This window comes from Triticum urartu, chromosome 3A, assembly GCF_056163025.1.
Source record: "Triticum urartu cultivar PI428250 chromosome 3A, HENAU_Tu73, whole genome shotgun sequence".
Classification (NCBI taxonomy): Eukaryota; Viridiplantae; Streptophyta; class Magnoliopsida; order Poales; family Poaceae; genus Triticum; species Triticum urartu.
In genome coordinates, this window is record NC_141875.1 from 47,609,962 (window position 1) to 47,682,050 (window position 72,089).

At 47.9% G+C, this 72,089-nt stretch overlaps 2 protein-coding genes across 2 annotated transcripts; both read right to left on the reverse strand.

The window, feature by feature from the left end:
- Nucleotides 1-2,004: 2,004 nt before the first annotated feature.
- Nucleotides 2,005-48,761, reverse strand: LOC147978399 (uncharacterized). The gene is made up of 3 exons (XM_087514737.1): nt 48,423-48,761; nt 3,751-3,930; nt 2,005-2,574 (listed from the first exon to the last, which is right to left on the reverse strand). Exons 1-3 carry the CDS (start codon nt 48,759-48,761, stop codon nt 2,005-2,007), a joined length of 1,089 nt encoding a protein of 362 aa, XP_087370863.1.
- A 6,840-nt stretch (nt 48,762-55,601) lies between these two features.
- Nucleotides 55,602-56,054, reverse strand: LOC147978400 (uncharacterized). Its single transcript, XM_087514738.1, has one exon. The coding sequence runs from the start codon at nt 56,052-56,054 to the stop codon at nt 55,602-55,604; it is 453 nt and encodes a 150-aa protein (XP_087370864.1).
- Nucleotides 56,055-72,089: the final 16,035 nt, after the last annotated feature.

Genomic DNA, 72,089 nt, shown 5'->3' on the forward strand with positions numbered 1-72,089 from the left:
CCCAGCCCAGCCGCCCTCGTCCAAGTCGTAGTTCTGGCAGTCGAAGAAATAGCAGCACCCTCATGGGCCCAGCCAATCCTCAAATTCCTGGTGAGCAAAGAGCTGCCGACTGATGAGACCTCAGCTCGGCAAGTACAACGCCGAGCGGCAGCCTACACCATAGTCAACAGAGAGCTGGTCAGGCGCAGTGTCACTGGTGTCTACCAGCGCTGCGTAGAGCCAGAGCAATGCCAAGCAATTCTCAAAGACATCCATCAAGGCGAGTGCGGCCACCATGCGGCTTCAAGAGCACTCGTCGCCAAAGCCTTTCGACATGGTTTCTTCTGCCCGACTGCCTTAGAAGAGGCCAAGGAATTGGTCCAAAAATGCAAAGGGTGCCAGAAGTTCAGCTCCAAGCCGCACCAGCCGGCTTCTGCACTCAAGACCATCCCCATTGCCTGGCCTTTCGCATTTTGGGGTCTAGACATGGTGGGACCATTCAAGACGGCACGAGGTGGCTTAACTCACTTACTTGTCGTAGTGGACAAGTTCACCAAGTGGATAGAAACGAAGCCAATCAAGAAACTGAACGGTCCGACTGCCTTGATTTTCATCTCCGATATCACAATTCGGTACGGCATACCACACAGCATCATCACCGACAACGGCACAAATTTTGCCAAAGGCGCCTTCGCCCGTTTCTGCGCAACACAGGGCATCCGACTGGACCTAGCGTCCGTCGCCCATCCACAGTCAAACGCCCAGGTGGAGCGAGCAAACAGCCTCATCCTATCCGGCATCAAGCCCCGACTGGTCGAGCCTCTGGAGCAGTCGGCTAGCTGCTGGCTCGACAAGTTGCCAGCCGTCCTCTAGAGTCTGCGCACGACTCCAAACAAGTCAACCGGCTTCACGCCTTTCTTCCTCGTCTACGGTGCCGAAGCCGTCATCCCAAAGGACATAGAGTTCGACTCCCCGCGAGTCACCATGTACACCGAGGAGGAAGCAGAAGAAGCACGTCAAGACGGCGTCGATCTGGTGGAAGAGGGCCGGCTGTTGGCACTCAGCCGGTCCAGCATCTACCAGCAGAGCCTGCGCCGATACTACAATAGGAAGGTCAAGCCAAGATCTTTCCAAGAAGGCGACCTTGTGCTCCGGCTGATACAGCGAACAGCCGGCCAACACAAGCTATCGGCACCTTGGGAAGGCCCTTTCATCATCAGCAAAGTGCTGGGCAACAACTCCTACTACCTAATTGACGCTCAGAAGCCCCGAGCATGCAAGAGGGACGACTCCGGCAAAGAGACAGAGCGGCCATGGAATGCAAATCTCCTCCGAAGATTTTACAGTTGGTACAGTATGTACCACGCTACCTTTTGTATTAAAAGTACCAAGATTTCGGGCCACCCGAGACGAGCTCGGGGACTGCCCTCTTTTGTTTATATGATAAAAGTTATGCCTACGAGTATGTTACTCTTTGATTGCCGCTTGGCACCGGGCTCGACAGGTCGGCCCGGGGACTTGCCGCCTTGCACTATGAAATGCTTCCTGCAGCCGGACAATTAGTGTGTGATGCCTAAGCTGTCTCCTGTCAGAAGCCGCAGCTCGCAGAGCGACTGTACGGTGGCAGGAGTAAGGTAGAATGGGCATTCACATGAAAAATGGCTAAGGACTCAAAGCATAGAACATAGCTTAAAGCCGGCTTCCATCCTTCCTTTTTTCTTTTCGCAAACCGACTATTAAGCAGTCGGCTCACCGCCTTCTATTCAACTTGCTAAAAAAAACTCTAAAACACCTAAGTACTTGCCTTCCCAAAGTAGCCAAGCATTTGATCCAACGGCAGTCCGTAGAGCAGCTGTCCGACTGGCAAGACAGGCAACTAAGGGAAAGCAGCAAAGGAAAAAAGCGAAAAGTGCAATGAGCAAGAAAAGATAGAATTCAGATAAATATTTACATAGCATAGGCCCTTGGCCGAATCTTCGAGCAGAAGTTCAAAATACACCCCGCGGGTGGAATTGTGGCGGCAGCCTAAGATGCGGCAGACGGATTCGGAGGGTCGGAGGAGACGGCAGCATCTGGCGTTGGGGCGGCCGGTTGGGCAGTCTCGGCTCGATCGCTTCCGGCGGCAGTCGGCTCGGTCGCACGCGGCTCGTTGCTGGAGGCACGGTCGAGCTGAGGCTGGCCGTCCGCCCCGTCTTCTGGTTCTTCCGTCTCGCCTCCGTCCTCCGCCTCGCCTTCCTCCTCGGCGCTGGAACCGATCACCTCCGCCGAGTCCTCGCCGTAGTCTGGGTTCATCCCAAACCACTCCGGCGGTACCTCCTCGCCGTCTTCAGACCGCTCGGGGACGAAGATACTGGTGTCGGTGTACTCGGCGATCGCCGCCACACGCTTGACGAGGGCGTCTTCCGTAGCTGCCAGCTCCGGCTGGGCCTCTGACCGGAGTGTGGCCAGCCGGTCTAAGTCTAGCCCCGGATACCATGCTTTGACGAACTCCAAGGCCTGGCGCGCTCCAGCTCGGGCCGAGGAACCTTTCCAGGCTTCAAGACGACCAACCGCGACCTCCAGCCAGTCGGCAGTCCGACTGGGGGTGCGCGGAGCCTATATGTCCGGCCACAAGGCAGCAATCGCCTGGGCGCCGACACGTTGAAGCTGGCGCAGCAGCCGGTGCGTCGGCCGAAGGCGAGCCTCGTTGCTTAGGATATGCTCATCAAGGGTTCGGGGGGCATCGGCGGCGATCTCTGCACCTTCTGCCCTCCGACCTTCACGGTCAGCCTCGATGGTATGGATGGCGGCCTGCGAGTGCCCAAGGAAGAAGTCTGCCAAGACAGAGGAAACGAAGAAACAAGTCAAAAACCGGGAGTCGGCACGATTTATAATCGGTAGCTCGAAGAAAGAAAGTAAAGAAACTCACCATCAACAATGTCTTCAATCTCATGGAAGCCGGAGGCCAGCATTTCCTCGTTGTCAGTCCAGGAGGAGCGCTCGCTCGCGAACTCGGCCAGGAGGGCGGTTTCCGCCTCTTCCGCCTCCTTTTGTGTCTTCGCAAGCAGCTCCCTCTGCTCTGTCAATTAAGTGGCCAGCAGATCATGCTCTGTGGCGAGCTTGCTACACTCCTCTCCCTTGGCGCGCAACGTAGAGTTGGCTTCGCTCAGCTGCTGTTAAAGAACAGCATTGGCTTCAGAAGAGAAGGAAGAAAGAAGGCGTTAAGTCATCAGTAAAGAAGGTCGCCGGGGAGATCCGGCCCGACTGCTCAGCAGTCGGCCCGAATCTCGGGGACTACAGCCCGCGGGTGCCAGCGCACCCCCGCAAAGAAGAAAAAGGACTCACTCTAGCTCTCCGACAAGTCGGTGGTCCGCTTGCCCAGCTCTTCAACGTTGCGGTTGAAGGCAGTAACACGGAGGTTGTGGTAGTCCTGCGACAAAATATTTCAGACAAAAGTAAGTACCCGGAGCTCACCAATTGGAGTTCCGGGCCACCTGCTCGGCAGCCGAACCGAAACTTGGGGACTACACCCAGTGGGTGCACTGGCGCGCCCCCACTGAGAGGAACAAAAACAAGAAAAAAAAGAGGACCAAAGAGAAAGCATACCCGGACGGCTGCTCGCAACGCCAGGTATGCCTTGGTGCAATTCTGGATCGCGTCGCCCTCGGCTCGCAGCTTCGTCTGGACGTCTAGAAGCGCCTGGTTCAGCGGCCCTGTGCCGCCTCCTCGCCGTCTCCAGGGGCGTGGCGCCGAAGTCGCCTTCTCAAGACGGCGCCGCGCTGGCGAGCCGACTTGAAGGAGTAGCCTCGCCATGGCCTCATCTTCAGTCGGTGGCACCGGCGGGTCCGCCGGCTGTTTGCCTTGCGTGCCCCCATACGGCAGCAGAGGCGGCGGCGGAACAATCACGTCCGGCGTGGAGGAGCCGCCGCCTTCCCTCTCCACGATGGGGTTCTCGCCGCCGGCTTCACCAGTCTGCATCATGAACTCCAGAGGCGGTAGCGCAGAGTTCAGCGGGGTGACGAACACCGCCGATTGGCGGTGCGCGGCCTCCTCAGCCTGCCGCTTCGTCGCGGCGACGGCTTCGGCCTCCGCCAGTTTCTTCTTGGCGGAGGCCTCCTCCTTATCGGCCTCCACCTTCTCCAGGCGGGCGGCCTCGTCCTCGTTGCGCTTCTCCTACGCATTCCGCTCCATCGCCTCCAGGAGGTCAACAGCGGGGTCAATCCGCCGAGTGGTGGCGGACGTCTCCGCTGACCCCATGATGGAGGCGGTGACAACCCTCTCAAGAGTGATGGGAGCCCTGAAGCGAGGGAAGCAAGTAAAAGACTCAGACAAAGCTACAGAGAAAGAATAAAGCGTCAAGACGGAATACTCACGCGGAGACCAGTGGCGGCTTCTTCACTTCCTTGCGGAAGCGGATGGCCTTCGCGGCCGCCTCGTCCCGCTTGGCCGCCGTAGCCGAACTCTTGGGCTTCTTCTGCCGACTGCCGAACAAAGTCGGCACGGCCCTGCGCTTCTTCCTACCGCCCGGAGCACCCGGCGCGGCAGAAGAGCCCGCACCAGGATGGCTGGCTCCTGGCCGGGGGCGGGGGGCGACCTCCTCATCATCGTCAGACCAGTCCTCTAGACTGGCCCCGAGCCGCGGGCCGCCTCCTCCCTCGGCGTTGTCTTCCAAAGCCGCCGCCACCAGATCGGGGTCGTCGACGTCGCTCTCCGCCCGGTTGGCAAGGAACTCACGGGCCGGCCCCGAGGTGCCGGCTGGTGGATGGAGGAGGGGATTCTGACCAAAGCCGACTGGTCAGGTCACACAAAACAGACTCGGCAAGAAAGAAGACAACTCGAAGAAAGAAAGAAAGGGCAACTCACTGTAGGTGGGGGGTTGGCGCGGGAGTACGGCTCCTTGCCGAACCGCCAGTCCTCAAGCAGCTTGCTGTCCGAGAGGTAGTTCACCATGTAGGCCACCTCCTCGTGAGGCATGTCCTTGGTGCACATCCGACTCGGGTCACGGCGCCCGCTCATTTGGCATATCATGTGGGGGCGGCCTTGGAGTGGGAGAACTCGGCGCGCCACGAAGGCGGCCAGCAGGTCTGGACCAGTCAGGCCCTCTGATTGTGTCAGCACTCGGAGTCGTGTGACGGCGCCGGCTCCCGCAAGCGTCAGCGACTTGGCCCGGAACGACCAGTTGGGCAATCTCCCAGCCGGCGGGCCGGCTTCGAAGGCCGGCAGGTTGACCCAATCGCCCCCCGTGAAGACGCTCTTCACGTAGAAGTACGATCGCTGCCACATCTTCACCGACTTTATCAGCCTGATGGTGCGGAAGGGGTTGTCGGCCCCCAACCTCCACACGGCGATGAATGCGCCACACTGAGCCGGCACGCCTGCAGCCTGGGTGCCGAGCTTGCAGAAGAAGAACTCCCCCTAGAGCTCGAGGGTGGGGAGGACTCCGAGGAAGCCTTCACACAAGGCCACAAAGGCGGACATCAGCACCACCGTATTGGGCGTGAGGTGGTGCGGCTAGAGGCCGTAGAACTCCAGAAAGGAGCGGAAGAAGCTGCTCGCCGGCAGCCCCAATCCGCGCAGGCAGTGCGAGCGGAATATAACCCACTCGCCCTCCTCCGGCGCCGGAGAGATCTCCCCCCTCGGCGCAAGGCGTACCAGCACGTAATCTTCGCCGGGAAGCCGATGAGTCTTGCGGAGGAACTCGATCTGGTCGTCGTGAACTTCTGAGCCGTCCCAGGTGCCAGAATGCACCGAGGGAGGCGCGGCGGCAGAAGAAGAACTCATCGTGAGCTGATCGCCGTGGCGTTCGACAAAGCTTGGGCGCGCGGCGGAGCGAAGAAGAAGAAGAAGAAGGAGAAGAGCAAGGAGTAGTGGGAAGGAGGGGCGCGCATGCTCTGCCGCGACCCCCTCCTCCCCCTACTTATAGCCTCATGGGCTGCGAAGCTGAGGGGGCGGTCGTGGGATTTACTACGCCCACGGCCCCACGACCCCCACGTTTCCACGACAAAGTTACTGTGCACAGTAACTCCACGGGAATCCCAACTGTCCGCCTGGGCCACAGTGGATCAGCTCGGGCGCCGAGGCACGGTAGTGGCGGGCCCCGCCTACGGGCCTGTCCCGTCACGCGCGTAGGCTGGCAGACTGGCCCGGCCGCGTCTTATCACGTGACAGGCCCGGAACGGGCGGCGGCCTGGAGGCATAGCCAGCACACTACTTGGATCTCGCCGCGACATTCAAAATATTGTGCGAGTCAGAGTTGGGCGAGTCCGACTCCTTCTAGCCGGCCCGGCAGAAGTCAAGCAAGATCCATGTCTCAGGCACCCAGAAAGAGAAACTGCTGAGGCTCCTCGGTCGATCGTCCACGGCACCTCATCAGCTTCGGGGACTACTGTCGGAGTAATGGGCTACAGGTAGGCTAAACCGAGTCCTAGAAGCTTTCAAGACATCGGGGCAGGCTGCGCCCCTCAAGACCCCAGGACAAAGAGCCGCCTTCTGAGGAGTCGGCAGCAAGGCCACCGACTAGCCACTCACGGTCGAGTCCCAGGGACGACTTCAGGACGAACGGACTCCTGACTGACGACTTCCCAAGAAGCCGGCCTTGGGGAGTCGGCCCGTTACTCCAGCGAAAGCCCATGTCCTCATCAAGAGGGACAAGACAGGGGAGTGGCTACAGTGAAGACTGCTCCCACCCCTTTCCAAAGGCAAGCATGGTCACAGTACGCCGTATCCGCGGAGATCTCCGTGCGGCGTCGCACTGTTGCCATGCTGGCCCTGACATCAGCACCGGTGGACCGAATCCTGCGCCCACGACGGCTTGTCTGTACGACCTTTGGGCAGCGGGTCCCACCGGCCAGCGGGATCCCAGAAGACGGCAAGTGCGCCACAAGTTGGACCCGTCGGGAGTCGGCCCCCGAGAGTCGGCCAGCTCCTCCCCCGAGGCCCACGCGCCATTAACCAGATGTGACGGAGAGTGGCAATAATGAACGCCCGCCAGGCCGCGGGGCTGTTGCCATGACTCCATGACGAAGCCCGCGTCATTAGAAGCACGGCTACAGTAATCAGCAGCCGGCAAGACCCACCCGTGGCGGACGCGGCCTGTCGGCTCCGTACCGGGCTAGTCGGCGGGGCCCACCAGTCGGCGGGCCCCAGCAGTCGGCGGAGAAGACAGAGACCGGAGGCACTGATGGCTGGGCCCGCGTCCAGCCGGATTACCATTGTACCCCTGGGGGGTAGGCCTATATAAACCCCCCAGGGTACCCATGCAAAGGGTGGGAATCCATTATCACTAGACCAGACCATACAGGAAGGAGAGAGCTAGCCTTGCCTTCTCCTACCTTCAGGAAACAGCTCTAGGAGCAATCGTGTAAACACTTTTCCATATTGATCATGCGGAGACCCCGCAGAGCAGCAGTAGGGGTATTATCTCCCCGGAGATCCCTGAAGCTGGGTAAGATTCGCCGGCGTGCATGTCTTCGCCTCATCCCGTTTCCAGGCACCAGCGACGTTCTACTCGCCCCCACCATGATAAGCCATCCTTTGGCATATGTCGCACCCAACCCCCGAGAAACCCAAAGGTTGTTAATGGGTAATGAATAAAACATTATATCTCATGTACGCCCATTAATGTTGAAAGTAATATTATCCAAACTTTGACACCGGAAGAATACCTAAAAGAGTCCTTCTGGAAAGCTCCAGAATCATGAAAATAAAGGAGGTATGTTATACGGTAAGTAAACTGACTCTGAAAAATCCGCAAAAATATTTTTTGTAGGTTTTGGAATACTTAGAAAATTAGGAAAATAAGAAACTTCCAGGAAGTGTACCCTGGTGGGCACAAGAAGCCAGGCGCGCCCAGGTGGGTTGTGCCCACCTGGGGTACCTTATGTACTCCGTTTTTCTACAGTTTGCTTGTTTCCCAAGATAATAAATCTTTATATACCCCCCTGAACCTATTGACCACCGTATCATGGAGAAATCTTTTGTTTTCTTTTCTTGTTGTTTTCTGTCATCCCATCTACCATGGCCTCTTCAAGCTCCTACAAGGATAAGTTCTTCAAGAATGTCATCAACCCATATTTGTGGGAGGGGGTGCTTCACCTCCACGATGTGCCAGGTCCCAAGGGGACGGGAACCGTGGAGGCCGGGCTTGAAGCTATGGAGCAGGACGTCTTCCGGTGCAAGGGGATGGTGGAGCGTGGACTCAATGCCAAACACCTCTGATCATGCACCTCTCCCGTGATCTCAAGGTGGATGGCAAGCCCATGAAGGACATCATCTTCACCCTCCATGAGCAAATTAACTTCCTCCAAAGCCAGATTTACGATCTCCAAAACCAAGTCTTTGAATATGAGGCAATATTTAAAGGTATGAGTTTGGCTGCCGGTTGTAGGACCCGTGAAACTCACTCCTCCTCTTATGATGGTGGACCTCTGCCATGGAAAGCCGAGGACAAGATCTCTTCTTCATCACGACCACCTTCTTCTTCATCAACAAAAGAAAATTGAGTATCGGGTATGGGCACTCCCCTTGGCTTCCACCAAGCTTGGGGGAGGTGCCCCGGTATCATATCATCCCCACTATCTTTTTCCTTTACTTATTTTTGTTCAACCTTTTGCTTTAGATGAATAAAAGCTTAGTTCGATCCCTTCTTTTCAAGAGTTTTCTTAGTGATCTATCCTTGTAATCGTGTGTGAGATATATAATAAAGTTTATTTTGAGTTTTTTCTTTCTTTACTTTCATGTTGCAATAAAAAGAAAGGAAATAAAAAAGGATAAAGGAAAATAAATGAGAAGGATCTTAAGCTAATCTTATGGTAGGTGATGACACCACATAAGGAAAAGTATAAGTAGGAAATTTTATTAGAGATTGACAAACATCGCCTTAGTTAATGATGCAACTCATGAAAGAATTAATAAGGGAAGAGAGGATTCACATATAAATATACTATCCTAGAAATATTTTGTGATTGTGAGCCCCCATCAAAATATTATATGCCAAAATTGCTGACGTTGGACAAGGAAGACAACTTAATGATTCATGTTTTTTCATATATATTAACATAGAAGTCATATTGTCATAGATCCATTAACATGTGGTGCTTGCCCCTATCTTTGCTAGCCAAAAATTCCGCACTAAGTAGAGATACTACTTGTGCATCCAAAAACCGTTAAACCCAAATCTTATTTTTAAGAGTCCACCATACCTACCTAGGGATTGAGCAAGATCCCTCAAGTAAGTTGTCATCGGTGGAATAAGGCAATAAAAATTGCTTCTAAAAATGTGAGATCATTTAGTGTAAGAGAAAATTGAGCGGTGTACGAACTTGTGATGGTGAAGAATAAAAGGGACAGACTGCATAATAAAGGTTGCCATCACAAAGGGTAATACAATGTGACGTTCTTTTGCACTAAGGGGTTGAGCATACAAAAAAATAAGCGTATGGCAACCTCTGCTTCCATCTGCGAAGGGCCTATCTTTTACTTTTATGAAAAGAATCAAAGTTTTCTCTCTATTCCTTTTTATTTTCTCCTTTGGCAAGCATTATGCGGTGAGGAAAGTCTAGGCACATATGTCCAGTTGAATATGGGTAGCATGAGTTATTATTGTTGACACCACCCTCGAGGTGAATACGTAGGGAGGCGAAACTATAAGCCTTATGTCTCTGGTTGAAACGTTTTGCTCATGTGTATGCGGTGAGTGTTAGCAATCATAGAAGACTATACGATGGTTGAGTATGTGGACTTGCCTAAAGGCTCCGATACGTGACCCTTCCTGAAAAGATGATGAATTGCAGTTGCAAAGTTGACTGAGAACATAGTTTGTTGGTTTCTAATAGAGTTTTTGCTTTATACTTTAATAGTGTGATGAATTGCCACTTATTCATGAGAAGTATATGATAAAAGTTCTATGATAAGAGTCTTATGTTTAAGTTTGTTGCTGTTAGAATAGTGAACATGATGCATATATCTCTGTATTTTGTTTTTATCGACACCTCTCTCTCTCTCTCTCTCTAAGCACATGGACATGTTTTTCGATTTTGGTTTTCGCTTGAGGACAAGCGAGGTCTAAGCTTGGGAGAGTTGATATGTCCATTTTGTATCATGTTTTCATACTATTATTTATGATGTTTTTATGCATAATAATGCTTTTTGTAGTAATTCTAATGCCTTTTCTCTCATAATTTGCAAGGTACACACAAAGAGGTAGAATTCCGGCAGCTGGAAATCTGGACCTGGAAAAGCTACATCAGGCTACCTATTTTGCACAACTCGAAACAAGATGAAACTTCACGGAGAATTTTATGGAATATATGAAGAATATTGGAGCAAATAAGTACCAGAGGGGGCCCACCAGGTGGGCACAACCCACCTGGGCGTGCCAAGGAGCCCAGGCACGCCCTGGAGGGTTATGCTCACCTAGGCCCACCTCCGGTGCCCATCTTCTGGTATATAAGTCATTTTGACCTAGAAAAAATAAAGAGAGGACTTTTGGGATGGAGCGCCTCCGTCTCGAGGCGGAACTTGGGCAGGAGCACTTTTGCCCTCTGATAGAGCGATTCCGCCGGGGGAACTTCCCTCCTGGTGGGGCAAATCATCGTCATCATCATCACCAACAACTTTCCCATCTTGGGGAGGGCAATATCCATCAAAATATTCAATAGCACCATCTCATCTCAAACCCTAGTTCATCTCTTGTGTTCAATCTTGTTACCGGAACTATAGATTGGTGCTTGTGGGTGACTAGTAGTGTTGATTACATCTTGTAGTTGATTACTTTATGGTTTATTTGGTGGAAGATTGTACGTTTAGATCCAATATTCTATTTAATACCCCTCTGATCATGAGCATGTTTATCACTTGTGAGTAGTTACTTTTGTTCTTGAGGTCACGGGAGAAATCATGTTACAAGTAATCATGTGAACTTGATATGTGTTCGATATTTTGATAGTATGTATGTTGTGATTCCCTTAGTGGTGTCATGTGAACGTTGATTACATGACACTTCACTATATTTGGGCCTAAGGGAATGCATTGTGGAGTAGCAATTACATGATGGGTTGCGAGAGTGACAGAAGGTTAAACCCCGGTTTATGCGATATTCCGTAAGGGACCGATCGATTGGATCCAAAAGTTTAATGTTATGGTGAGAATTTATTCTTAATACTTTTCTCGTAGTTGCGGATGCTTGTGGGAGGGTTAATTATAAGTTGGAGGTTTGTTCAAGTAAGAACAGCACATAAGCACCAGTCTACCCACATATCAAATTATCAAAGTAGCGAACACAAATCGAACCAACATGGTGAAAGTTACTAGATGAAATTCCCGTGTACCCTCAAGAATGCTTTCCCTATTATAATAGATCGTTTTGGCTTGTCCTTTTCCTCGTTACTATTATCATTACTTGCTCATTGCAAAATATTATCATTACTTGCTCATTGCAAAATATCTTGCTATCAAACTACTCTGTTACTTACAACTTCAGCACTTGCAGACATTATCTTGCTGAAAACCACTTGTCATTTCCGTCTGCTCCTCATTGGGTTCAACACTCTTACTTATAGAAAAGAGCTACAATTGATCCCCTATACTTGTGGGTCATCAAGTCATGAGGCAGGTGCTATGATTGCTGCTATACTCCCCAAAATGATTAGTGACGTCCGCGTTTAAACCAAACCATACGTTCCTTGCGTCACCTGCAAAGTCCCCCACTTTCTCTCGATTTTTCTCCACTGCGACCCGTCAGAGTGTGCTCTGAGCTTCCCGTTTTTCTTACGGTCCTCCTTGTGCCATCGCATCAACTTGGCATGCTCTTTGTTTCTGAACAGAATGTTTCAACCGTGGTATTATAGGAGCATACCACATCACCTTGGCAGGAACCCTCTTCCTGAGGCACTCGCCATCATCATCACCAGGGTCATCTCGTCTGATCTTATACCGCAATGCATGAAGCTACGTCGGTATTTCCCCAAAGAGGAAGGGATGATGCAGCACAACGGCGGTAGGTATTTCCCTCAGATACGAAACCAAGGTTACTAAACCAGCAGGATAACCAAGCAACACAATGTAAACAGCACCTGCACATAGATAACAAATCCCCGCAACGCGACGTGTTAAAGGGGTTGTCAATCCCTTCCAGGGTACGGCGCGTCAAGTAGGCAAACAGACGTGAGATAAATTTGTAGTAGATTGATAGATCAAATGCAAAATAAAATAAATAAGGATAAATCACAGCAACGTATTTTTGGGTTGTTGGATTAATAGATCTAAAAATAAAAAGCAAAGGCAAATAGATGGCACAGGCAAATAATATAAGAAAGAGACCCCGGGGGCGCAGATTTCACTAGTGGCCTATCTCAAGAAAAATAGCAAATGGTGGGTGAACAAGTTACTGTTGGGAAATTGATAGAACTTCAAATGCTCATGATGATATCCAGGTAATGAACATTACATAGGCATCACGTCCAAGATTAGTAGACCGACTCTTGCTTGCATCTACTACTATTACTCAACACATCGACCGCTATCCAGCATGCATATAGTGTATTAAGTTCATGGAGAAATGGAGTAACGCAATAACAACGATGACATGATGTAGACAAGATCTATCTATGTAGATATAGACCCCATCGTTTTATCCTTAGTAGCAACGATACATACGTGTCGGTACCCTTTCTATCACTGGGATCAAGCACCGTAAGATCGAACCCATTACAATGCACCTCTTCCCATTGCAAGATAAATAGATCAAGTTGGCCAGACAAAACCCAAATATTGGAGAAGAAATACGATGCTATAAGAGATCATCCATAAAAGAGATCAAAGAAACTCAAATACTTTCATGGATATAAAAAGATAGATCTGATCATAAACTCAAAGTTCATCGATCCCAACAAACACACCGCCAAAGAGTTACATCATATGGATCTCCAAGAGACCATTGTATTGAGAATCGAGAGAGAGAGGGAGAGAGCGAGAGAGAAAGAGAGAGAGAGAGGAACCCATCTAGCTACTAACAACGGACCCGAAGGTCTATAGAGAACTACTCACGCATCATCGGAGAGGCACTAATGGAGGCGGAGAACCCCATCTGAGATGGTGTATATATTGGATCTGGTGGTTCTGGACTCTACGGCGGCTGGATGAATATTTCGTCGACTCCCCTAGGGTTCTGGAAATATTGGGGTATTTATAGAGCAAAGAGGCGGTCCAGGGGGCACCTGAGGTGGGCACAACCCACCAGGGCGCACCTGGGCCTCCTGGCATGCCCTGGTGGTTTGTGCCTCCCTCGGGGCAGCCCCCAGGTGCAGCCAGGGCCCATTGTGTTCCTTTTGGCCCAAAAAAATTCTCCGTACAGTTTCGTGGCATTTGGACTCCGTCTGATATTTATTTTATGCAATGTAACAAAACATGGAAAAAAACAGCAACTGTCACTTGGCACAATGTCAATAGGTTAGTACCAAAAATGATATAAAATGACTATAAAATAATTATGAAACATCCAAGATTGATAATATAACAGCATTGAACAAGCAAAAATTATAGATACGTTGGAGACATATCAGCATCCCCAAGCTTAACTCCTACTCGTCCTCGCGTAGGTAAGTGATAAAAACAGAATTTTTGATGTGGAATGATGCCTATCATGTCATATCATATCCTTTCTTTATAGAAGGGAAATTTGGACTTTTATAATGTTCAAAGCAATACTCTAGTTTCGACATGAAAATTTAAATACTCAAGCATATCAACAAGAAACCATGTATTTCAAAATATCAACGCTAAAATACGATATCCCTAGCCCATCATGCTCAATCATTGATCCATTCATGAAACACACTTGAATATTAGCTACGCCCAATACTTAGGTACGATCATATTGCTTCCTAGTTGGTGCTTTTATAAGATCAGGTCGAGACTCAAATTCAAAAAAAATTGCATAAAATAAAAGAAAGGCCCTTCACAGAAGGAAGTAGGGATTTGTAGAGGTGCCAGAGCTCCAAGCAAAAAACTTAGATATAAAAACATTTTGGGACGTGTATCCATCCCACCAACGAAAACGAATTAGAATTCCCAATACTTTCCATGTTTAGATATATCATAGGTGGTTCCCAAACAGAAAATAAAGTTTATTCCTTTTTCCACCATACTTTCACTTTCCATGGCTAACCGTATCCACGGGCGCCTTCCATACCAACACTTTCCATGGAATTTATTATTTGACAACATAAAGTAAATTCATTTTTCATTTCGGTACTGGGCATCCCTAATACCTTTGCCTCACTCTCGTGCAATGACAAGTGAATAAACACTCATCTTGGGAATAACACATCTAGCATGGAAAATATTAGCGACCCCTCACCACTCCGCGAGCAAAACGAACACACAAAAGAGAAGTTTATTTTTGAAAATTAGATATGGCACATGCAAATTTGCTTAGAACGGCAAAAGAATACCACAAATAGGTAGATATAGTGGACTCATGTGGCAAAACTGGGTTAAAGGTTTTTGGATGCAAAGTAGAGATCATACTTAGTGCAAAATGAAGGCTAGCAAAAGATTGGTAAGCGACCAACCAAGAAACGAATAATCTTATAAGCAAGCATTAAGCATAATTAACACTGAATAATGCACCACAAGTAGGATATAACTTCATTGCATGACTATGGACTTTCGTGCTTGCATAGGGAATCACAAACCTTAACACCAATATTCTTACTAAAGCATAATTACTCATCAAGATGACTCACATAACATATCATCATATCTCAAAACTATTACTAAGAATAAAGTTTATTTTGTCCAATGATCTTCATGAAAGTTTTTATTATATCCTTCTTGGATATCTATCAGTTTGGGACTAATTTTAATATGTTTCTTTTCATAAGCTCAAACAAATATAAATGAAGATCATGAGCATAATTTTTTTTTCTTTCTCTCAAAATATTTTAAGTGAAGCAAGAGAGAATTTCTTCAAAATTTTACTAACTCTCAAATAAATATAAGTGAATCAAGAGAGCATTTCTTCAAAAAATACTAAGCACACCATGCTCAAAAAGATATAAGTGAAGCACTAGAGCAAGTCCATAGCTCATAAAAATTTAAGTGAAGCATAGAGAGCAATTATAACAAGTCATGACATAATTTTGGCTCTCTCAAATAAGTGTGTCCAGCAAGGGATCAAGACTTAAAACACAAAATAAAGCAAGCAAAGACTCATATCATACAAGATGCTCCAAACAAAACACATAGTATGTGACGAATAAAAATATAGCTTCGAGTAAAATACCGATGGTTGTTAGTAGAAAGAGGGGATGCTACTCGGGGGCATCCCCAAGCTTAGTTGGTTGCTCATTTTTGGATAATAGCTTGGGATGTCGGGGCATCCCCAAGCTTAGGCTCTTCTACTCCTTATTCCTTCATCCATCGTAAGATAACACAAAACTTGAAAACTTCAATGACACAAAACTTGAAAACTTCAATGACACAAAACTCAAGAAAACCTTCATGAGATCCATTAGTATAAGAATAATAAATCACTACTATAAGTGATGTATCAAACCAATTCATATTTTGTTCTTGCATTATATCTACTATATTCAAACTTTTCTATGGTAAAAACTCATCAAAGAAAACCAAAGAGCTATCAAAATAAGCACACAACACAAAGAAAACATAATCTGTCAAAACCGAACAGTCTGTAGCAATCTGACTATTTTGAATATTTCTGTAACTCCACAAATTCTGAAAACTTAGGAATGGGTATTTTATCGCTCTCTAGAAAAAATGAAAATTATTCCCACGAGCGCAAAAGTTTATGTTTTTTCAGCAAGATCAAACAACTATCACACAAGAAGATCCTAAAGGCTTTATTTGGCACAAAAACTAATTAAAACACAAAAAACACAATTGTAACAGTAGCATAATTGTGCTAACACACAAGAACAAAAAGAAAAAAGAAAAAATAAATTTTATTCATTGGGTTGCCTCCCAGCAAGCTCTATAGTTTTACGCCCTTAGCTAGGCGTAAAGCAAGGATCTAAGTTTTGTCATCTTTGGTTAGAGTTCCATAAGATGCCCTCATGATTGATTCATATGGTGGCCTAATTCTTGTTCTAGGAAAGTGTTTCATACCCTTCCTCAAAGGAAATTGGAACGTAATATTGCCTTCCATCATATCAATCACGGCACCGATAGTGCGTAAAAATGGTCTACCAAGAATAATTCGACAAGGCGGATTGCAATCAATATCAAGAACAATAAAATCTGTGGGCACATAATTCCTATTTGAAAGAATAAGAACATCATTAATTATTCCCATAGGCTTTTTAATAGTAGAATCCGCCAAGTGCAAATTTAAAGAACATTCTTCAAGATCGGTAAGACCAAGCACATCACATAAAGATTTCGGAATTGTAGAAACACTAGCACCCAAGTCACACAAAGCAAAACACTAATAATTTTTAATCTTGACTTTTATAGTAGGTTCCCATTCATCATGCAATATTCTAGTAATTGATGCTTCTAATTCCAAGTTTTTTCAAGAGCTTTCATCGTAGCATCAACAATATGTTTAGTAAAAGCTTTATTTTGTTCAGAGGAATGGGGTGAATTTATCATGGATTGCAGCAAGGAAATACAATCAATCAAAGAGCAACTATCATAACTAAAGTCTTTGTAATCCAAAAGAGTGGGCACATCACTAGCTAAAGTTTTGACCTCTTCAAACCCACTTTTATCAATTTTCTCAACAAGATTTTCACCCTCCGAATCATTGGGATGCCTTGTACCTAAAGTTGAATCTTCTCCGGTCCCTTTTTCATCAATCTTAACTTTACTAAACAAGGAATCAATTAAAGAAACACAAATCAATTTAATATCTTCATCACTTTTGCGAAAGAAATCACTAGAAAATGCTTCCAAAAATTCTCTTTTAGCTCTAAGCATAGCGGTTCTTTTCTTAATTTCATCCATAGAAACATAAAGAGCATTAATTAATTCATCTACTTTAGGCACAAAATTTTTCATCTTGAGATTTTCCACATCATGAGCAATTTTATCAACACTTCTAGACAAATCATCAATCATACTCAACTTTTCTTCTATGGACGTGTTAAAAACTTTTTGTGTGTTGATAAATTCTTTAATATTGTTCTCAAGATCATAGGTGTTCCTATTATTATTATAAGATTGATTTCCATAGGAATTACCATAATTATTAAAGGAATCACTAGGAAAAAGGCCTAGGATTAAAATTACCTCTATAAACATTGTTGTTGAAATTATTTCGAGAGATAAAATTCACATCTATGGCATCACTATTTTGCTCAATCAAAGTAGACAAAGGCATATCATTAAAATCAATAGGAGCACTCCTACTAGCAACCAATTTCACAAGAGCATCAACTTTTTCACTCAAAGAAGAAATTTCTTCAACCGAATTAATTTTTTTACTAGTAGGAGCTTCTTCGGTATGCCATTGCAAATAATTTGCCATAATATTATCGAGAAATTTGGTGGCTTCAGCCAAAGTAATTACCAGAAATGTACCACCAGCGGCGGAATCTAAACGATTATGAGAAACAAAATTCAAACCCTCATAAAATTTTTGTATGATCATCCAAAGATTTAACCCATGAGTTGGGAAATTCCTTAGCATCAGTTTCATCCTTTCCCAAGATTTTGCAACATGCTCATGTTCAGGTTTCTTGAAATTCATGATCTGGGTTCTAAGGGAAATAATTTTTACGGGCAGAAAATAATTAGTGGTAAAAGCATCTTTGCACTTGTTCCAAGAATCTATACCATTGCGAGGCAAAGAAGAGAACGAATTTTTTGCAGAATCACGCAAAGAAAACGGAAATAATTTCATCTTCACCACATCTTTTTGTTTTGCATATCGCATAATTCCACGAAGGTATTAAGATGTGACGCGGGATCCTCATTATGAGTACCAGAAAATTGATCTTTCATAACAAGATTCACAAAGCAATATTAATATCACAAGTCTCCAACCTAGTGGCGGGAGGAGCAAGCAGAGTGCTGATAAAATAATTGTTGTTGTTATTTGAGAAATCACATAACTTGGTGTTCTCTTGAGTCATGATGACTTTGCAACAAGATTTCACTCAAAAACAGATCCGGCAAGAAAATGTCGAACGGAAAAAGAGGACTAATAAAACGACAAATTTTTGTGAAGTGGGGGAGAGGAAAATGAGAGGAAAGTGGCATATAATGTAAATTGCAAGGAGATGAGATTTGTGATTAGGAACCTGGTATATGTTGAAGATCCTCCCCAGCAACGGCGCCAACAATTCCTTTTGATGTCACTTGAAGCTACGTCGATCGGTATTTCCCCAAAGAGGAAGGGATGATGCAGCACAACGGCGATAGGTATTTCCCTCGGATATGAAACCAAGGATATCAAACCAGTAGGAGAACCAAGCAACACAACGTAAACATCACCTGCACATAGATAACAAATCATCGCATCCCGACGTGTTAAAGGGGTTGTCAATCCCTTCCGGGGTACGGCGCCTCAAGTAGGCAAACAGACGTGAGATAAATTTGTAGTAGATTGATAGATGAAACGCGAAATAAAATAAATCAGGATAAATTGCAGCAAGGTATTTTTGGGTTTTTGGATTAATAGATCTGAAAATAAAAGCGAAGAAAAATAGATCACAAAGGCAAATAATATAAGAAAGAGAACCGAGGGCCGTAAATTTCACTAGTGGCTTCTCTCGAGAAAAATAGCAAACGATGGGTCAACAAACTACTGTTGGGCAATTGATAGAACTTCAAATACTAATGACGATATCCAGGAAATAATCATTACATAGGCATCACGTCCAAGCTTAGTGGACCGACTCCTGCCTGCATCTACTACTATTACTCCACACATCGACCGTTATCCAGCATGCATCTAGTGTATTAAGTTCATGGAGAAACGCTGAATGCAATAAGAAGGATGACATGATGTAGACAAGATCTATCTATGTAGAGATAGACCCCATCGTTTATCCTTAGTAGCAACGATACATACGTGCCGTTTCCCTTTCTGTCACTGGGATCAAGCACCGTAAGATCGAACCCACTACAAAGCACCTCTTCCAATTGCAAGATAAATAGATCAAGTTGGCTAGACAAAACCCAAATATCGGAGAAGAAATACGAGGCTATAAGAGATCATGCATAAAAGAGATCAAAGAAACACAAATACTTTCATGGATATAAAAAGATAGATCTGATTATAAACTCAAAGTTCATTGATCCCAACAAACACACCGCAAAAGAGTTAGATCATATGGATCTTTGATACGTCTCCAACGTATCTATAATTTTTGATTGCTCGATGCTATATTATCTACTGTTTTGGATATTATTGGGCTTTATTATCCACTTTTATATTATTTTTGGGACTAACCTATTAACCGGAGGCCCAGCCTAGAATTGTTGTTTTTTGCCTGTTTTAGGGTTTCGAGGAAAAGGAATATCAAACGGAGTTTAAACGAAATGAAACCTTCAGAAACGTGATTTTCTCATCAGATAAGATCCAGGAGACTTGGACCCTCTGTCAATAAAGCCATGAGGCGGTCACGAGGGTGGAGGGCACCCCCCCTAGGGCGTGCCCCCTGCCTCGTGGGCCCCTCGAAGCTCCACCGACGTACTTCTTCCTCCTATATATATCCACGTACCCCCAAACTATCAGGGATGGAGCCAAAAACTTAATTCCACCGCCGCAACTTTCTGTATCCATGAGATCCCATCTTGGGGCCTGTTTCGGAGCTCCGTCGGAGGGGGCATCGAACATGGAGGGCTTCTACATCTTCATCCAAACCCCTCCGATGAAGTGTGATTAGTTTACTTCAGACCTACGGGTTAATAGTTAGTAGCTAGATGGCTTCTTCTCTCTTTTTGGATCTCAATAAAATGTTCTCCCCCTCTCTCGTGGAGATCTATTCGATGTAATCTTCTTTTTGCGGTGTGTTTGTTGACACCGATGAATTGTGGGTTTATGATCAAGTCTATCTATGAATAATATTTGAATCTTCTCTGAATTCTTTTATGTATGATTGGTTATCTTTGCAAGTATCTTCGAATTATCAGTTTGGTTTGGCCTACTAGATTGGTTGTTCTTGCCATGGGAGAAGTGCTTAGCTTTGGGTTCGATCTTGCGGTGTCCTTTCCCAGTGACAGAAGGGGCAGCAAGGCATGTATTGTATTGTTGCCATCGAGGATTACAAGATGGGGTTTTTATCATATTGCATGATACTATCCCTCTACTTCATGTCATCTTGCTTAAGACGTTACTCTGTTTTTAACTTAATACTCTAGATGCCTGCTGGATAGCGGCCGATGAGTGGAGTAATAGTAGTAGATGCAGAATCATTTCGGTCTACTTGTCTTGGACGTGATGCCTATATACATGATCATGCCTAGATATTCTCATAACTATGCTCAATTCTGTCAATTGCTCAACAGTAATTGGTTCACCCACCGTAGAATACTTATGCTCTTGAGAGATGCCACTAGTGAAACCTATGGCCCCCGGGTCTCTTTCTCATCATATCAATCTGCTTTGCTTTTAATTTTTACTTTGCATCTCTATACCAAAAATACCAAAAATATTATTTATCATCTTTATCAGATCTCACTTTCGTAAGTGACCGTGAAGGGATTGACAACCCCTAAGTGTGTTGGTTGCGTTGAGCTATTGTTTTTGTGTAGGTACGAGGGACTCGCGCGTAGCCTCCTTCTCAATTGATACCTTGGTTCTCAAAAACTAAGGGAAATACTGACGCTACTTTGCTGCATCATCCTCTCCTCTTCGGGGAAATCCAACGCAGTGCTCAAGAGGTAGCAAGAAGAAGTTCTGACTCCATTGCCTGGGAGTCTACGCAAAAGTCAACATACCAAGTACCCATCACAATCCCTATCTCCCGCATTACATTATTTGCCATTTGCCTCTCGTTTTCCTCTCCCCCCAATTCACCCTTGCCGTTTTATTCGCCCTCTCTCTATCTTCCCTCTCTTTCTCAATTTACCTCTTTTGCCTGTTTGTTGTTTGCTCGTATGGTTGGAATAGTTGTTTATTTATTACTAAACAGAGAACCTAAGATCTATGGATCCTCATCCACTTGCTAATCTTTTTAAGAGATCCAATTATGATGAACCAATTGCTAGGGAGTTTTGTGCACTAGATTATCTTTATGAGGTTTTGCTTGAAATTCGTGAATCTGAAAAGTGTGATGAATTACTTTATGAAGCGATCCACGATAGATCTTTGAATATAAAGCATGATTGAAATTATGATAGTATAAATTCTATGAATGTCAATTGTGCTAAGAATATGCAAAACCCTAAGCTTGGGGATGCTAGTTTTACTATGTCCTCTACTTGTTGCAATGATCATGATTGGGGTGATTCTTCTTTTGATATTGAAAAATTATTTAAACCCCATGATGAATATGAGATTGATTATAATGTTTGCAATAATATTAAAAGTGGGTTTGGAAAGGTCATGACTTTAGTTAATGTTAATCCCACTATTTTGGAAGAGTGTCAACTTTGCATACATGTGGATCCAGTTAAGAATATGTTTTGTGATACCTATATTGTTGAATTTGCTTATGATCCTACATGTAACTAGTATGAGAGAGGAAAATATGGTTTTAGAAATTTTCATGTTACTAAATTAACTCTCGTTATGTTGAGATTGCTATTGTTTCTTTCCACTTCCTTGCATATGCTAGTTTTTGCTTGCTATGATAATTTGTTTGCCTTTAAGATGCCTATGCATAGGAAGTATGTTAGACTTAGATGTGTTTGCCACATGCTTTATGATGCTCCTTTTGTGCTTCAATTCTTGTCTTTCACGTGAGCATCATTAAAATTATCATTGCCTATCTATAAGGCTATAAAGAAAAGCGCTTGTTGGGAGACAACCCAATATTTTTCCTTGAAGTTATTCAATAAATAAATTATTTAGCCTCTGTTTTGGTTGTGTTTTTTGTGTTTAATTAGTGTTTGTGCCAAGTATAACCGTTGGGAAGACTTGGGGGAAGTCTTGTTGAACTTGCTGTAAAAAAAAGAAACTTTAGCGCTCACGAGAACTGCTGTCATTTTTATTTGGAGAGTGATATTTAGTTAATTCTTTTTGCATATGATTAATAGATAAATTAATCACGTCCATCAATTTACTTTAGAATTTTTGGGGTTCCAGATCTTGCGCTAGATACAGATTACTACAGACTGTTCTGTTTTTGACAGATTCTGTTTTTCGTGTGTTGTTTGCTTATTTTGATGAATCTATGGCTAGTAAAATAGTTTATAATCCATAGAGAAGTTGGAATACAGTAGGTATAACACCAATATAAATAAATAATGAGTTCATTACAGTACCTTGAAGTGGTCTTTTGTTTTCTTTCGCTAACGGAGCTCATGAAATTTTCTACTTTAAGTTTTGTGTTGTGAAGTTTTCAAGTTTTGGGTAAAGATTTGTTGGATTATGGAACAAGGAGTGGCAAGAGACTAAGCTTGGGGATGCCCATGGCACCCCCAAGATAATCTAAGGACACCTAAAAGCCAAAGCTTGGGGATGCCCCGGAAGGCATCCCCTCTTTCGTCTACTTCTATCGGTAACTTTACTTGGAGCTATATTTTTATTTCACCACATGATATGTGTTTTGCTTGGAGCGTCTTTTATGATTTGAGTCATTGCTTATTAGTCTACCACAATCATCCTTGCTTTACACACCTTCTGAGAGAGCCATACATAATTTTGAATTTCATAGAATACTCTATGTGCTTCACTTATATCTTTTGAATTTTATAGTTTTGCTCTAGTGCTTCACTTATATCTTTTAGAGCACGGTAGTGGATTTGTTTTATAGAAACTATTGATCTCTCATGCTTCACTTAGATTATTTTGAGAGTCTTAATAGCATGGTAATTTGCTTAATAGTAATATGCTTGGTATTCAAGATTTGTAAAACTTTCTTTTAAGTGCGTTGGATACTAAGAAAAAATTGATGCTTGATAATTGTTCTGAGATATGAGGATGGTGATATTAGAGTCATGCTAGTTGAGTAGTTGTGAATTTGAGAAATGCTTGTGTTAAAGTTTGTGATTCCCGTAGCATGCACGTATGGTGAACCGTTATGTGATGAAGTCGGAGCATGATTTATTTATTGATTGTCTTCCTTATGAGTGGCGGTCGGGGACGAGCGATGGTTTTTTCCTACCAATCTATCCCCCTAGGAGCATGCGCGTAATACTTTGATTTGATAACTTCTAGATTTTTGCAATAAGTATATGAGTTCTTTATGACTAATGTTAAGTCCATGGACTATACGCACTTTCCTTCCTTCCACCATTGCTAGCCTCTCTAATACCGCGCACTTTTCGCCGGTATCATACACCCACAAAATACCTTCCTCAAAACAGCCACCATACCTACCTATCATGGCATTTCCATAGCCATTCCAAGATATATTGCCATGCAACTTTCCACTGTTCCGTTCATTATGACACACTCCATCATTGTCATATTGCTAGCATGATCATGTAGTTGACATCGTATTTGTGGCAAAGCCACCGTTCGTAATTCTTTCATACATGTCACTCTTGATTCATTGCATATCCCGGTACACCGCCGGAGGCATTCATATAGAGTCATATTTTGTTCTAAGTATTGAGTTGTAATTGTTGAGTTGTAAGAAAAATAAGAAGTGTGATGATCATCATTTTTAGAGCATTGTCCCAAGTGAGGAAAGGATGATGGAGACTATGATTCCCCCACAAGTCGGGATGAGACTCCGAACGAAAAAAGGCCATAAAAAAAGAGAAGGCCCAAAAAAAAGAAAGAAAGAGAGAAGGGACAATGTTACTATCCTTTTACCACACTTGTGCTTCAAAGTAGCACCATGATCTTCATGATAGAGAGTCTCTCATTCTGTCACTTTCATATACTAGTTGGAATTTTTCATTATAGAACTTGGCTTGTATATTCCAATGATGGGCTTCCTCAAAATTCCCTAGGTCTTCATGAGCAAGCGAGTTGGATGCACACCCAGTTAGTTTCTTTTGTTGAGCTTTCATATACTTATAGCTCTAGTGCATCCGTTGCATGGCAATCCCTACTCACTCACATTGATATCTATTGATGGGCATCTCCATAGCCCGTTGATACGCCTAGTTGATGTGAGACTATCTTCTCCCTTTTTGTCTTCTCCACAACCACCATTCTATTCCACATATAGTGCTATATCCATGGTTCACGCTCATGTATTGCGTGAAGATCGAAAAAGTTTTGAAAATGTCAAAAGTATGAAACAATTGCTTGGCTTGTCATCGGGGTTGTGCATGATTTAAATACTTTGAGTGGTGAAGATAGAGCATAGCTAGACTATATGATTTTGTAGGGATAGCTTTCCTCGGCCATGTTATTTTGAGAAGACATAATTGCTTTGTTAGTATGCTTGAAGTATTATTATTTTTATGTCAACATGAACTTTTGTCTTGAATCTTTTGAATCTGAATATTCATACCACAATTAAGAAGATTTACATTGAAATTGTGCCAAGTAGCACTCCGCATCAAAAATTCTGTTTTTATCATTTACCTACTCGAGGACGAGCAAGAATTAAGCTTGGGGGTGCTTGATACGTCTCCAACATATCTATAATTTTTGATTGCTCGATGCTATATTATCTACTGTTTTGGACATTATTGGGCTTTATTATCCACTTTTATATTATTTTTGGGACTAACCTATTAACCGGAGGCCCAGCCCAGAATTGTTGTTTTTTTGCCTGTTTTAGGGTTTCGAAGAAAAGGAATATCAAACGGAGTCCAAACGGAATGAAACCTTCGGAAACATGATTTTCTCATCAGATAAGATCTAGGAGACTTGGACCCTCCGTCAAGAAAGCCACGAGGCAGTCACGAGGGTGGAGAGCGCCCCCCTAGGGCGTGCCCCCCTGCCTCGTGGGCCCCTCGAAGCTCCATTGACGTACTTCTTCCTCCTATATATATATATCCACATACCCCCAAACGATTAGGGACGAAGCCAAAAACCTAATTCCAACGCTGCAACTTTCTGTATCCACGAGATCCCATGTTGGGGCCTGTTCCGGAGCTCCGCCGGAGGGGGCATCGATCACGGAGGGCTTCTACATCATCATCCAAGCCCCTCCAATGAAGTGTGAGTAGTTTACTTCAGACCTACGGGTCCATAGTTACTAGCTAGATGGCTTCTTCTCTCTTTTTGGATCTCAATACAATGTTCTCCCCCTCTCTCGTGGAGATGTATTCGATGTAATCTTCTTTTTGCGGTGTATTTGTTGAGACCGATGAATTGTGGGTTTATGATCAAGTCTATATATGAATAATATTTGAATCTTCTCTGAATTCTTTTATGTAGGATTGGTTATCTTTGCATGTCTGTGCGAATTATCAGTTTAGTTTGGCATACTAGATTGGTTGTTCTTGCAATGGGAGAAGTGCTTAGCTTTGGGTTCGATCTTGCGGTGTCCTTTCCCAGTGACAGAAGGGGCAGCAAGGCACGTATTGTATCGTTGCCATTGAGGATAGCAAGATGGGGTTTTTATCATATTGCATGAAGCTATCCCTCTACTTCATGTCATCTTGCCTAAGGCGTTACTCTGTTTTTAACTTAATACTCTAGATGCATGCTGGATAGCGGTCGGTGAGTGGAGTAATAGTAGTAGATGCATAATCGTTTCGGTCTACTTGTCTCGGACGTGATGCCTATATACATGATCATGCCTAGATATTCTCATAACTATGCTCAATTCTGTCAATTGCTCAACAGTAATTTGTTCACCCACCGTAGAATACATATGCTCTTGAGAGAAGCCACTAGTGAAACCTATGGCCCCCGGGTCTCTTTCTCATCATATCAATCTCCATCACTTTATTATTGTTTTGCTTTTACTTTGCTTTTACTTTTCACTTTGCATCTCTATACCAAAAATACCAAAAATATTATTTATCATCTCTATTAGATCTCACTTTCGTAAGTGACCATGAAGAGATCTCCATTTTCTCCTACTAGATTGATACCTTGGTTCTCAAAAACTGAGGGAAATACTTATGCTACTTTGCTACATCATCCCCTCCTCTTCGGGGAAATCCAACGCAGTGCTCAAGAGGTAGCAATCTCCAAGAGACCATTGTATTGAGAGTCAAGAGAGAGAGAGAGAGAGAAGGAGAGGAAGCCATCTAGCTACTAACTACGGACCCGAAGGTCCACACAGAACTACTCACGCCTCATCGGAGAGGCACCAATGGAGGTAGTCAACCCCATCCGATATGGTGCCTAGATTAGATCTGGTGGTTTTGGAATCTGCGGTGGCTGGATGAATATTTCGTCGACTCCCCTAGGGTTCTGGAAATATTGGGTTATTTATAGATAAAAGAGGTGGTCCGGGGGGCACCCGAGGTGGGCACAACCCACAGGGCGCGCCTGGGCCTCCTGGCGCACCCAGGGTTGGTCCTCCCTCTGGGCACCCCCAGGCGCAACCAGGGCCCATTGTGTTCCTTTTGTCCCATAAAAATTCTCTGTAAAGTTTCATGGCATTTGGACTCCATCTGATATTGATTTTCTGCGATGTAAAAAACATGGAAAAACAGCAACTGGCAGTTGGCACTATGTCAATAGGTTAGTACAAAAAATGACTATAAAATTATTATAAAACATCTAAGATTGATAATATAACAGCATGGAACAAGAAAAAACTATAGCTACGTTGGAGATGTATCAGTGCACCGCATACCGGGCATGTGTTCAAATCCTCGTACGCACCGCGGTAGAGGATGCAGTCGTTAGGGCATGCATGTATCTTCTGCACCTCCAATCCTATAGGGAATACAACCTTCTTTGATTTGTACGTACTGTCGGGCAATTCGTTATCCTTTGGAAGCTTCTTCTTAAATATTTTTAGTAGCTTCTCAAATCCTTTGTCAGGTATACCATTCTCTGCTTTCCACTTCAGCAATTCCAGTGTGTTACCGAGCTTTGTGTTGCCATCTTCGCAATTGGGGTACAACCCTTTTTTGTGATCCTCTAACATGCGATCGAACTTCAACTTCTCCTTTTCATTCTCACATTGTCTCTTTGCATCAACAATGACCCGTCGAAGATCACCATCGGGCACATTGTCCGGTTCCTCTTGATATTCAGCTTCCCCGTTTGCAGCATCACCGTATTCAGGGGACACATAGTTGTCATTATCCTCTTCTTCGTTGTCTTCCATCATAACCCCTCTTTCTCCGTGCTTGGTCCAAACATTATAGTGTGACATGAAACCCTTATAAAGTAGGTGGGTGTGAAGGATTTTCCGCTCAGAGTAAGACTTCATATTCCCACATATAGGGCATGGACAACACATAAAACCATTCTGCTTGTTTGCCTCAGCCACTTCAAGAAAATTATGCACTCCCTTAATGTACTAGGAGGTGCGTCTGTTACCGTACATCCATTGCGGGTTCATCTGCATGCATTATGTATAATTAAGTGTGTCAAAAATCATTACAGAACATCATGAATACAAAAGTGACCAAATTAATAGAAGCTCATCATCACATTAAAACCAAAGTACATATATAGTTCTCATTGAACAAGATATAGCTCTCCAGAGCATCTAATTAAACCATACATTGAAACTATGTAAAACATTTCAGTGCAACGACAAATGTGTTCATAATCGCAACTAAGATAACAATTGATCCAATAGTATAATGATACCAAGCCTCGGTATGAATGGCATACTCTCTAATCTTTCTAATCTTCAAGAGCATTGAATCCATTTTGATCTTGTGATCATCAACGACATCTGCAACATGCAACTCCAATATCATATTCTCCTCCTCAATTTTTTTCAAATTTTCCATCAAGTAATTGTTTTCTTCTTCAACTAAATTTAACCTCTCGACAATTTCCGGTTCACATACCTCCTAGATAAAAAAATCTATGTCACGTTGGTCTACATAATTATCATAAACACTAAATGAACCAAATATTTATAAAAGATAATATACACCACATCCTAATCATAGACAGGACGAGGGCCGACGGAGGCAGATACCAAAACCATCGCACTATATAATAACAAACAATAATAAAAGTAAGAAAATTACAAAAGTATCTATCTAAATCCTGCAAGTAAGAACTTTTTTCTTTTAGAAAGAAGATAAGAACAAGAGGCTCACCACGGTGGTTTCGGCGACGAGATTGGCACGGGCGATCGACGGCGGTGAGGACGGGGACGGGATAGGACAAACCGCCAAACCTAGAAAAATCTTGAGGAAAATGGAGGTTGGACAAGGAGCTTCGAGAGGAGAAAGCTTAAGTGTGGCTCGGGCATTTTCATCGAACACCTCATGTGCATAGGAGGTGAGCTAGAGCACCACAAAGCTCTCCCACGGCCGGCCAAAAAACTGAGTAGTGCACTACTCTGCTAGCGGGCAGGGGGTATATATAGGCTTCCCTTTGGTCCCAGTTTCTGGCTGGAACAGGACTAAAGGCCCCATTTGGTCCCGGTTTCAGCCACCAACCGGGACCAATGGTTGTTGGCCAGGAGCGAGGCCCACTGGTCCCGGTTTGTGTCTGAAGCCGGGACCAATGGTTGTGGACCAGGAGCGAGGCCCATTGGTCCCGGTTCATGTCTGGAACCAAGACCAAAGGGGTCAGACCAACCGGGACCAATAGCCCACAAGGCCCGGCCGGCGCCCTGACCTCATGAACCGGGACCGATGCCCCCATGGGTCCCGGTTCGTGAGTAAACTGAGATTAATGGGATTTTTAGGCCTGGACCAAAGCCTTGTGTTTCTACTAGTGATTTGGTGTGCTCCAATCTCGATTTGCTGTTGTCTGGTACCCCGCTCAGAACTAGTCGAAAGATGAAATGTGGGAGATCATGAGTTGTTGTGTCATCTTGCACAACATAATCATTGAGAGCAAACTGGAAGAGCCAGTGTTTGACACTGAACCATATTACAGGTAGGGTCCTCTTGCGCAAGTTGATCACCAGCTACCGGTAACCTGGATTGCCTTCCTCAATATGTGTCAGGCGATCCGAGACACATAGGTGCATCAACAACTGCAGCAGTATCTGGTCACTACTAGGAAAAGGGCTACTAATGGCACACCAGTTTTGCCTACTAATGGCGCATCACTGGTGCGCCATTAGTATCACGCCACTAGTATTTTTTACTAATGGCGCACCACTGGTGCGCCATTAGTATAGGCCACGGTGCGCCATTAGTTTAGGCTACTGGTGCGCCATTAGTATAGGCCATGGTGCGCCATTAGTATTTTTGAATTTTGAAGGCGGGAAAATAGTAGTGGCGCACCGTCTAACCCCCACCATGCGCCATTGCTATTTTTGAATGTTGAATTTGGATCTGGATCGTGATTTTTTTTCCCATTTTTTGCTCATTTTTTGGCACGATATTATTTCAAATTTTGTTCCTGTTTTTGGATCTTGTACGTTCTTTTGTCGTGTTCTTTTGCCGGAGAGGAGTTCGCCGGAGAGGAGGAGGAGGTTACCGGAGAGGCGCTCGCCTACATCGCCGGAGAGGAGGAGGAGGTCGCCGGAGAGGAGTTCACCGAAGCATCGGAGAGGAGGAAGGAGAAACCATGAGGGAATGGGAGGAGAGGAGGGAGGAGGAGCTCACCGGAGAGGAGGGAGGAGGAGCTCACCGGATAGGAGGGAGGAGGAGCTCACCGAAGAGGAGGGAGGAGGAGCTCACCGGAGAGGAGGGAGGAGAAACCATGAGGGAAGGGGAGGGGAGGAGAGGAGGGAGGAGGAGGTCGCCAGAGAGGAGGAGGGTAGTGGTGGAGGAGAGAAGGGAAGATGGAGTGAAGGAGAGGAGGAGATGGAGTGGAGGAGAGGTGGAGTGGAGGAGAAGAATGAAAGGTAAGGGGGAGAGGACCTCGCCCAGCCATATATACGGCATAGTAATGGCGCACCGTGGGCAGGTACGCCATTAGTAATTTTTTTAATTTTTTTTACTTATTTTGAATTTTAAAGGCGGGAAGATACTAATGGCGCACCATGGGCAGGTGCGCCATTAGTAACTTTTTTTTTTATTTTTTACTTATTTTGAATTTTGAAGGCGGGAAGATAGTAATGGCGCACCATGGGCAGGTGCGCCATTAGTAAGTTTGAATTTTTTTGAATTTTTTTGCCTCTCCAGATCTTAAAAGCCCCATATCTTTTTTTCTGTTAGGTTTTTGAGGATTTTGAAAATGTTTAACGGGGTTCCCCCCGTTAAATTCGGATGTAACTTTTCGAGTAGATGATTTTTCGTATAAAAAACTTTTTCATCTGAGTTCGCACGCAAAAGATATGCCCATTTTTACAAATTCTCGAGAGATTTTGCAAAAAAGTCGAAAATTCATGTTTGTAAATTTTGCTAACAACTAGATCACATATCACATGGGAATCTTATTTTCTTTTATTTGTTTGACATTTCTATCATTTTCTTTTATTTTTTTGAAACTGAAAAGGCGGTCCACGCGGGGAGGGGGGGTGCATTCGGGCGAATGTTTGGGCCAAATTACTAATGGCGCACCGTGGGAGTGGTGCGCCATTACTAGTTCAATTAGTAATGGCGCACCATGCCACGGTGCGCCATTAGTAGTTTTGAAAAAAATTTAATTTTTTTTACTAATGGCGCACTTTTTTACTAATGGCGCACCGTGGATGTGGTGCGCCATTACTAGTTCAATTAGTAATGGCGCACCACTCCCACGGTGCGCCATTAGTATTTTTCAAAAAATTAAAAAAATTTACTAATGGCGCACCGTGGATGTGGTGCGCCATTAGTATTTGCACACTAATGGCGCACCAACACACACTAGTAGAAAACAGGGCTATGGTCCAGGCCGGCTCAGCCCATTAGTCCCGGTTCAGTGTAGAACCGGGACCAATGTGGGCATTGGTCCCGGTTCGTGAGCCCAGGGGGCCGGCCAGGCCACGTGGGCCATTGGTCCCGGTTCGTCTAGACCTTTTGGTCCCGGTTGGTGGGATGAACCGGGACCAATGGGCCTCGCTCCTGGCCCACCACCATTGGTCCCGGTTGGTGGCTTGAACCGGGACCAAAGGCTCCCCTTTAGTGCCGGTTCATGCCACCAACCGGGACCAATGAGGTGCCGATATATACCCCCTCGCGCAAGAGCAGAGCACAGTGCTCTGTTTTTTCTGGCCGAGGGGGAGAGGGCTTTGTGGTGCTCTAGCTCACCTCCTATGCATATGAGGTGTTCGATGGAATGCCCGAGCCACACTACTTAAGCTTTCTCCTCTCGAAGCTCGACCTCCAAGCTCCATTTTCCTCGAGATTTGTCTAGATTTAGCGGTCCGTCACGCCCCGTCCCCGTCTTCACCGCCGTCGATCACCCGCGCCGATCTCATCACCGACACCACCGTGGTGAGCCTCTTGTTCTTATCTTCTTTCTGAAAGGAAATATATTCTTACTTGTATGTTTAGATAGATACTTGTATCATTTTCTTACATTTATTATTGCATCTTATATAGTGCGATGGTTTTGGTATCCGCCCCCGTCGGCCCTCGTCCTGTCTATGATTCGGATTTGGTATGTATATTATCTTTATAACTATTGGTTCATTTATTGTTTATAAAAATTATGCCGACCAACGTGATATAGATTTTATTTATCTAGGATGTATGTGAATCGGAAATGCCAACCGACCCTATTGTCGAGAGGTTAAATTTAGTTGAAGAAGAAAACAATTTGTTGAAGGAAAAAATAAAAAAAATTGAGGAGGAGAAGATGATATTGGAGTTGCATGTTGCGGATGTCGTCGATGATCACAAGATCAAGATGGATGCAATGCGCTTGAAGATTAGAAAGATTAGAAAATATGCCATTCATACCGAGGCTTGGTATCATTATATCGTTGGATCAATTGTTACCTTGGTTGCGATTATGATCGCATTTGTATAAAGGTCCTGCCAGCTACGCTCTTACGAAAGAAGAGAAAGAAATCTTCTTTGAATGCCTGCTCAGTATGAAGGTCACGACTGGCTTCTCGTCGAATATAAAGGGAATAATAAATATGCCAGAGAAAAAGTTTCAGAACCTAAAGTCTCATGACTGCCACGTGATTATGACGCAACTGCTTTCGGTTGCATTGAGGGGGCTTCTACCGAAAAACATCCGATTAGCCATTGTGAAGCTATGTGCATTCCTCAATGCAATCTCTCAGAAGGTGATCGATCCAGAAATCATACCAAGGCTAAGGAGTGATGTGGCGCAATGTCTTGTCAGTTTCGAGCTGGTGTTCCCACCATCCTTCTTCAATATCATGACGCACGTCCTAGTTCATCTAGTCAACGAGATTGTCATCCTGGGGCCCATATTTCTACACAATATGTTCCCCTTTAAGAGGTTCATGGGAGTCCTAAAGAAATATGTCCGTAACCGTGCTAGGCCAGAAGGAAGCATCTCCATGGGCCATCAAACAGAGGATGTTATCGGGTTTTGTGTTGACTTCATTCCTGGCCTTAACAAGATAGGTCTCCCTAAATCGCGGTATGAGGGGAGACTGACTGGAAAAGGCACTCTTGGAAGAGACTCAATAATATGCAGGGACGGATATTCTTGGTCTCAAGCACACTACACAGTTCTACAGAACTCTACCTTGGTGACCCCTTATGTCGATGAACACAAGAACAGTCTGCGCTCCAAACACCCGGAGCAGTGCGACGACTGGATTACATGTTAACACATTAGGACTTTCAGCAGTTGGTTGGAAACACGTCTCAGAGGTGACAACACTGTTTGTGATGAGTTGTACTTGTTGTCCAGGGGACCATCTTTGACTGTATTGACTTACAAAGGATATGAGATAAATGGGAATACATTTTACACGATCGCCCAAGATCAAAAGAGCACCAACCAAAACAGCGGTGTCCGCTTTGATGCAGCAACCGAGAGCGGAAAGGACACATATTATGGTTACATAGTGGACATATGGGAACTTGACTACGGACTTGATTTTAAGGTCCCTTTGTTTAAGTGCAAATGGGTCAATCTGTTAGGCGGCGGGGTACAGGTAGACCCACAGTACGGAATGACAACAGTGGATCTGAAAAATCTTGGGTACACTGACGAACCGTTCGTCCTAGCCAATGATGTGGCACAGGTTATCTATGTGAAGGACATGTCTACCAAACCGAGAAAAAGAAAAGATAAGGAAGCGAATACATCATACGATGAGCCAAAGCGCCACATAGTTCTTTCAGGAAAAAGGGACATCCTGGGAGTGGACGGCAAGACAGACATGTCTGAAGATTATGAAAAGTTTCATGAAATTCCTCCCTTCAATGTCAAGGCTGACCCAAGCATCCTGATAAACAATGAAGATTATCCATGGTTACGGCGCAATAAGCAAATGACACAAGCGAAGAAAAAGTGAAGAATTTCTCCCGCAACTATTATGATGATACCATGCCAAATTTGTAACAGACGAACATGCTACCATTGTCCGTTTTGTACATGCACATGCTATGTGGGTGAAATTATGATACCATCCCAACTTTCAACTTTTTCAGAGTTCATTTGAAATGCTTTCATGTCTTATGGTTTAAAACTTTGATACTTCGAAAGTGATTGTCCATTTTGTAAACGAAGTGCATCAAGTTTTTGTCGTAACCCTCTCTACTTTTTGGAACATGCTATGTGGGTGAAATGATGATACCATGCCAACTTTCAACCTTTTCAGAGTTCATTTTGAAATGCTTTCCAATTTCAGAGTCATTTAGCTCAAAGAATGAATTAATAGCAAACAGAATAAACCACAAAACTTTTATGAAAATAAAAACAATCAATTAAAATATTATGTTATGATCAACTAAAATAAAACTATAATATTCTTCAATAGCAAAAAGAATATAATTTTTGTGACCTAAAATCAAACTATAAGTATTTAATTGTAAGTATAAATAAAAAATAAATAGCAAAGAAGAAAAAATTTCTAATTTTATAGTAAAGTTTTTCATAAACTACTGATTCAAAAAAAAATTTAAAAATTCAAATTTAAACTATTTAAAATTTAAAACTAATGGCACTAACAGAAAGTTTATAATTTTTTTGACCTAAAAGCAAAAAGAAATCACTAAAAACTGTAAGTATTTAGTTGTAAGTAGAAATAAAAAATAAATAGAAAAAAAATTCTATTTTTATAGTAAAGTTATTCATAAACTAGTGATTCACACAAATTTTTAAAAATTCAAATTTAAACTATTTAAAATTTAAAACTAATGGCACTAACAGAAAGTTTATAAATTTTGTGATCTAAAAGCAAAAGAAATCACTAAAAAACTGTAAGTATTTAGTTGTAAGTAGAAATAAAAAATAAATAGAAAAAAATTCTATTTTTATAGTAAAGTTATTCATAAACTAGTGATTCACACAAATTTTTAAAAATTCAAATTTAAACTATTTAAAATTTAAAACAAATGGCACTAACAGAAAGTTTATAATTTTTGTGACCGAAAAGCAAAAAGAAATCACTAAAAAACTGTAAGTATTTAGTTTTAAGTAGAAATAAAAAAATAAAAAACCAAAAAAATATCGAAATAAAAAAGAAAAACCAAAAAAAATGCCTCCTACTGGGCCTCCACGGCCTGAATACGACTAGAAACCCTACATGGGCCAGGATTCAGGCCCGCAGAAGGCCCAATAGGCCCACAGACAGTAGCAAGTTTTGGCCCGAAAGCCTGCATTAGAGAGGAGCTCGAATGGGTATGAACACCAGCGCTTATAAACCAGTGCCGATGCCCTTCAGCTAGCGATGTGGGACTAAACTTTTGGGCTCGGGGCAGCAAAGGCCATTGGTCCCGGTTGGTGGCACCAACCGGGACTAAAGGGGGCATTGGTCCCGGTTCGTGGCACCAACCGTGACCAATGCCCCCCTTTAGTCCCGGTTGGTTCCACCAACCGGGACCAAAGGCCGCCGCTTCCCGCCCTTTGGGCTGCTGAAAATTGGCCTTTGGTCCCGGTTCGTGCCACCAACCGGGACCAATGCTCCGTCTATATAAGCCACACTTGTGAAAATTTTGGTTCAGTTTCTTCGATCCCGCCCCGACGTCGCCGCGAGGCTGCCCCTTGCTCGCCTCGCCGTCGCCGCCGTTACCCCTGCCCCGCCCCCGAGCGCGCCCTTCCTCTCCGTCCTCGCCGGCCGCCCGTCCACCGCCCCCGAGCACCCTCTGCGCCACCGAGCCCATCCGCCACCCCCGAGCACCCCCTCTGCCCCCGAGCCCATCCGCCGCCGCCGAGCGCGCCCCGCCATCGCCCTCGCCCTCGCCGACCCCGATCCCGTCCTCGTCGTCGTCGCCCCCGACGCCGGCCGCCCGCGTCTCCTCCCCGATCCCTCCGGGAGAGGTAGCTACCGCCCCATCCTCCCCTCTTCCTTCCTTCCCTGCTCCTTAATTTGCAAAATATTTATATGATGTAGATGTATGTATGTATGTATGAGTTGGGGAGAAAGTTTATAATTTTTGTTCATATATACTGTACATGTATGTATGATGAATTTTGATATTTTTTTGTTCATATATAATGTAGATGTATATGTATGTATGGAATGATATCGATGGATGTATGTATATAGAACATTCGTAGAAAAAAATGTCCCCCTCCGGTTCACTCGGGAACACTAACTATCTCGGAGAAAAAATGTTATCGGGGAAAACAATGTTATCAGGGTCGAGGGTCGTCGAACATGAGAGGAAGAAGAGGATAAAAAAGAAGAGGAAGAAGAAAAAAAAGAGGAGAAGAAAGAATAGAGGAGCTTCTCCTCTATTCTTTCTTCTCCTCTTTTTTTTCTTCTTCTTCATCTTTTTTTTATCGGGAGGGGTCGACGGTCGCCTAGGGATCGAGGGTGGGGGGGGGGGGTCAAGAACGCCGGACATTCATGAGAGAGGCGAGGAAGAAGGGGAAGAAGAGGGAGAAGAAGAGGAAGTCTTCTCCTCTATTCTTTCTTCTCTTCTTTTTTCTTCTTCTTCTTCCTCTTTATTTTATCGGGAACGAGGGTCGTCGAGAGGTCGAGGAGTGGTAGAGGAGAAACCCTAAATAGAAAGTATCGTCGGTGTGAGATACATGTACCGTCGGTGTCGGACACTACACCCACATCCCACAAGTGGCACGGGCTTCGACGCCCACGTCACTTGTGGGACATGGATGTAGTGTCCGACACCGAAGGCCACATGTATCTCACACCCACGATACTTGCTAGCTATTCAGGGTTTCCTCTACCGAAAAGAAGAGGAGAAATAAATAAGAAGAAGAAAAAAGAAGAAAAAGAAGAGGAGAAGAAGAAAGGAATAGTGGAGAAGAAGAGAAAATAGAATATATTCTATTTTCTCTTTTCTCCACTATTCCTTTCTTCTTCTCCTCTTTTTTTTCTTCTTTTCTTCTTCTTCTTCTTCTTCTTCTTCTTCTTCTTCTTATTCTTATTAGCCGGAAGTAGAGAGAGGTTTCCTAGTGTCAAAGTATTGAAGAAATCCATGCCTTCATCATTAGCCAGAAGTAACCAGGGCATGTTGGTACGAAGTTCTGCAAAGTTGTTCTGGAATGGAGTCCCGGATAGAATAATCCGCCTTTTGGTACGAATTCAGCAATGGCCTTCCAAATAGCGATATTCGGAAGGCTCTTGCTGAACTTTGTACCAAAGAGAGAATTATCCTATCTGGGACTCCGTTCCAGAACAACTTTGAAGAGCTTCGTACCATCATGCACATGTTACTTTCGCCTAATGATGAAGAGATGGTTTTGTTGAATCCCATGACACTAGGCAACCTCCCGACCCCTCGGCGATCCTATCGAACATGAGAGGAAGAAGAGGATAAAAAAAGAAGAGGAAGAAAAAAAAAGAGGAGAAGAAAGAATAGAGGAGATCTTCTCCTCTATTCTTTCTTCTCCTCTTATTTTTCTTCTTCTTCCTCTTTTTTTTATCAGGAATGAGGGTCGTCGAGGGACATAGATGTAGTGTCGTCGTTGTCGATATATACCCCCTCCCGATAGCTTACTATGATTAGGTAGCTAGTTCTACGTTTGGCACTAATATATCCATCTGTCATGTTTGAATAATAATTTCCATGTTGTAAATATTTGTAGAAACTATGGACACCGCCCTAGACGAAGCAACAAAGGAAGTGATGCCATCTCGTTGTTTCTCAACGAAATCGATGGTCTGGAAGGAGAGGGTGAACAAGCTGGCTACGGTGACCTAATGCCGGTGCAAGAAGAAGAACATGAGGACGGCTCCGGTTACCCAATGCCGGTGCAAGAAGGAGACCGTGATGACGGCTCTAGTGACCGAACCGAGTCCGGCCAGGTATATATATTAGTTAAGCCTATGCTGACTAGCTGATTGATGCATTCATTGTTTTGGTATGTACACATTTTAATTAAGTCTTTGTTCTTTTTTCTAGCCCTCTGAATCGAGCACAACTTCGGTAAAGAGACGAGGCCCGAAGAAAAAGTTGAGCTCGGATGAAAAGTTTGAGATCATAGCAATCGCGCCCGACGGCCAACCTATTGAACCCCTCCGGACAAAGAGCGCATTTGTTGCTCAGTGCGGGGTTCTGGTTAGGAACAAGATCCCGATAAGCATCCAGCAATGGTTTAAGCCGGCTACAGAAGACCCTGAGGTGTCTTATGTCAATGATATGCAGAAAAATGATCTTTGGACTGAGCCGAAGTCAAATTTCACCCTACCGCCTGAGGATAATCCAGAGAACCCAGTTAAAGAGAAATTAATCAAGTCTTTTGCTCTGAAGAGGATGGCAGAACTATTCAGGAGGTGGAAGAAAGAGCTGAATAAGTTTGTCGAAAATAATGAGACACCAGAATTCAAGGGCAGATATGAGAAGATCAGAGATCACTGGCCCGCATTTGTGGCCCACAAGACATCAGAAAAGAGTAAGAAGAGGTCGGCGACAAATAAGCAAAATGCTGCGAAGAAGAAGATCACCATCGCACGGGGTCAGGTGGCTACCTCGTAGCCCGGCCTAAGTGGTCCAAGACTGAGAATGATCTGGTTCATAAAGGGATCGAACCAGAGACAATTAACTGGCCAGACCGTTGCCGGACTTGGTTCTTCGGGGCTGGCAGAACACTGGACCCTATAACAGGGAAGTGCATTTGGACGAACGATCAAATGGACATACCAGTCAGTAAGCTTAAGCAGTATATCGAAGCAGCGCAGGAAGGGACGTTCTTTCCAGACAGAGAGAACGACGAGCTCACAATGGCCCTCGGGAATCCTGAGCACCCTGGACAGACATGAGGCACGCCAGGGTCCATTCTGTGGAAGGTTGGGTTTCCGAACGCAGGCGGTTACAAATCCCATGAGAGGAGGAAAAAAGTAAAGCAGACCCAAATACAGGCGCTGCAAGCAAGGGTAGACGCGATAGAGGAACGAGAAGCAAATCGCAGCAAACGTACTGCCGAAGCCTCCCCCGAAGCTACCCCGCCATCTCAGCGCAGAAGCAGCGTGGCTTCCACCGAGCTGCTTCAGCTGGAGCATGCCTTGACGGCTCCTTCGAGCTATCCCGTGGGTGCTATAACGGAGTCTCAAAATTGCCACCTTATGACGCAATGGATGAATTTGAAGGTCAAGGCGGCTGTTGGCTCTGTTTATCCGACTGAACCCGGCGCAACTTTTCACTACCGGACGATTCCAGAAGGATATGCTAGGGTGATGGTGGATGAGATAACGGAGGGATTTGAGGACCTCCAGCTTGACCACCCTACCGGTGCAGGGGAGACTCGGCTGGGGTCTGCTCTGAAGACTCCATGCCTATGGCGGAAGGAGCTCATCAACCTTCCGAACTGGACGCCACCGCCTCCTCCTCCTCCTCTGGCGAGTCAGGGCACTCCGCCTCCACCACCTCCTCCTCCGGCGAGTGATGATCAGGGCCCTCGGCCGGCTCCTTCTCCGGCGTGTGGCGGCACTCCGCCTCCTTCTCCGCCTGCGCCGACGCGCCCGAGCAGCCAGCCTCCTCCTTCTCCGCCTTGTCAGCAAGGGCGGAAGAGACCTGCCGCCGCTCCAGCTGCTCCGGCGCGTCATAGTACTTCTCCTCCGCCGCTTAAGCAAGTAAAGAAGACAACCGCTCCGTCTGCTCGGTCGGCGTCTAGCAGTACAACCAGAGGCGGGAGGACATACAGATTCGGTCCTTCTCTGAAGACTCCAGAGAAGTTACCATATGAGAGGACCCTGGAGGTAAACGCCGAGATCGCGCGAGAAGAAGTGAGGAACTTCTTTGAAGGGGTGAAACCAAAGAAACATCCACCTCCGGAGGAGAAGGTAGATCGGGTGAAAGTGAAGCGCACTCTGGCTGCCCTGACAAAACCACCAAAGTCTGATCCGTCGAAAGGAAACTATGACCACATTATTGGAAAGGAATTTGCCGAAGCGGAGCGGTCGGGAAGTACTGTCAGTGATCAAAGGCTGAAAGAACGACGAACTGGGAAACAAATTGCCCAGCTCGGCGAACAAACGAAGCAATCGTGCCCCCCGCTCAAGGTGCCTAGCCACAACGTCGATAATGATCCGAGGATGGTGCCCGGTTATAGCAATCTTGCAGATTACCTGCCCGACGAAGTACATTATGAACCCATGGAGGTGCAAATACAAAGATACGAGTATGGGAAGCCTCTCATCAAAGATGAAAGATCTCTATCAATGATGATGCGAAGATTGCATGATTGGTACTTGAAAATCTGTAGAGACTCTGGGGGGAGGAGTACTTTGTATGTGAAAGTTAAAAAGGAGCATGACCTCATTGGAATTGATCTGTTGCCTGTTCCATTTGAGGAGTTCTATCTGTTTTTCAATCAATTGGCCCTCGATAAAACAACGGTCGCCTGCTACTGTCTGTAAGTAGTACTACTTCTGTCATTAAGTTTCTCTATATAGCTTAGCTCTTTCATTGCATGTATTTATAATCATCCTCACTATATTATGCAGATTGAAGATCGCCGAATTGAAGAAAAGACAAGTCGGTGATATTGGGTTCATTAACACATATCTGATAGCACTACAGGAATCAGCTACTTTGCCGTCTGCCACGGCGGACGGCAAAGGCATGAACGGCGGATGGCAAAAGGCTCCGGCAAAGTAGGCTACGGTAAACAGCTACTTTGCCGTCTGCTACTGACGGCAAAGTCTTTGCCGTCTGCGGCAGACGGCAAAGAGAGCGGACGGCAATAATTGCGCTGTCAGTCCGTTAAGTGGCTAACGGCTGGCCTTTGCCGTCCGCCGCTGACGGCAAAATTGCTAGGGCCTTTGCCGTCTGCCGTATGATGTCATCTACACGTCATTACATGGCAAGTTCTTTGCCGTCTGCCACTGTAGGCGGTTCTTTGCCGTCTGCCACTGTAGGCAAACTAACCAAATGGGTCAGCTCCCAGGAAGCACAGCTGGATGCCACGTGTCTTCTTTGCCGGCCGTGGCAGACGGCAAAGAGCCTGTTGCCGTGGGTGGCAGACGGCAAAGAGCCTGCATATCGGCTCTTTTATCTGTTTTTTATTAAATCCAACAATTTTCATCACAAATATATATGACATATATAGATATATTTCAAAAGGCCATTACAGAGCAAACATATAAGATATCCAACACATAACTTCATCGTTCAACATAGAGGCATCCAACCATATATATTACAATAGTTTCATCCAACGATACATGCATAGTTCAACGATACAAAAGAAACAGAGAAAGGGATAAGGAGCACTCCATCTATGCAAGCATTCGTCAAGTGAATGAAATCTGCAAAATGAAAAATAAGAAAGTTAGAACAAGAAGAGTAGAACAAGAAGAAGAGTAGAACAAGCAGAAGACTAGAACAAGAAGAGTAGAACAAGAAGAAGAGTAGAACAAGCAGAAGACTAGAACAAGAAGAGTAGAACAAGAAGAGTATGTCATTTATGAGCTAACTTACGTGAAATGGATCATATATGAGCTAACTAAGTTGAAATGGGTCGTTTAAGAGCTAGCTAAGGTGAAATGGATCATTTATGAGGTAACTTAGTTGAAATGGGTCATTTATGAGCTAACTAAGGTCAAATGGATCATTTTTGAGGTAACTAAGGTGAAATGGATCGTTTTTAGCTAACTTAGGTGAAATGGATCATTTATGAGCTAACTTAGTTGAAATGGATCGTTTTTGAGCTAACTTAGGTGAAATGGATCATTTATGCGCTAATTTAGTTGAAATGGATCTTTTTGAGCTAACTTAGGTGAAATGGATCATTTAAGAGCTAATTTAGGTGAAATGGATAGTTTTTTAGCTAACTTAGGTGAAATGGATCATTTATGAGCTAACTTAGTTAACATGGATCGTTTTTGAGCTAAGTTAGGTGAAATGGATCATTTATGAGCTAATTTAGTTGAAATGGATCTTTTTGAGCTAACTTAGGTGAAATGGATCATTTAAGAGCTAACTTAGGTGAAATGGATCGTTTTTTAGCTAACTTGGTGAAATGGATCGTTTATGAGCTAAATTAGTTGAAATGGATCGTTTATGAGATAACCTAGGTAAGATTGGTCATTTTGGAGTTAACCTAGGTGAAATGGGTCATTTTAAAGCTAACGTAGGTAAAATGGATCTTTTAGGAGCTAATCTAGGTAAAATGGGTCATTTTTGAGCTAACTTGGATGAACTGGATCATTTATAAGCTAACCTAGGTAAAATGGGTCATTTTAGAGCTAACTTAGGTAAAATGGATCGTCTATGAGCTAACTAAGCTAATTATGCAATTTTTGACATAAGTAAGCTAAGTATAGATCGTTTTAGAGCTAACTTAGGTAAAATGGATGGTTTTGGAGGTCAGTAAGCTTATTAAGTCATTTTGGAGGTGAAGAAGCTAAGTCTAGGTCATTATGGTAAGCATTGGAGGAAATAAATCTAAGTCTAGGTCTTTATGCATGTGTTAAGCAAAACACTAGATAAACTTACCAAGATCCAGGAGGTGTAGGAGCGGGGTGGCTCGTGTCGGTAGCTGGAGAAGGATCGTGCGATGCTTGTCTGGAGTTACGCTGCACCAAAGATCATTTCCAATGTCTTGTTAGCATGATGACACTCAAATGTTAAGACTAGCAAGTAATGTCCATTCAAATAAAACTCACCGTGGTCCCAGGAGCAATCACTGGCATCGGCGGAGCGGTCTGACCTGTCTTCTCGCACACAGACTGCACATTTGGTTTTGACGACTCAGTCATACTAGTTAGTAATGAGACAAACACTACATGAATGTTTTGGCTAATCTGCAGAAGAAACTTACCACAAGGAGCTCATACATGGCCCTTGCCTGCATGTCATTCCGTGCCCTCTCCTCCTCCATCAGGGAAAATCAACCACCTCTGCTCGCGGGTCACCGGCACGGACGGGAGCCGTGTAGCACCACGCTGGTAGACGGTGCCCCCCTCCTCCTCAAGATCAGTCGGCTCCCCACCATCATCAGCATGGCCACTCGGCTCCTCGGGCTGATCCGGCCAGGTACCCCATCCGGACGTGTGCTCCTCCGGGGTCACGTGGGCCGAACTCTCGTGGGCCGAAGGCCAGTCGACCCGAGGCTCGTGGGCCCAAGACCCGTGGACCGGAGTCCGTGTAGCCTCCTCCTCGGACGAGTCCACCCTAGCAGTCACGTGCTCGGGTGAAACAGCCGGGGGTGGCGGCGAGGAAGGCGCCGTAGCAGTCACCTTACCTCCTCTCCCACGACCACGTGCCCCACCTCCTCTCTTCCTACCTCGAGCTTGTCCCCTGCTGGGCACCACGGTCGACGAAGAAGGGCCCGGCGGTGTGGCCATACTGTCCAGCAACGCTCGACAGAGAGGTGCATCTGGAATGGAAGACCTCAGACCATGCTCCCGACCAGCGCCCACCATCTTTCAACACCTGCCATGACAAACAGTAAACGAAATTAGTACAACATAAAAAAAGACCAACATGAATAATAATATGTGTATCACTTAAGTGTATCATCATCAAGTACAACATAAAAAAAAATGTAATACCTGACACTACTAATAATCTCGATCAGTATCATCAATAAATGCATAATCATCATCATCACTATAATCAATGACGGGCTCATAGGGTTCATTGGAATCAACATGTGCAAGGCCACCTTGACGTAATCGGTCAAGCATTGACAGGTCATCCACAGCAGTAACCTCTTCTTGTTCCGGCTCTTCTTGTTCCTCCTCTGGGGTGATGTCGGATTCATTGTCGCTGTCTACTTCAATGTTTTGGGGTGAAGTATAGCGGTTCTTGAAACGCTTTTTGGAAAGACGTGTCTCTTGGAAGAATTCTCCTTCATATGTGTCTGGGTTAATGTGAGGTTCATAATCCTCTTCCTTTGGGGGAGAAAGTCTAGCACGGGGCGGCACTTCATAAACGACATCCCAACCTTTCAGATTTCGATTAGTTTGGCAGGCCCACGGTAGATAGAATACTTGGGTCGCCTGTTGAGCCATAATATAGACATCAGGAACATCTATATGAGTTCTTTGGTTGATTTCAACTAGCCCTATATGTTCATGACTCCTTCTAGTCTCCTTCGGCTGAAACCAATAACATTTATAGACTACGACATTCGGTGGGTTTTCACCATAGAATAGAAGTTCATAAATTGCTTCAACTCTCCCATAATACTCGGTACCTCCTTCGCCGATAGCAGATACACAACAATTTGTAGACTTTCGGTCGGCCATAGATAGCTCTTTGCCATAGGTACGAAAGCGATACCCGTTGATGTCGTACTTGTCAAATGAACGGACCTTATAGTCAAAACCATTAGCGACTTGTCTCAATTCGGCGTCCATAGACTCTGAATTAGCCTACAAGTTTAATATGAAAGGATTGTTGCATTATGCACAAATTAGCGAATGAAATGAAATTGTCTAATAGAAATTACCGTTTGTTTGAACCAAGAGATGAAACCGGGATAGCCACCTCCTTGCTTTGCGAGAAGCTCATACTCTTCGACAGAATCCTTTTGGATCTCCACTCCATACAAGAATATGGTGACGTATCGACTGTATGACATATCCAGGAATAAGAGTAGTTCAAAGGAAATAGAAGTTGCGAAACAATGTACCGAGAACTTACTCGATGTACGGCCGCACTTCTATCAGGTTGTTGAAGATATACAACGGAATGGTCCGCCATTCTTCGTTATCCAAAGATACTGGATGTGAAACACTAGCTAGTGCGAGATTCCCTTTGAATAGGCTGAGGTTGGATCCACCCTTTTTAGGCTCATCAGCATTGTACCGAGGCTTCGGATTATGCAAATGATGATTTTTGGCTTCATAGTGCGCTGTTACGAAGTTTGCCACCTCCTCTGTGATGAATGCCTCAGCCATCGATGCTTCAATTCTACGTTTATTTTTACATTTTTCTCGAAGCGTCTTCTGCGTCCTCTCAGTTGGGTAGCACCAACGATTTTGCACGGGCCCCCCCCCCAATCTTGCCTCGGTCGGGAGATGCAAAATCAAATGCTGCATTGGATTAAAGAAGCCCGGTGGAAAGATCTTCTCTAACTTGCAGATCAACTCCGGCGCCAACTCTTCCATTTCTTCTAGCACACCAGGCGATAGTTCTTTCGCACAAAGAACACGGAAGAAATAGCTGAGTTCTGCCAGTACTAGCCATTCATCCTCAGGGATGAAGCCACGCAACATCACCGGCATTACCCGCTCAATCCATATGTGCCAATCATGACTCTTGAGACCAAATATCTTCAGTTTATCAAGATTCGCTCCCCTCTTTAGATTCGCTGCATACCCATCGGGGAACATCAACTGCTGTTGCACCCACAAGAGAATTTCCCTCATAGCTGGCCTTCCAAGATTGAACCATGCCTTTGGCTTCGTCCAGTTCTCCTTTCCTTTCGGTTCTTTCATGTTTTGTAACGGCCTATCACATAGCGCCTCCAAATCGACTCTAGCCTTAGAATTATCCTTTGACTTCCCATCTATGCCGAACAATGTACCAAAAAGTGCCTCGGCGATATTCTCCTCAGTGTGCATCACGTCGATGTTGTGTGGGCAAAGGAGGTCTTTGATGTAAGGCAGATCCCATAAGCATGTTTTGTGAGTCCACGCGTGCTTAGTATGATACCCCTTGAAGTACCCTGGACGTTGTGGATCTGGCTCGAGAGCGTTTAACTGATCCAGGGTCTGTTGGCCTGTCAATGCAGGTGGTGCAGAGTTTTTGACAACTCTACCCCTGATGAAGTTCTTCTTGTCTTTCCTGAACTTATGGCGAGGATCCAGGAACTGTCTATGCATGTCGAAGCAAGAAAACTTGCGACCGGCCTGAAGCCAACGAAACTCAAGAGCTCCCTTGCATGTGGGGCACGGGAACCTTCCATGCACACACCAGCCAACGAATAGCGCATACGCCGGCAAGTCATGTGTCGAGTACATGTACCAGACACGCATTATGAAGTTCCGTTTGCTAAAGGCGTTGTATGCCTTGAACCCATTATCCCAGGCTTCTTGCAATTCGTCCTTAAGCGGCTGCATGTACACACTCATATTTTTGCCCGGATAGTTGGGTCCTGGAATTATCAACGTCAGGAAAATGTTCTTTCTTTGCATAATCTGTCCGGGGGGGGGGGGGAGATTGAGTGGAAAGACAAATACGGGCCAACAACTGTATTAGGCTGCCGTCATACCAAACACACTGAACCCATCCGTGCTGATGCCGACTCGAGGATGCCTCAGATCTGCCGCTTTGTCAGCATTTAATTCATCAAACTTTTTCCATGCAACACCATCCGATGTGTGTACCATCATCAGATTCCCATCTGCATCTAGTTCGGTTCTTTTGCCTGTTTTGTGCCATGTCATCTGTCTGGCCGTCTCTTCGACCATGAAAAGACGTTGAAGTCTTGGTACGATTGCCATATACCGAAGAACACTAACGGGGATTTTGGTCTGTGTCTTCTCACCCATACCGTTGTCTACCACAATATACCTGGAAGACTTGCAAATGGGACAATAGTTCAAGTCCGCATAGTCAAGCCTAAATAAGGCACATCCTTTCTCACAGGCATGTATCTTCTCATAGGGTATCTTCAGTGCACGGAGGATTTTGTCCGACTGGTACAGGTTTGCAGGCATTACATGGCCTTTGGGTAGAAAGCGTCCAAATACTGTCATAATTGCGTCATAGCATTCTCTGCCCAAGTTGAACTGAGCCTTCAGAGCCATTACTTGTGAGATGGCATCCAACTGACAAAGCTTAGTGTGCTCGTGGAGCGGACGTTTCGAAGACTCCAACATTTCATTGAAGGCCTTTGCAGATTCCTCCATCTCCTCGTCCGAATCCCGAGCATCATCATAGCCTTGCACCATGTTTTCCATCCCGGTACCATGCTCGTCGGTGCGACGACGGTCCACCTCAGCTCGGTCACGTTGGGCAGACTCACCATGAAATGTCCACACCGTATAATCGGGCGTAAAACCACTCTTCTGCAGGTGTTTGCCCATTTCAGCCTCTGTCTTCTTTTCCCAATTGCCGCACCAGAAACAGGGGCACCAGGTTTTCTTTTGGCCATTTGCAAATGCGGCTTGCACAAACCCCTTAGTTTTTGTGAACCATTCAGCGCTCCATTTGTTCTGACCAGTGTGACCGGTATACATCCAAGCACGGTCACTCATCTTGACTTTCAGAGCTACTGGACACACAACAATTATATATGTAATTCACCATGTATATATTCATCAGTTGATCTACTTTGTCAATTTTATTACGTCCATGCAACCTACACTCTAATAGGTAATGATAGGTCCTAATACCACCCGTGTATGTGTAGATTGGGTTTATTTTCCCATGCTATGCTCCGGATCCAACGCAAAATTTCGGCAGCACCTCCCCGCTGTTCTCCTAATACACGTCTCTGCAATAAACAGAGAGGATGTGTACCCGGAGAACAACAGGGGAGGCACTGACGAAATATATGCGTCGGATCCGGAGCAAAGCATATGGGAAAACAAACCCAATCTACACATACTCGGGCTGTCCATGGATAGCGTTGGACAATTCGAAAGAATCAAGGTTATAAATATGCAAATGCATGCATATTTATAACTATGACGCTTTCGAATGGGAGACACATATTGGTTACGCATACTGATGATTCAAGACACATACATAGCTAGCTATCAAGTTTCATCGGAATAGATCAAATAATTAATGGGGGAGGAGGACTTGTCATTTGTGCTCACCCACGAAAGAAGGGGCAGAGCTCGTCAAACGCACGGCGAGGTCGTCGAACACCAAACCTCGCAGCGATGAAACAACTGCACATTTAAAACTACACGATCAACACAATTATATATGATGTTTTTCATAACAAAATCGAAAAATATATGACCTAACTAATAATTCACAAATATATGACCCCGTCGGCCTCTGGAAGGCCAAAGAACACCTTTTCGGGAGGTGTCGGTGGTCGGGGTGTCCTGTCGGTGTCGGGGTGTCGTGTCGGGGTCGGGGTGCTGTTTCGGGGTCGGGGGGTCGGGGTGTCGTGTCGATGTCGGGGTAGTGCCGTGTCGGTGTCGGGGTGTTGTTTCGGGGTCGGGGTGTGGTGTCGGGGTCAGGGTGTCTGGTCAGGCTCGGGGTCGGGGTGTCGGGTCAGGCTCGGGGGGTCGGGGTGTCGGGGTCGGGGTCGGGGTGTCGGGTCAGGCTTGGGGGGTCTGGGTGTCGGGGTCGGGGTCGGGGTGTCGGGGTCGGGGTCGGGGTCGGGGTGTCGGGGTCGGGGTGTCGGGGTCGGGGTCGGGGTCTCGGGGTCGAGGTGTCGTGTCGGGGTGCCGGGTCGGGGTCTGGGTACCGTGTCGGGTCGGGGTCGGGGTGTCGGGGTCAGGGTCGGGGTGTCGTGTCAGGCTTGGGGGGTCGGGGTGTCGGGGTCGGGGTGTCGGGGTCGGTGTCGGGGTCGGGGTCGAAGTCGGGGTGTCGGGGTCGGGGTCCCGGGGTCGGGGTCGGGGTCTCGGGGTCGGGGTGTCGTGTTGGGGTGCCGGGTCGGGGTCAGGGTACCGTGTCGGGTCGGGTTTTTTTTTCCTTTTCTTCTTCTTCCTCTTTTTCCTTTTCTTCCTTTTTTCCTTCTTCTTCTTCTTCTTCTTCTTCTTCTTCTTCTTCTTCTTCTTCCTCCTCCTCCTCCTCTTCTTCTTCCTCTTCTTCTTCTTCTTCTTCTTCTTCTTCTTCTTCTTCTTCTTCTTCTTCTTCTTCTTCTTCTTTTTTCATGACTAAACGTAAACCTAAAACTAAACTAAACCTAAAACTAAAAGTAATCTAAACTAAACTAAATATAAAACTAAACTAAATCTAAAGCAAAACTAAAAGTAATCTAAACTAAAAAAATAGAAAAAACAAAAAAGGAGAAGAGGGGCTCTCACCTTCGGGACAGGGAGGTGCAGCGAGGTGCGGTGGCAGGGTGGGGCGGCGGGGTGGGGCGGTGCTCGACGGCGGCGAGGCTCGGCGGCGGCGGTGCAGGCGGTGGGCGGAGGGGGAGCAGGGTGGTGCGGGCGACGGGGCGGCGCCGGTCGGGGGGGTCGGGGGCGGGGCGGGTGCGGGGGCGGCGCCGGGCGGCGGGGCAGGGGTGGCGGCGGGGGCGGTGCCGGGCGGTGGGGGCGGCGGTGGGTGGGGATCTGGTGGGCGTCGGGGAGGGAAGAGGGAGAGTAGAGAGAGTAACGGGCGGGGGGCGGGGGGCCGTTAGTTACGCTGCCCTTTGCCATCCGCGGCTCTTTGCCGTCCGCATTTATCCCTCTTTGCCGTCTGCTAGCAGACGGCAAAGAGGTGGGGCGTTATGTTTTTTCTAAATGGGCTGGCGGTGGGGGCCACCTCCCTCTTTGCCGTCTGCTAGCCGACGGCAAAGAACTGGCTGATGGCAAACTTGGTCTTTGCCATCAGCCAGTTCTTTGCCGTCTGCTTTTTGGAAGCTGATGGCAAAGAGCTTCTTTGCCGTCCGCTAGCGGACGGCAAAGAATTGGCAGATGGCAAAGTAGCTGATTCCAGTAGTGTAGATGCAACTCAGGTTAAACTTCATGCCGCAGCTACCGTGGCCAACTTGCTACGATCGTTCGTAATAAATCAAAACAAAGATATAATACTCTTTACTTACAACTTCAGGTGAGTGTTACTGTCTTGTGCGTATCTGGTTTCCCTTATATATTAGTCAAGGTTATAGTAATGTAATTCATGAGTTATGCATGTGTGTGCAGTTTTCACTATATTCTCCTAGAGATTAAGCTTGAGCAGGGAGTAGTAACCGTCTTGGACTCTAAATGAAAAGATCCCAAGGAGTATGCGGACATGACTGAAATCCTCAAGAAGTAAGTTAAATCGATCATTATCCACCATATCAGCAACTTTGTTCATTTCCTGATATCAAGTAATTGTTTTCTTTGTCCGGCAGGGTTTGGAGAAAATTCACCAAAACAGTTCCGGGACTGCCGAAGGAGCTGGAATTTAGACACCCGAAAGTAAGTACTATAGTAGCATGTTCCGCGCATCTCCTAGTGATTCAAGCGCTAGTTTCATCAATACCAGTTAACATTCTTGCTTATCAGTTTGATTGACCTGTATTTCTTGTAAAGTGGTTGTGGCAGGAACAAGGGAATGATTTCTGTGGATACTACATCTGCGAGTCCATCCGCCACACGACCTGTGAGCGGGGCGGGTACTCTAACGAACAATATGAAGTACGTAAATAACAACATTCACAATTTTATTTTATTACCATCATTTGTGTTGAGTTTCATTCATTTATATATATATGTATTGACCTCCTTCTTCAAATTAGATGTTTCGGAAGCGGGATGAATTCCTAGCACCAGCTCGCATGCGAGCAATTCAAGAGGAATTGGCGGCATTCTTTCTTGACCACGTGATCCCTGAAGACGGAGAATTCTATGTGGACCCTGAGTCCGTATGATTATATTTGTAAGAGATAATTATTGTATATATGTAGCCGGTAGTGTCAGATAGATATACGAGAACTTGTTGTTCGACCAATCTCTCTCGGAGAAGGAGAGGTGGTCGATATCACTTCTCTCTATTTCCTTCGTTTGCTTACTAGCTAGCTAGCGTGTCTAGTCCTCTCTATATACATATGTATAGTACGTAGCGTCGACCAAGCACGGACATAACAGAGGACACTTCTCTCTATTAATTATAACTAGCTAACACAATATATGAAACACCTAAATTAACCCCCCAAAACCCCCAACCCCCCCCCCCCCCCCCGTTTCAAAAAAAACAAAAACCCCAGCCAGAGAAGTGCTGACGCGTGGATGCCTATTGGTCCCAGTTGGTGCCACCAACCGGGACCAAAGGGTCTCCTGACTGGGCTCTGCGCACTGCCCACGTGGAGGGCCTTTAGTCCCGGTTCTGGATTGAACCGGGACAAAAGGGGGGAGGTATTAGTACCGACACTTTAGTCCCGGTTCCGGAAGCGGGACTAAAGGCCCTTACGAACCGGGACTATAGGCCCTTTTTCTACCAGTGACATGGTGCGCCATTAGTATATAGTAATGGCGCACCACATGTCTGGTGCGCCATTAGTGTCAATTCCATCTATAGCCCTTTTCCTAGTAGTGGGTGGAGTACCTATGGAGGCTCAAGGGCAACACCTAGCTCGACATGTGATGAAATATGAGTTTCTATTTGTTGAACTAGATACTTTGTATTGAACTATTTGATTTCTATTGATTTTCTGTGATAAACTGTGTGATAAAAAAATTCTTTTGTTGAATTTGCGCTGAACCAGGGCAAATATGGGCCGATTTGCATCGATATTGGGCCTATTTTTCGCCGAAAGTGGTTCCAAAAGCGGGCACATTTGCGTCAAAAATGGGCGGATATCGGTGCCGGGGGTGACCTGGGAGCGACAGCTGGAAACCTAATCGCCCCCAGCGCCGATTTTAGCACCGGCTCGGCCCCAAGCGGCGATTTTTAAGCCTCCTAGATGGGCCAACGGCTGGAGATGCTCTAATATACCGAGTTGATTTGGACCAGCTAGTTTTTTTTGTTAACATTTGGACCAGCTAGAGTTGTAAATACAGATTGGGCATGTGCGAATTTATTGAAGTAAGTATAAACATGAAAATTTGCCATTTAGAAAGAGTGTAGCTTCTTACCGTTCACGTGTAATATAACGACTTGTGTCTCTTGCGTGCGGATGAATTAACATTGCCAACACCTCCAGAGAACATAGGGCAATGGTGTTAGAAATCTTAAGCTTCTCCATTACAGGAGGGTGCCAACAAGATCGACTTGGTGCAGAATCATACTAATCTATCCGCGGGCAGACACATTAAGCAGTAAAGTCAGAGAAAATATGCAATGAAACTGAAACAGAGCAAATACAATGGCCGATGCTACGCGTCACCGGGCTGATCTCTGCGTTGTTAGATTTTTAGACCAGAATCATACACACAATAGCTGGACTAATCACTCAACTAGGCCACGGTGGAGGAGATGAACACACAGAGACGAACGCGAGAGATTTTGCGACGCCTTAACAGCGTCTTTTCTGGACTTCTTTCCTTTATTCAGAAGACAGAGCTATCCCCAACAGACAACCCGATAAGATCGCCCACGATCCTTCTATCACGCGCCATCCCACGCAATCAGATCGTGGCCAACCACTAAACTCACTGATCCGCTAATCTTTCCGCAACGTAAACACAGTACGTTTCTGGCACTACAAGAGAAAAAACGACTTGGCCTGAAACTACTACTTTCTGAACCAAGTGTACAATTTTATTATTCAGAGCTAGCTCACTGACGGAAACTGAAAAATACTTGCAGAACGGGACTTGACTTCAACATTCACCTCCTCAAGTCTTGTTGCTGCTTTATCACTAGCACAATTGCACCCCAACTCGCTCGCGCATCTCCACAAATTTCTGTTTGGCGAGAGGCTTTGTAAGAATGTCTGCGAGCTGGTTGTTTGTCCTCACAAGCTCAACTGAAACAAGCCCTTTTTCCACACAGTCACGGATGAAATGAAAACGCACATCTATGTGTTTACTCCTCTCATGGTGAACTGGGTTTTTGCACAACTGTACTGCTGACTGATTGTCAATTTTTAGTGATACTGGTTCCACCTCCTTCTTCATCAAATCAGCAAGTAATCTCCCCAGCCACACTCCCTGACATGCGGCCGTTGCACCAGCAATATACTCTGCCTCGCATGAGGAAATAGCCACAACCTTCTGCTTCTGAGACAACCAAGTAATCAAGTTTGAACCCAGATAGAACACAGCTCTAGTGGTGCTTTTTCTATCATCCACATCCCCAGCATGGTCACTGTTAGAGTAGCCACGCAGCTGCAGTCCCATTTCACTGAACTTATAAACAACTCCATAATCCAGAGTACCTTTAACATACCTCAAGATCTGTTTGACAGCAGCCATATGCTCTGTTGTGGGTGACTCCATCAATCGACTCACAATGCCAACTGCGTAAGCTATGTCAGGGCGAGAGTGGACTAGGTAGCGCAAGCTACCAACAATGCTACGATACATCCTCGCATCAACAGGAGGATTCTTACTATGCTTGCTCAATTTCTGCCTTGGCTCCATGGGAACTTTGGTTGAATAACAATCTGCCATACCACACTTCTCCAGAATCTGAGCTGCATAAGAGGACTGGCTAATGGTGATAGCAGATTGAGTTTGTTTTACCTCAATCCCAAGATAATAGCTTAGCAGGCCCAAATCACTCATGCAGAATTTCCTTTTCATCTGCTCTTTGATCTCAGCAATCTCCTTGCTGCTGCCTCCTGTAATTATGAGGTCATCAACATACACCCCAACCAGCAGAGTTGAGTTCCCACTGAATTTCTTATAGACAACATGTTCTAATGGGCATTTTTCAAACCCCATTGAGACTAGTGTCTGATCAAGTTTTGAGTTCCAAGCACGCGGTGCTAGTCGCAGCCCATAGAGAGCCTTGCTCAACTTTAGCACCTTATCCTCATCACCTTTCTTCCCATACCCAGGTGGCTGGGTGACATACACGTCCTCGGACAGATCACCGTTTAAAAATGCAGACTTGACATCCATGTGGTGAAGCTCCCACTTCTCTTGCGCTCCTAGTGCTATCAGCAAACGCACTGTCTCGAGTCTTGCAACTGGTGCAAAAACTTCTTCAAAATCAATCCCTGGACGTTGCACATATCCCTTCGCTACTAGGCGTGCTTTGTACTTGACAACCCTTCCAGCTGAATCCTTCTTCAGTTTATAAACCCACTTGAGGCCTATAGGTTTTTGTCCAGGTGGAAGTGTGGTGAGCTGCCAAGTCTTGTTACTCCTGATCGACTCAAGCTCCTCTTCCATAGCACACCACCACTTGTGCTGTTTGCTGGCCTGTCTATGATCAGAAGGTTCCTCTGACCCCATGAGACAAAGTTCTGAACTTGCCTCTACTTCTATTGTTTCCTCGAACAGATCATCAAGCAGCCTATATCTTCTCTGCCCCTCAGTTGGAGTCGAAAGCGATGCATCAGTCGGTGGCGACACAAAGTTGGGTGACCAAGGTGAACGAGTGCTCTCACTTGATGTTGGTGTGCCCGGAGTAGCAGGTGTGCCAATGGTGGAGTCGGTGCTCTCACTTGATGTTGATGTGCCCGAAGTAGCAGGTGTGCCAATGGTGGATTCAGGCTTCGCACCTCCTGTTCCTGGTGTCCTAATTGCTTCAGGTTCAGAAACAGGGACAGTGTATTGTACTGAAAATGTGCACATAGATGTTAAATTTTCCATGGTTTCTGAATCCCACTTCCACTGCTCATCTTCTGCAAATACAACATCTCGAGATACACACAACTTCTTCTTCTCCGGATCATACATCCGGTAGGCCTTGGACTTTGGTTCATATCCTATGAAAACCATGGCAGAGCTCCGATCAGCCAGCTTGGGGAGGTGACCAGCCACCTTTTTCACATAACCGACACACCCAAAGGTTCTTAGGTGTTCAACACTTGGTTTCTTCCCATACATTGCTTCGTACGGAGTCATCCCAATTAGACTTTTGGTCGGCGCTCGATTCAAAAGGTAAATAGCAGCCACTACTGCTTCTCCCCAAAATGCTCCAGGCAACCCCTTACTTTTCATCATGCTTCTCGCCATGTTGATCACTATCTGGTTCCTGCGCTCGACCACGCCATTTTGTTGTGGCGAATACGGCGCGGTGAGGTAGTGAGTGATGCCAAGCTCTTCACAGTAAACCTCAAATTCTTTCGAAGTAAACTCACCACCTCTATCTGTTCTGAATGCTCTGAGCTTCACATCTTTCTTGAGCTCTACTGCAGCCTTTACTTTCTTCAGAGCAGCAAATGCCTCATCTTTGCTTCGGATCAGCTCCACCCACATAAAACGTGAGTTGTCGTCGACCAACAAGAGAAAGTATTGTTTTCCTGTAAATGTTGGTTTCGAGACTGGACCACAGAGATCACCATGCATCAGCTCTAACGGCTGCTCTGCTCGGTAGCTAGCTGCAGCAGGGAAGGGTGCACGCCGTTGCTTTCCTAGCATGCAACCGTCACAAACTCTGTCAACCTGATCCACATAAGGCATTCCTTGCACCATTCCTTTCAACGAGAGGGACCTCAATGCATGGAAATTAATATGGCCGTAGCGGGCATGCCATAACCAGGACTCATCCTTGGTTTTTGTCAAGAGGCATTCAGGATGTGCAAGATTGATATTTAGAATATACAGTCGATTGTGCGACCTCTTCACTCTGGCCAGTAGCTTACGCTGTCTATCAAGTACTGTCATCACTCCAAACTCAATTTCAGTCTTGCAACCAATCTCATCTAGCTGCCCTACACTGATTATATTGCTCTTTAGCCTTGGAATGAAGTATACCTCTGTCAACAGCTTGTGCTCTCTAGTCTGACCATGAAATAGGACTGACCCACGGCCGCAGATGTCCACAGTTGACCCATCACCAAATTTTACTGTTCCCTTCACGGCACTGTCAAGCTCAGTAAATCTCCCCACATCGCCTGTCATGTGGTTACTAGCACCAGTGTCGAGGTACCATGACATGTTCTGTGTGCCTGTCAACTTCGGCACAATCCTATCCTCATGTAGCATGACGTACTCAGCCGGGGTCTGCACAGATTCAGATTCAGTGAGCTCACACGCAACAGACAATAGAAGACCCGGTTCATCATCACCTTCTTTTTCAGCAAGATTTGCCTTTTCCTTCTTGGGCTCAGGGCAATCTTACTGGAAGTGTCCCATATCATTACAGTCGAAGCACCTTACTTTGCTTATGTCAAACTTTCGGTGCTTCTTGACCTTTTCTTTGTCTTTTCCTTTGCCGCTGGACTGAACATGCTCACCGCGCGCCTTTTCATGCCCAGCACCCTTTTTGCCGCTTGAGCTAGACCCGCCACCACTGTCGATCATCTCCATGCCTTTCATCAGTGTCTCCAGCGCACGTGTCACGAGCATCAGCTGCTCGTCCTTGCCGTCACGGCTCTGCCGCCGCCCATGTTGGTTCTCCTCAAATGCCGTGAGCCGCCCGACGGCCTCCTGCACCGTCATGGTCGTGAGGTCGCCCTACTGCTCGATGGTGTTGACAATGTCGGCAAACCTATCTGGGACGGCGCTGAACAACCTCTCCACCACGGCTTCCTCGCCGAGGGTGACACCGAGGGAGCGGATTTCGCTCACCAACGTGGTGAGCTTCCTGGCAAACTCCGGGATCGTCTCCCCATCGCCCATGTCGAGGCGATCAAATTGCCTCTTGAGCTGGCGCGCACGTGCCTTCTTCACGCGGTCCTCGCCCACGCGCGCGCACCGAATCAGCTCCCACGCCTCCTGTGCGGTGTCGCAGTCAGCAACCTGCATCATAACATGATCTGGAATTGATTGAGACAGAGCAGCGAACGCCCCCTTGTTGGTGGCCTGATCAAACTCGCCGGAGCCCTCGTTTGCCGACCAGACGCGCAGCGCCTTCATCAACCCCTTCATCTTCACAGCCCACAAGGAGTAGTTCGTGTCCGTCAGCATTGGATACTGAATGGACACATTCGTGGCTCTCGACGGGGTAGCGAGCACCACAGCGCCGCCGTCCGCGTCGCTCGCGCCGGCCTTCCTGGCCGCTGGCGGTGTGTACTTTCCACCGCTCCCGCTCTTGTTCCCATCGCCTTTCGATGGAGAGGTGTGTCGGTGTACTAGAGTAGGGGTACCCTAGTATCCCGAACTTGTGCACGGGCAGTCGCAGCATCCCACGGCAAGGCTTGCCGGGTGACCGCCAAGGTCCTCCGTGGTTCCTTTGGAGCCATTCAAGGACAAAGTATCCAAGCCAAGGAGACAAGACCCCGGCAAGAGGAGCTTGCCAGGAAGGCCAGCCAAGGCATCTCAAGGAACTTGCCGCGACGCACCACGCGTCCCGGCAAGGCCCGGTGAGCAACAAGCTCCCGGACGCGACAAGACAACGACCGCGGCAAGGCGCTTGCCGCGGCAAGCCACCACTCTGTGTCCGCGCTCCAGCACATCCACCAACGTGTCGCTCTGGTACCCTTCCAGGCGTACGTGGTGGGAGGCTGTGCAGCCAGCGGTGCGCGGTGGCAAGCGGCGCTGACAAGATTGCCATCGTGGCGAGCGGTGGCGTCATTGACGGTCCCTTTTGCACTATTTAGGTGACGCAGACGGGCATTTAATGCCCTGGTCCCCTGCCGTCAGGGTTAGGTATGATACACTGTAGTAGGTAGCTGTACCAACCGCAACACCTTTCCATTTTTACCCTTGTCTACGTTGCCACCTGTCGGTGACCCCTTGAGCATATAAAAGGAGGCCCATGCACAACGTAGAGGGGGAGAGGAAGAGAACACTCACGCTCGGTCTCGTTAGCTGCTGGGGTGTACTGTAGCACTCCGCGCTCCCGAACAAGAACTCAATACAAACCACAAAGCAGGAGTAGGGTTTTACGCATCCGTGCGGCTCGAACCTGGGTAAACTGCTCGTGTGCTTCGCCTTGATCTGCTCTTCATGCGACCCTCGCCCCCGCCGAACCGAAAGGGACTCGGTCCGCCGGTCCCATAGATGCTCGTGGATTAGTCCCCCGACATCCTTGGCGCGCCATGTAGGGGGTGTCGAGGTTGTGTGAACCAAATCCGGCGTTCACACGAGCTAGATCTTCATCATCTTCATCGACATGCCGCCAAAGAAGAAGGCTTCGGAGGCGGCTGCTCCGTCCGCGCCGAACCCACCACCGCCGGAGCTAACGGCTGATGGGGCAGACGCCGGTGGAAGAACAGGCGTCGACGAGGGAGCTCACGGTGCTGCCAGGTCCAAGGACAAGGCTGCGCTGCCCATCGGCGGCGTAGCCGACTCCCACAACGACCGGGCGCACTCCAAGATCTCGGCATCCGTACATGCACCGCGCCCATCTCAGGAGGCGCGGGACCGGCAGCGTCATGGTACTCACGGTACCATGCGTTTGCTGGACCAAGATCGAGCTGGTGGATCTCGGAGTGCTCAAGACCAGCATGCACGCCAACATGCTGGCACGAGCGAGGCACGGTCGCCTGGACGGGATACCGCTCCTTCTAACATAGTTAGAAGTCCGAGTATATCCCGCTCCTCACACCGTTCGCCACCGCCACCCGCCACTACAGCAGAAGCTTTGGCGCGAGCTCAACTGCTCCTAGACTACCCTCCAACGGCAGACAAGATCGACGACTGGAGGGCCACCATTTAGAGTCTCATCGGCTTCGCCAACGGCGACACTCAACGGCAGCCAAGCATGTCGCAGCCGCGGCAAGTCAGCCAGGCACGAGCCGGTGGCGACAAGACCGGTGGGGGTGCAACCACTGTGCACTCTCCGCCCCGAAGGCCAAGATCGCCGGATCCACCTCGACAGCGACTCCACTGCGTCATCAGATCCACGAGCTCATCGCGATCAGCGCCAAGTTCTTCACGAACGACAGCAAGAAGACGCTCGTACTCGCATCGAGCGCCGAAGAGAAGCGTGACGTCAATCGGACCAGCGCGCTGGGCCCTCTGTCGACATGCATGCGCCAGGGGAACCAGGCGACTTGCCGTACGCGGTAGATTGCCCTGCGTTTACTCGTGAGCTGCGACAAGTCCAATGGCCCAGCACGAAGAATTTCAAGCCAGACGTACCAGAGAAGTACGACGGCAAGTCGCATCCGTCGGAGTTCCTCAGCATCTACACCATCGCGGTGCAGGCTGCCGAGGGGTGGGACGACAAGATCCTTGCCAACTACTTCCCGCTGGTGCTCAAGCCCAACATCAGGTCGTGGCTCACGCACTTGCCAGACCTATGCCATCAGTTTGTCGGCGCCTTTACAGGCGGCCACAAACCTCATGGCCAAGAGAGTGACCTTCATTTGCTCGCCCAGAAGGAAGGAGAGCCCCTTCGCAAGTACATTCAGAGATTCAGCCGTGTACAGCACAACATCCCAGATGTCCACCCTGCCGCGTTCCATCAGAACGTGCATAACCGCAGGATGCGGGAGGAGATGGCGATGTGCAAGATCAGAGACGTCAGTGAGCTGTATGCCCTGGCCGAGAAGTGTGCACGTGCTGAGGAAGGGAGGAAACTCCCCGGAGAGAATACAGGAGCAGGAGGATCTGACAGCGAGGATGCTGCCCCGGCAAAGAAAAATCGGCGGCGGAACAATAGGAAGAAGAAAGGCAAAGATGTGCTAGTCATTGAGCAGTCCGGCAACGAAGGTGGCGCCAAGAAAGCCAAAGCTGGTAGCTCCGGCAAGGAGATTGCCGCGTGCACCAACTGCCAGACTGTGGCGGTCGCCGACAAGCGGGACGGCACCGACAAGCAGTACTGCAAGATCCACCGCACCAAGGGCCATGACCTCCAGAGCTGCAAGAAGGTCGAGCAGCTTGTCCAGCAGCAAAAAGCTGAATACGAGCAACGCGACAAGGAGAGGGCCCAAGGAGGCGCTGGAGAATCCGGGAAGAAGCACGCCGACCGGGGAGGACGCCGCGGCAAGGCCAAGCAGCGGCAAGGAGACAGACCTCCCCGCGGCCGCGACAAGGATTAAAATGACGATGACGACGAACACATGGATGGTGTCGAGACCAGTGAGCAGGAGTTCCAGAGGTCTTGTGCGTTGACGGCGGTGCTTCTCTACATATTTCGCACCGCCAACTCAAGCAGTGGGTGCGGGAAGTCAATGCGGCGGAACCACCTGTCGAGTCACGCAAGCTTCTGAAATGGTCCAGCACGCCTATCATCTTTGATATTGAGGACCACCCTGATCGCACAAGTGCGGTTGGGTGCTTGCCGATGTTGGTTTCACTAACTATCCGCAACCTCAAGGTCACTAAGATGCTAGTTGACGGCGGGGCCGGCTTGAACCTGATCTCCTCCGCTGTACTCCAGAAACTCCAGATCCCTGACAGCGAGCTTGAAGAGATCGGCACATTCCAAGGAATCAACCCGGGAAGGAGCAAGCCGAAGGGGAAGGTCACGTTGCCAGTAACATTTGGCAACGAGGTGATCTTCAGGACTTAGAGGGTCACTTTTGACGTTGCCGATTTTCCATTGCCTTACAATGGGATACTCGGCCGTCCAGCACTCGCCAAGTTCATGGCAGCCTCTCACTACGCATACAACATGCTGAAGATGCAGGCCCGATAAGCGTCATCTCTATCCCTGGCGACAAGAAGGATGCTCTTATCTGCGCCGACAAGATCTACCGGGAAGCGGCAGCCACAACAGATCGCAAGTCACCTGCCGTTGAAGCTCCCGGAGGGAAGAAGAAGACCAAGTCCGGCAAGAGTTCTGATGCCCACTCCGGCAAGCGCACCTCTTCGAAGTGCTACGCTGCCATCGAGGACGCACCATCGAGCTCCACCGGCAAGTGTAAGAAGACAATGGCAGCTCCGCCAGAGACCAAGAAGGTGTCCGCCAAGGAGGACGGCACTGGTGGTACCTTCACCATCAGTGCCACTCTCGACCCTAAATAGGAAAGCGCGCTCATTGCTTTCCTGCGGGCGAACGTCGACGTGTTTGCGTGGCAACCGTCTGACATCCCCGGTGTGCCCAGGAAAGTAATTGAGCACCATCTTGCCGTTTGTCCTCATGCGCGGCATGTCAAGCGGAAGGTCAGGAAGCAAGCAGTGGAGCGCCAAGAATTCATCGCAGAAGAGATCAAGAAGTTGGAAGCAGCAGGCCTTGTCAGAGGAGTGCTCCATCCTACGTGGTTGGCCAATCCTGTAGTCGTGCGCAAGGCGAACGGGAAATGGAGACTTTGTATCGACTTTACCGATGTTAACAAAGCTTGTCCCACAGACCCATTTCCTTTGCCGCGCATTGACCAGATTGTTGACTCCACGGCCGGATGTGACTTGCTTTCATTTCTTGACGCATACTCAGGATACCATCAGATCTTCATGGCAGAAGAGGATGAGGAGAAGACCGCATTCATCACTCCATATGGCACGTACTATTTCATACGGATGCCTTTCGGTTTAAAAAATGCTGGTTCAACATTTGCAAGGGTAGTCCATGTCGCTCTTGAGCCACAAATACACAGAAATTTGGAAGCCTACATGGATGACATAGTGGTCAAGAGCAAGGACAAGGCAACTCTGATTCAAGATTTAGACGAGACCTTTCAAATCTATGCAAGATCAGCCTCAAGCTCAACCCCTAGAAGTGTGTGTTTGGAGTCCCCTCCGGCAAGCTTCTCGGGTTCTTCGTGTCTCAGCGGGGAATTGAAGCCAATCCCGACAAGATCAAGGGCATTGAGCAGATTGAAGCACCAAAGCGCGTCAAGGATGTACAAAGACTTGCCGGTTGCGTGGCTGCTCTCAGCAGGTTTATCTCTAGGTCTGCTGAGCGCGCCCTGCCGTTTTTCAAAATATTGAAAAAGGCAGGTCCAATGAAGTGGACTCCGGAAGCGGAGGCTGCGCTGCAAGACTTGAAGAGATACCTGTCCTCCACTCCAACACTTGTCGCACCTAAGCCACAAGAGAAGTTGCTGCTGTATATAGCGGCAACCAAGCAAGTGGTTAGTGCTGCGTTAGTAGCAAAGAGGGAGGCAGATGACGAGCCAGCAACCATGGCAGGCGCATCCAGCGACAAGCAGGGGGCTTCCCCGACAAGCTCTGGTCCCAACAAGGATGGATCTGCGCAGACGCGCGAGGAGATACAGAAGAGAATGGTACAGTGCCCAGTTTACTTTGTCAGTTCCCTTCTGCAGGGGGCTAGGTCAAGGTACTCTGGCATGCAGAAATTGCTTTTTGGCCTTCTCATGGCCTCGAGAAAGCTGCGCCATTACTTCCAAGCACATGAGATCACAGTTGTCACTCGTTTTTTGCTGAAGAGGATACTACAGAATCCAGAAGCGACAGGCAGGATTGTTGAGTGGGCACTGGAACTGTCAAGCTTTGGCCTCAAGTTTGAGAGTACTTCAACTATCCAAAGCAGAGCATTGGCAGAATTCATAGCAGAATGGACGCCAACACCAGATGAAGAAATTCCAGAAACGAGCATCCCCGTCGAGGAAGCAAACAAAGAGTGGCTGATGTACTTTGATGGTGCCTTTTCGCTGCAAGGCGCCGGCGCTGGCGTGCTGCTTGTCGCACCCACTGGAGAGCACCTCAAGTACGTAGTCCAGATGCACTTTCCCAAGGAGCAAGCAACAAACAATACTGCAGAGTATGAAGGCTTGCTTGCCGGTCTCAGGATCACGGCAGACCTTGGGATCAAGAAGCTCATTGTCAGGGGTGACTCGCAGCTTGTCGTCCGCCAAGTGAACAAGAGCTATCAGAGTCCGTTGATGGAAGCCTACGTCGACGAAGTGAGAAAGCTAGAAAAGAACTTTGACGGCCTACAGATGGAGCATGTTCCAAGAGCTCAGAACGCCATTGCCGATGGCCTATCAAAGTGCGCCGCACTTAAGTTACCTGTGGAACCAGGGTTCTTTGTGCTCAAGCTGACTCAACCGTCTGTAACGCCATCAACTGGACAGAGCAAGAAGAGGAAGTTGATTTCTGATGACTATTTTCCGGCAGAGCTTCCCCAAGCCGCCGCCAAGAAGGTCCCCAAGATAAACGCCAAGAGCGCTGAGGAGCAGTCTGCTCCGGCAAGCCCTAGGGTTTGTTCCGTTGAAGCACAAACTCCCCACACGTTTTGCTCCGGCAAGCTTGCCGGGGAACGTCAAGCTCCGGCAGAGCCGCAGGTTCTCGGCGTAGAAGCGGATGTTCCCGCAGCAGCAGATTTGCCTTTAGTCCTTGTTGTCAATCCACAAGCTCCAGCATGGACACAGCAGATTGTCCGTTTCCTTCAGATAGGAGAACTTCCCGAAGAGCAAGAAGAAGCGGAAAGAGTAGCCCGGCAGTCAAGTATGTACCAGTTTGTCGACAACACAGTGTACAGAAGAAGACTCAACGGTGTGAAATTGAAGTGTATTCACCGGGAAGACGGACAAAAGCTGTTGGCAGAGATACATGGAGGCATATGTGGTCACCACATTGGCGCAAGAGCACTTGCCGCCAAAGCATTCCGGCAAGGTTTGTTTTGGCTGACAGCCCTCTAGGATGCAACTGCACAAGTAACCAAGTGTGAAGCGTGCCAGTTCCATTCCAAGCAGATACACCAACCAGCTCAAACTCTCCAGACGATCCCTTTATCCTGGCCATTTTCGGTCTGGGGGCTCGACATCCTCAGCCCCTTTCCCCGAGCAGTCGGGGGCTTTGAGTACTTGTACGTTGCAATCGACAAGTTCACAAAGTGGCCGGAAGTGGAAGCAGTGAGGAAGGTGACAGCACAGTCAGCAGTCAAGTTCTTCAGGTCGATTGTTTGCCGCTTCGGGATCCCTAACAGGATAATCACCAACAACGGTACGCAATTCACGAGCCGCACCTTCATACAGTACGTCCAAGATCTTGGCACCAAGGTCTGCTTCGCTTCTGTTGCTCACCCGAGAAGCAACGGTCAAGCGGAGAGGGCAAATGCTGAAGTGCTGCGTGGGCTCAAGACCAGGACTTTCGACAGGCTGCACAAGTGCGGAAGAAACTGGATCGAGGAGCCGCCGGTGGTTCTTTGGTCGATCAGGACGACGCCAAATCGAGCCACTGGCCAGACACCTTTCGCTCTAGTCTATGGAGTAGAGGCAATTCTCCCCACGGAACTCGTATATGGGTCCCCTCGAGTGCTCGCTTATGATGAGCTTGAGCAAGAGCAGCTGCGACAAGATGACACACTACTCCGTGAGGAAGACCGTCTTCAGGCTGCTGTACGAGCTGCTCGCTACCAGCAAGCTTTGCGCCGCTACCATAGCCGCAAAGTTAACGCCAGAAGTCTCGAGGAAGGCGACCTTGTTCTTCGGCGTGTTTAGTCCGCCAAGAATTCCAACAAGTTGACGCCAAAGTGGGAAGGCCCTTACCGGGTGAAACGAGTCACTAGGCCTGGCGCTGTCCGCCTTGAGACCGAAGATAGCATTCCGGTGAGCAATTCCTGGAACATTGAGCATCTTCGTAAGTTTTACCCGTAAGGCGCGGTTGCCGGAACCTGTTCCGGCAACCACCTTTTGTACAAGTCTTGCCGCTGTTGCATGTAATCCTTTGTACAAAGCCAGGCGCAGACCCCGTGCATAAGTAAAGCTCATATGCTCCGCACATCTTGTCAATTTCATGCTTTCTATTTTTTGCATATGTGATCTGACACTTTGCGCAGCACCTACTCCCCGGTAAGCAATAACGAGCCGTAAGGCTCCATATCTTTATTTTCTCCTCTTTCTTTTTTCTCAAGGAAAGGAAGGTTCCCTCACCCACAAGTTTGCCGAGGGGAAAGGAGAACATAATGGTATGGACCAGGCGTCGTTCAAGAAAGTTTCGCCTTACCGGGAAGCAAACAACAGAAAAGCTAAGTTGCCAAAATTTGAGCAATCAGATTTTTAAAATTTTTAAGTTATCTCCCTTGAACGACCGCACTTTGTATGGAAAACCTGTACGCGGAGGAACCAAGTCGTAGCTAGTTGCGCCCTTACTTTGTTTCGAGTCCGCTCAACAACTTAAGTGAGCTGCGACTAGTTGCGACAAGGTTTCTTGTCGGTAGCGGCACCGCCAGGAGGCTGCTGACGTTCCGCACTCAGCGCTCGCGACTAAGGTGCCTGCACCGGCAAGTTCCCTAAAAGCGTAGGGCAAAAAACATACAAAGGGAGGAATCAAGTAAAGGGAATAACATTGCAATCATTACCCGGAATAGAGTTATATTACAAGGTAGCTTGTCGCGGCTCTAACAAATTGTTCTCATAACATGACCAGCAACGACAAGAAAAGAAGAAAACGGGCGGCCTAGTCTACGCGATCGCCCTCAATCCTCTTGATCCCGCTCACCTTATCCACAATGGGTGCGACAAGGGTCTTGAGCGCCTCCAGATCAGCATCCGGCGGCAGGGTCTTGAGGACGTTGGTGAGGTTGAGGCCCGGGTTGTGGAAGGCCACCTTCACCAACACCTTTTGAAGAGCTCCCGCGCAGATCTTGCGCGACTCGTCGGCCAGCTGCTTTGGGATCTTCTCCCGGAGCCGCTGGAGGGCCGTCGCCACGCCTTTGAAGAACAAGGTGAGCTTGGCGCTGGGTTGGAGGTTCTCATCAGAGGGATACCCGAGATCCTCCACCCCCAGCTGCGCCAGCTCCCTGACGATATCTGCGGCAGCATTCACGAGACCCTCCGTCCAGTGCTCCACTTTCTCCCTAAAAGCATTCTGGGCAGCGGCAGCACTCGCCAGCAGCGCCTTGTCGCCCTTGATCTCCTCCTTCAAGGCCACCTCCTGCTCCCTGGCGCCGTCCAGCGTCTTGGTCAAAGAGGTCAGCTTCAACTCAAGATCTGCGTTGGAGTCCTTGGCCGCGCTAAGCTCTTTGCCCTTCTCGGCGAGATGAACCTGCAGCTCTGAGTTGCTGTGGGCGTCCTTCTCCCGCTCACGCTTGAGCGTGGCAAGCTCTTCACCACTCGCCTTGAGATCGGCATTCAGCTGCGCCACCTTCATCTCCAGCCCCTTCTTGGCGGCCTCGGCAACTGCGGCAGCATCCTCTGCTTGCTTAAGGGCTCCGCCAAATTTTTGCTCACGCGCGGCAAGCTCCTCCTCGTGGCTGTCGAGGTTAACTTTCCGCTGCACCAGCTCGCCCTCCTGCGCAGACAGCTTCTCAGCGGCAAGCCGCTGTTGCTCTTCAACTTTGGCCTTCTCGGGGAAGAAGGCCTTCTGCTCTTCGGCGAGTTGCTCCCGCTCCTCTGCCAGGGACCGGGGAGCTTCCTGGTTGAGACCTCGGAGCTCCTCCGCATGCTTCTCGATGTCCGCTCCCGCCTTCGCGACAAGTGCCTCGCGGGATTCCAGCTTGGCTTGCCGCGCGTGGTAGAGCGACAACAGCTTCCGCAGCAGCCGCTCCTCCTCAAGCTCGCCGCTGCTGCTGCTCGGCGCATCAACTAGCGTCAGCCCAGCGGAGGCAAGCACCTCTCCATCAAAGCTCTCTCCCTCGACCGGCGCCCTGGAGCTTGACGCCCAGGGGAGGTTGATGAAGACGCCATCGCCGGCCTTCAAGTAGACGCCTGGCTGGGGCTCTTCGGAGCCTGGCGCTGCGGCAGCGGCAAACGGGTCGGCGGTCGACGTAGCGCCTGGCGCTCCTGCGGCCTCAGGGCCATCAGTGCGATTGCCAGACCCCTCGCCAGCTGCTGCGGCGGCAGCTTTGGCGGCCTCGTCGCCGGCGGGATCATCAGCACCGGCTGCTTCTTCAGTGGCAGCGGCGTCGTCGGCAGCAACCTCGGTCTCCATCGGCTCCGCAGCAGATGGGTCTGATGGCCGGAAAAGTGAGAAAAGTCAAGCAAATACCCAAAAAGAAGAAGAACCCAAGGGAAGCTTTGAAGAGAAGATTACCTGTACTGGGTTCGGCAGTCGTAGTCTCCGCCGCCGGGGGGACGCTGGTGCTGTCCCTTGCCGGAGAACTCTCCCTTGCCGGAGGACTCTCCCTTGGCATTTCGGGGGCGGCCTCCGGGCGCTCCTGGTGGGGCTGCTCTGCTCCTACACAAACCAACAGTTCGATGTCAGCAAAGAAAGAGTATCCATGCGCGCCTAACAGCGGAAAGCGAACCATATACTTACGCCGGGGGCTGCTCTGGAGAACAGTTGCCAGGTCCGGCAAGGTTGTCTCGGACGCACCCCCTACTGTCGCAGTGGGTTCGTCCTCGATGACAATCACCGGGACCTTGGCTCTCTTCGCTGCTCTCTGGGCCAGAGTCCTAAAAAGGAATAAGTTCAGAGTAAACCAAATGAGATACAAGACAAAACAGCAAGAATTGAAGAACTACAAGTACAATAAGAGAATCTTACTCTTCTTCTTCCTCGTCGGAGCTGAACGCGGAGAAGTCGAAGTCCGGCTCATGTCCGGCGCGAGGAGGCGGAGTAGTTTCCCTTGGCCGCTTGGCAGGAACAGTGGCGGTGGTCTGAGACGACCCCGCTCCTGCTGCCGCCGCGGCGTGAGCAGCGGCAGGAGCAGAAGCGGTGGTCCGGGTGGACCCCGCTCCAGTTGCCGCCGCAGCGTGAGGTGCTCCCGCAGCAACAGTGCTTGCCGCGGTGGAGCGTGTCGCGCGGCGCGGCGACTGTTCACTCGCCCGCCGCCCCGCTACGTCCCCGGCCTTGCGAAGACGCCTTCTTGGTGGGGATGGAGGCTCTACTTGCGGCGGGCTGCCTGAAGATGAGGAGGAAGAGGAGTTGATCTCCAGCGAGCCGCTCGTATCCTCGGCGGGCTCGCTCAACTCGACGTCATGCCCGGCAAGCTCTTTCTCGCCAACGAGCTCCTCTCGCTCGGCACGGCTTGCCGCCTCTGCTGCCTCTGCCTCCTCCACGGTGAATCCAAATTCGCCCGCAGCTGCGGCTGCCGCCGCCTCTTCCAGCCTAGTGGCGATGCGTGTCATCTTCGCATCGGTGGTGTCGCGGGTGAGGCTATTCTTTTCGTCGGAGCGGACCGGCACTTCTACCAAGCTGTCAAAGAACTCCTGCACGATGTCGTCTGCAGGCTCTTGCCAAGTTGGGACAATTCCATGCGAATCGCACAACGGTATCATTGCACGGATGCGGTCGAGCGCGGAGTTGTTGCACAGTGGAACAACACCCTTCGGCAACCTGAACACTTCGGGATGTTGAGGGTCGTACTTGAACAGCTCCTGGAGCATCGCGTTAAGCTCCAGAACAGTGAAGTTGAAGTTGAGGCCCGGACGCAGCCTCATGATATCCGCCGCATTCTTGAAATCCCAGGCGGGTCTCCTCCGTTCGCGCAGGGGGGCGACGCGGCGGCGAAGAAAATCTGCGCCAACAGCGCCTACAGTGAGCCCGACAAGCTTGAGGCGTTGGATCCGGGTGACGGCAATCTTAAGCCTATTGTCTTCCGGGGCCACGTCACTCCAATCGCTGCCGCGTGCTACTGGGGCTTGGCGCCGGGCGGTAAACGGCTGCGGGTTCTCCTCGACAATCCAGCACCAGTCTGCTCTCCATTCCTCCCACTTGCCGTGGAACTCTCCCTCCAGATAAGTGTCCTTCTTGCCGGCCCTCGAGATCCAGGCGATTCCGCCGGATAAAGGCTCTCCTCTCTCTACTCGGGGCATAAAGAAGTGGCGAAAAAGGGCTACATTGGGATAGACTCCGACAAAGTTTTCGCAGAGATGTGCGAAAACTGCCATGGTCAGAACAGCATTGGGGGTGAAGTCAAGGAGGCAGAACCCGTAGGTGTTCATAATATCGCAGAAAAACTCAGAGAAGGGTGGGCAGAGCCCGCAGTAAGAGAACAAGGCAAAGAAAGGATATCTGTTTGGAGCCATTTTCCAAGCGGTGGCTGGAAGTACCTTCGTGCGCGGATGCGCTCGCGTCTCCGTCGACCAGAAGAGGTAGTAATTCTCCCTCAGCTCCCTCGCGGCGAGCTTGGGGGGGGGGAGATTGCCCGCTCCTTTCGCAGAGCCGCAAGCCGCTGCGCCTCGGTCGACTTCACAACCTTCCCTTTGTCGGCTCTCGGAGCCATGGCGGAAGTGGTGGAGGAGGTCGACGGCGTTGGTGGTGCTGGTGGCGATGGGGGGCGGGGCGCTACTCTCTTTCATCTTTGGGAAGACGAGGGAGCGGCGGAGGTTTCCGAGATTGGAGTAGCAACCGGCGAATGGGCGAACTACCCCTGTTTCCCATGCATATAAAGAGGGAGGGGGCGGACGTTCCGCCTTTCCGAATAAAGAAACCACCCACGATCTATCCCACGACGCCGCATTCAACGCGTGCCGTTCGGGCAGGGCGCGGTGGATACGGGGAGAGATACGGCGTAACCCAGGCCGCGCGTACCTGTGCCCTGTTTTGGGCCTGGCCCAACAGCGCTCGGCACCGTGTATGGCCCAAGCCCGGGGGCTCCTGTCGGTGTACTAGAGTAGGGGTACCCTAGTATCCCGAACTTGTGCACGGGCAGTCGCAGCATCCTGCGGCAAGGCTTGCCGGGTGACCGCCAAGGTCCTCCGTGGTTCCTTTGGAGCCATTCAAGGACAAAGTATCCAAGCCAAGGAGACAAGACCCCGGCAAGAGGAGCTTGCCAGGAAGGCCAGCCAAGGCATCTCAAGGAACTTGCCGCGACGCACCACGCATCTCAGCAAGGCCCGGTGAGCGACAAGCTCCTGGACGCGACAAGACAACGACCGCGGCAAGCCACCACTCTGTGTCTGCGCTCCAGCACATCCACCAACGTGTCGCTTTGGGACCCTTCCAGGAATACGTGGCGGGAGGCTGTGCAGCCAGCGGTGCGCGGTGGCAAGCGGCGCTGACAAGATTGCCATCGTGGCGAGCGGTGGCGTCATTGACGGTCCCTTTTGCACTATTTAGGCGACGCAGACGGGCATTTAATGCCCTGGTCCCCTGCCGTCAGGGTTAGGTATGATACACTGTAGCAGGTAGCTGTACCAACCGCAACACCTTTCCATTTTTACCCTTGTCTACGTTGCCACCTGTCGGTGACCCCTTGAGCATATAAAAGGAGGCCCATGCGCAACGTAGAGGGGGAGAGGAAGAGAACACTCACGCTCGGTCTCGTTAGCTGCTGAGGTGTACTGTAGCACTCCGCGCTCCCGAACAAGAACTCAATACAAACCACAAAGCAGGAGTAGGGTTTTACGCATCCGTGCGGCCCGAACCTGGGTAAACTGCTCGTGTGCTTCGCCTCGATCCGCTCTTCGTGCGCCCTCGCTCCCGCCAAACCGAAAGGGACTCGGTCCGCCGGTCCCATAGATGCTCGTCGATTAGTCCCCCGACAAGGTGTCTCCCATCGCCGCCGCCAATCACCTCCTGCTGCAGCCGCCGCCGCCAAACACCACAAGTACCCTAAAGAACCTAAGGCTCTGATACCAATTGTTAGATTTTTAGACCAGAATCATACACACAATAGCTGGACTAATCACTCAACTAGGCCACAGTGGAGGAGATGAACAGACAGAGACGAACGCGAGAGATTTTGCGACGCCTTAACTGCGTCTTTTCTGGACTTCTTTCTTTTATTCAGAAGACAGAGCTATCCCCAACAGACAACCCGATAAGATCGCCAACGATCCTTCTATCACGCGCCATCCCACGCAATCAAATCATGGCCAACCACTAAACTCACTGATCCACTAATCTTGCCGTAACGTAAACACAGTACGTTTCTGGCACTACAAGAGAAAAAACGACTTGGCCTGAAACTACTACTTTCTGAACCAAGTGTACAATTTTATTATTTAGAGCTAGCTCACTGAAGGAAACTGAAAAATACTTCCAGCACGGGACTTGACTTCAACATGCGTGCGATCGTCCGAGTCGCTGGCCACTTGATCGTTTCACGATCCCCGATACAATACACCTGAGTCCACTTGTTTAATGTATTTCTTCTCATGGGTCCTGATTTAACCTATAGAACGCATTTACTTGCGGCGTGATGACTTCTAGCCACATGCGTCCCTAGCTTGTAGTGGCATGAAAGTTGTCTTCAAGGGGTGTTTTAGCAAGTGCACGGCAGTGGTGTGCAGTTTTGGAAGTCAAATGACAGCCGCTACTGTAGCGAACGAGCTGCTGCAAAGATCAACGGTGGATATGTTGCTGCGTGAACCCGAGAGTTGTGCCACAACGCTAGTCCTTGTGACATCGGCCAGACTACTATGGGCGTCAGCGACTGGACTCGGACTGATACGAGACGACGATGTTGTGAGGGTGGCGCGGCTGCTGCGGGCGTCGGCGTGAACCCGCGAGTTGTGCTGCAACACTGGTCTTTGTGACAACGGTCGGAATGCTTCAACGACCGCGGTGATGTTACAAGGTATGCATTGACGACCGGGGTGATGCTAGGAGGTGTGCTACGTTGGCGGCCCGGCTGCTTCAAAGATTATTGTCTCGACATGCTTCAACCGTTATGACGGTGTTCTTAAAACGGTCGTGGTGTGTTTCGACGTCATAGGTCAACCTCCATGGTGATGCTACAATGGCTGGCTACTTCGATGATGTTGTGACATGCTTCGACGGCCTCCGCGGGTGCTTCGGCAGCCACGGTGGGGGTGTGCTTGGAATGGTCATGAAAATACTGCAATGATGTGCTTTGACGATTGCAGCGATGTTGCGACGGAGGCCCAACTACTTCAAGGATGTTGCGACGACATGCTTCAAATCGCGGCTATGTCACGACGGTGTTCTTCAAATGTTCATGGTTTGCTTCGATGTCATACGTTGACAGCAGTGGCGATGCTACAATGACAGCCTGGCTGCTTTGAGATGTTGTAATGGCATGCTTCGATGGCTGTGTCGGCAGCCGCGGCGGCGGCATCCTTTGAATGGTCATGACAATGTTGCGACGACGTGCTTCGACAATCGTGGCGATGCTGCAACGGAGGCTCGTCTACTTTGACGATGCTGCAACGATGTGCTTCTCGGCCATGGCAATGCTATGATGATGGTCTCGACGATGCTACAACAATGGTCCGGCTGCTCCGATGTTGCTATGAAGGCATACTTCGATGGTTGTGGTGGCGGCAGAGGCTTTAATATAAGACGCTACTCAAAGCATGTTGTTAGCTCATCCGAGAACCAAGCAATCACACGAGCACGATGCCGAGATTTGTTAACGAGGTTCATCATTATGGCTACATCCCCCGGGGCATGACTACGGGCGCTCCTCCCCATGACACCGCTACAATACCGCACCCCGGCCGTCCGGGCGCCGGCACACGCCGCCGGCTCCCCCTGCGTGCCTGTGCTATTATGTTGGCATAGGTTAAATCGTGTGTCTACCCCTGATATATATGAGAGTCCTAGGATACAGGTGTCCTATTAGGACACAACTCATACCCTGTCTACACACAGTCCAAAACCAAGTCCGATTGTAACATATCTTGTACAATAATATTCGACACAACTCTAACAAACTCCACCTTGGCAAATATTCTCCACCACCTTGGATTCGTCCATGCGTCGAACCTCCATATACATTGGACTTGAGATATGTCATGAGCACCGTTGCTACTCCAGACTCCATGTGACTCCACCTGCAACTGTAGTCCCTTCTTGTCTTCTTAGCGGTCAACGCTCGAGCAAAATTAAGTTCCTCGTTACTCTACCTTGTGCTCCCAACTTCTGGAGTATCCGTCCAACGCAATCACACACCGATCACTATCTGCGTGAAAGTGAACAACTCACATATTAGACGTCACATATAAGAGTTACCTGAACTCAAAGTCATCGCTCTTTCTTGACCATCTGTCTGAAACTTGAAGGAATTTCACCGTCGCCATGTGTCACCCGGAGTCAAATTCGCAGTTGTCTCACCCTTTTTTTCGGATAGTCTTTGACATGTCCCACAGCTATAGCACTCCGCCTTTTTTCTGTACTTGTCATCCGCACTTTGCCATGTGCACTGAACACCACAGAATATACGACCATGCACTCTCTCAGCTTTTGACAATTTCAGACTTTCTATCACTTTCTCTGATTCCCCATGGTCAACCCTCGTCAATCAACCGACACCAATAGACCCAGTCACCAACTTGAACTTGGTACTCTTCAACACTGCTT

Coding starts and splice junctions, on each gene's coding strand:
- LOC147978399 (XM_087514737.1), bottom strand. CDS start 48,761: ATGGCAAAGGGCAGCGTAACTAACGGCCCCCCGCCCCCCGCCCGTTAC. Junction 3,931..48,422: donor TGCACCTCCCTGTCCCGAAG/GTGAGAGCCCCT, acceptor TTCATGATGCAG/ACTGGTGAAGCCGGCGGCGA. Junction 2,575..3,750: donor TGGCGAGGCTACTCCTTCAA/GTCGGCTCGCCA, acceptor CCGGACATATAG/GCTCCGCGCACCCCCAGTCG.
- LOC147978400 (XM_087514738.1), bottom strand. CDS start 56,054: ATGCTGACGGACACGAACTACTCCTTGTGGGCTGTGAAGATGAAGGGG.